This window comes from Lactuca serriola, chromosome 8 (genome assembly GCF_051521515.1).
Source record: "Lactuca serriola cultivar US96UC23 chromosome 8, Lser_US96UC23_V15, whole genome shotgun sequence".
Taxonomy (NCBI): Eukaryota; Viridiplantae; Streptophyta; class Magnoliopsida; order Asterales; family Asteraceae; genus Lactuca; species Lactuca serriola.
This window is the reverse complement of record NC_136415.1, coordinates 166,154,413-166,226,501: the sequence shown is the minus strand read 5'-3', so window position 1 is coordinate 166,226,501 and position 72,089 is coordinate 166,154,413. Positions and strand designations below refer to the sequence as shown.

Genomic DNA, 72,089 nt, shown 5'->3' with positions numbered 1-72,089 from the left:
TGAAGATCCCGTTTTAGTTCTCAAGTATAAAGTACTTATAGTAACACCAAATACTCCTATAGTATTTTAAATTTTAATGTTATGTTCTATTGTTCTCATTGTGGTAGGGTTGGTAAGATTTTAGCATTGTTGCAACCACACAATTAAACTTAGGCACATGCTAGTCAACCCTCGGATAATATAGGCGATCAGACTATATCTTCCCAGTTTTGACCATATGCCTCTAAGCCCACTTGTGTTGCCCAACAATTGTAATTCTTTTGTACTTCCTAGTGACACTGATTTTAATATGAATGCAGGCACATATACTTACTTAAATATTTTATTATTTAAAGTATAAACTCTTGGTCAGAGTATATTTAATCCCTTATGTATTTATAGTTAGTATATCTTTTATGGGTTGATATACTTAATTCACTATAAACAATGCTCTGATACCAATCTGTCACACCTCAAAACCAAGAACGACGGAAACGTTCTGGGGCGGAGGACGTCATGTACAGTATCACAACAATGAAAAGTAGTAAACAAGCAACAACATCATCCATTGCATTAATAATATAATTATTATACAATTGTGTTCTGTCAAATTTTGATAAACACTAAAGCATAAATCAAAATGAAAGATGAGTCTTGAACAAGCTCCATCTTCCCTTCTCCTTGCATCGGTACTTGTCTATGATGACCTGAGGATACAAGTAATTTTGAAAGCGAGTATAAGCTTTAAAGCTGGTGAGATCATAATTATTTAGTGTCTTAATTTGTATGTAAGAAATTGGTAAGTAAATGAATTGTAAGTATTGAAAATGTATATGAACTGTAAGTATGAAAATGTTTGTAAAACAACTGTAAACGTTTGAAAAACTCTAGAAATCCCTATGATTCCTACTATTATATAAGGGTGTCTTCTACCAAGACCTAACTGTTCTCAATGTAGTCTTCTACCAAGACTTAACTGTTCTATATGTTCGTCTCTTGTAAAAGTGTGTAATTTTCCCAAGTGTAACTATCATTATCAAAATATAGTTTTTACATTTATAGTTTAAGTGAAAAGATCACTAAATATGTGTACAGGGAAAATTAATGTAGTACTAAAACGTAGCGCTATAAGAACTACTACTGTACTAACTACCTTAAACCGGATTTATATTAAGGCATCATGTGATTAATTGTACCATACTATTGACTGGTAACAACGACATAAGAATGATTGTAATAAGGAATGACGTTTGGCACCCGCAGACCTGCAGGTCCCGCTGTAGCTAGCAGCAAGGTGTAGGATAGTCAATCCAGTATAGATCTATACGTAAACTCACGCTCTCCCTTCAAGAGACTCTGGCTACAACTCGAGCCATGACATTTAAGGCATGCTCCGACACAATGGATCACAATTTTATGAACGTATTAATGTAAGTGTAATGTACGGAAATGTTCGACGTGTGCTAGCTGTAATGTGTGTTCTCTCTCTATCTAGCAAGTATAGTAATGTACTCGTTCTAGTATCGTTGTATATGTTCTCTTCCTAGTATAGTTGTATATGTACTCATAGTAATGAAATGTTCTAGCTGTAATGTATGTGCTCTCTATCTAGCAAGTATAGACTCATGAATGAACTGACTCATTGTATGATATCGCGTTCTAGTAATAGTTCTAGTATCTTCCTAAACTACCCATATGGTAGTTTACTAGTAATCTAACTGGTACGTATGGTAATGGATGTATACCCTTGCTACCCAAGGGCATGGGATGAACTGTAAGGGCCTTTATGACTATATATGTACATATGTTATATAACTAATATTTAAACGACCTTCGGACGAGTACCCTATATCCCTCCAGACCACATCTCAAGCGCGAAAAGGAAATAGGGTGGATAGCCTTCCTAAGTCTTTTAAACATTTCTTATATAACTATAAATATAGAGGCATGCAATTTATAATATAAAAGCATAAATAAGTTTTGTAAAACATTTGAACATAATTATTATTTTCAGAAAAGATCGACTTGATGTCAATCTATAAAACAATTTGAAGGCATGGGTTTGATAAAACAGTTTAGTATAAAGAAACATTTGTTTGAAACACAATTGTAATAAGTTTGAAATGTAATATACAGAGTAAAATGTACAGTGTAATAAGGAGTTTAAAACATATAAAATGTTTATAAAAATCATTTGAAGGAAACTGTTTAGTAAAACGACTAATGTGTAGTAAATCATTTGAATGCTGCATATTAATCACATGTGATTGATATAATAACTAGCGTAATTCTACTTATTAATCACATGTGATTGATATAATAAGTAGCATAATTCTACTTGTATCCCCCCCCCATAAAACATTTAAAAATAGTTTAAAACATTATTTAAGGGGTATGAACTCACCTGCAGTAAGTGACTGGAATTGAACGGACTGTTATCGTAAGGAAGGATCGGACAAGTGCTTGGTGTCAACTGAAGACTTTAGACACACACAATGATCCTAATTACATATGAAAACATATGTATATAAATAATTAGTGATTAAAACACTAATTATACAAGTATAAATATGTAAACGCGAGGAAAACACTTTTGGTCAAGTGCTAGGAGGCTAATGGGTTGCAACAAAGGAGTGCAATGCCCCTAATGGGAGTTTATGGTCTAATGGCCATATGTTTTGGAGTTTACGGCCCAGGAAAGTAAACTCCTGGCCGTAAACTCTCAACCAAGTCTCTAAATGAAGCTTAGAATTATTACAACTCTAGTGGTTAATTGTTTCAAGGCTAAATCAAGTGTTTGGGCTTCCTATTAACTCCTTTGAGGAGTTTACGGCCCTGGGACCATATTCCCTTGGAGTTTACGGCCGTAAACTCCCTTGGGAGGGTGTTTATGGTGTTTTCAAGTCTCAAACATTTCAAGGTTATGATCTATGTTGGGTTCTAGGCATAAGGAAGGAGTTAGGGTGTCATTTGACCCCTTTATAGGTGTTTACGGCCCAAGAACTTGTCTTGGCCGTAAACTCCTTAATACATGTGATTCCTTATGTTTTCTAGGCTATAAACACTTTAGAGTACTTGTCCTAATTTAAGCCTAAGCCTTAGGAAGTGTTTCAAAGCATTTTGGCACCTAAACATGGAGTTCACGGCCCAAGAAGCTCCTTGGCCGTGAACTCACTTTCATCATTGATTCTAATAGCTTTTGGTGTCATAAGCATGCAATGGTGGGTTCTAGTTCGAGTTCTAAAGCTTTGAGGGTCATTGGAACCCTTTAGGACCTTAAAATGGAGTTTACTCCCCAAGTGTTCTTGGGCGGTAAACTCCCAAATCTTGGGGTCTTAATCCATTTTTGATGTTTTCTAGTCATATACTCACAAGCATACAAGTCTAAGGTAGTTACAATTCACGGGGAAAGGACTAAGTAGCATTTAAGCCACATATTGGAGTTTACTCCCCAAGAACGTTCTTGGGCGGTAAACTCCCGAGTCTCACAGATTTGATATGTAATTGGTGTTTCTAAACGCAATCTAAGCTATATAACATAACTAGATCGAAGTACTCACAATTTGGGATAAAAACCCGAAGATCCGTGAGAGAGAATTTTGGCTTTTCTCTAATTGGAATTCAACTAATGAACTATTTGGTTCAGTTTTCTATATATAGTCCTAGGATTTTTGGCAGAAAATATTTCTATTCTCGGAATGAACTCTAATATCCTAGAGTATTGGAATAACAGTGTTGCACAAAACCCTAGTGCATCCACTCTCCTTAAGTGTAAAATCCTGAAAACTGCCAAACTTATACTCGAAATCTAAGTTTTCACTGTAACTGTTCTACTTCTATTGGCTTCAAATGGTTTGTTCAGAATGGAAATTTCGGGTTGTCACAGTGTTCATGTGTTGAAGGAAGACTCGACGAGTCATTCATACAACTCGGCGAGTCGGATGCAGATTGACTGAGTGTTAGTATCGAAGAGGTGCTCGTCGAGTCTATGCCAAACTCGACGAGTAGTAGCGAGCAGAAGCAAGAAAGTGAGAGTAAGGACTCGATGAGTTGGTGACCCAACTCGATGAGTCAGCTCAACTTAATGTTGACTTTGACCAATAGGTTGGCTTTGTCTAGGGGTAAAATACTCATTTTACCCTCAATATGATTATCAGTATTTGATTGAGGGTACTTATGGAAATTGTAGCCGGGGTGAAACCGGAGCCGCAGCAGACAGATTCTGGAGCAGTTCTTTCAGCAGCTAGACTACGAGGTGAGTTTCCTTCCAGTAGGAACGGGTCTACGGCCACAATGCCGGGCCAATTAGCTAGCAATAGTTTCCGGACTTCGGTCCGACGCAGCAGATAGTGTGTTTGATGCATTTGTGGCTCAGGCAGGATTTATGTGTTATGTGTTCCGGGCTACAGCCTGATGCAGTATGCAGTATATGTGTTTATGACGATGTGTGTTATGCTAGTTGATATGTGTTTATGCTATGCTATGATCAGTTAGTTCCAAACTTCGGTCCGATGCAGTCAGTTCCGGACTTCGGTCCGATGCAGCTAGTTCCAAACACCGGTCCGATGTAGGGGACAAGGTCCCAGTCAGTTCCGGACTACGGTCCGATGCAGTTTCCGGACTTCGGTCCGATGCAGTGGGCAAGGCCCAGTACGTGTTTATATGTTATTTTATGGTATGTGGTAGTTTGGGGGAGCTCACTAAGCTTCGTGCTTACAGTTTCAGTTTTGGTTTCAGGTACTTCCGCAAGTAAAGGGAAGAGCTCGGGATGATGGCATCGCACACACCATAGCTTCAGTCTTTATCTTGGGAGTTTGTTTTGATTCATAGTTTGATTTGATACAGTTGTTTCACGACATTTTATTATGAGTTGAGATATTTGACGTATGTTTTTTATGATATGACGATCAGTATATGATTTTTATTATTATTAAAACAAAAAAAAAATTTGGGTCGTATTTTGGGATGTAACAAGTTGGTATTAGAGCCTTGGTTTGAGGGATTCGGATACACTCTTTGGTGCGTCTGAACTCAAACTAAGGAAATGGTAAAAGGTTTTAAAAGAAAAACATTTTTGTTTGAAAAGAACTTAGAAAGAAAAGAGTTTTGATAAAGAGAAAAGGGTGTGGTGCATGCGATCAGCCGAGCTCAAGTAAGTACTCCCAAATTACCCATACAAGTTTAAGATTTTCATTTTCATTTTCAGTTTCAGTAGAACAGCATGCTAGTATAGGACTAAGGATCTAGGAGGATGCCTTATGTGTCTGCTTTATGTGTTTCAGCTTTTTGAGAATTGCATGCTAGAAATTGAGTAGATGCAGTAGGATAGCCTGTTTAGGTTATGCCTGATAGCATGAGCTTAGCATCGTATGCTAGTACAGTTTCTCATTATGAGGATAGAACTGTTTGAGTAGTTTTACATGTCCGAATGCTGTTTGCTTCGTGCTCTGTAGGACTCTGAGTGATGGGAGTTAGCCATTAGGTGAATACGCCACATCACATGTGAACAGGGTTGAATAATATCAGAGTGTTGGATTTGTCCTTGCTGCAAAGCTCTTGTCTGAGTCTAACTGTTGTGGGGACGAGTCTTTTACTCGAAGGATTATCTGAGCCTCGCCACATGTGTTGATATTCAGGTAATGGTTAATTGGCATTACAAGGAGGCCTTCAGCAGCTGAGGACTGGTTGGGTTGAGTCTGAGATTTCCCTAGGGCAAGCCTAGCAGTGGCTAGGTGGAGTTGAGACAGTTCTTGAGGAAAGTACGGATAAATGTGGAAGGTAGTAGGGGCCCATACTACCGGAAGCAGAGGATCCGTACTTGAATCGAGGAAGGCTGAGATGAGACCGAAAAGCCGATAGTAGTAATGGTCCCTCGAGTCATATCAATGTTTTGACGTTTATTGTGATATGTTTTCAGAATGGTGGTCTTACGTCCTAGAACAGCAGGCGGCAGTTCAGGTGCCGGAGAGGGATCGGGAGCCGAGCAGTTAGATGAGCAGACTAGAGAGTTCTTCACTTCAGAGGTTACTCGTATCATCCTTGAGCACACTCCAGTGATCTTTGGTTCAATCAAGGAGGGTATATTAGAGTTGATGGAGGAGAAGCTAGGCACATTTCGTGTTGTGGTGCAGCCATGATGGGGTCGCGCACGCTTACTTTCAGGGAGTTCCGGGCATGTGGAGCTCCAGATTACCACGGGGAGTGGGACCCCATAGCGAGTACCAGATGGTTGGTGGACGTGGCCAATGCTTTCCGCATGAGCAGGTGTCCCGAGGGGGACAAGGTCAGGTTGGTGTCCTGTTTTCTAAAGGACAGGGCACGGGATTGGTGGGAGGAGGTTGGTCACACCATCGGGAGTGACGCGACTTTGGATGCCATGACCTGGGCAGACTTTACCACCAGGTTCAGAGCCAAGTTCGCACCCATCATTGAGGTGCAGCAGTTAGCACGAGAGTTCTAGGATTTGACCCAGACTACCGAGACAGTGGCGGAGATTACCGCCAAGTTTAGAGAGAGGGCGCTTCTCGTTCCTCAGTACGCAGCTGATGAGGAAATGAAGAAGGCCCGCTATCATGAGATGCTGTGGAGTGATATCCGCCAGTTTGTGAGCCGATCTAGTTGTAAAACGTTGGATGACATGATTGCCAAGGCGAGAGAGACAGAGAGAGAGAGAGAGAGAGAGAGAGAGAGAGAGAGAGAAAGAGAGAGAGAGAGAGAGAGAGAGAGAGAGAGAGAGAGAGAGATTGACCTAGAGATGGAGAGGAAGAGGAAGCCGGAGGCGGCTTCGGGTTCAGGGGGTTTGGGCAAAAAGCCCAAGGTTTCAGATCACAGATTCAGGAGTCAGCAGAGCCACAGTCGATGTGGCAAGTATGGGAGATTGCACGACGGAGTGTGCAAGGCAGGGAGTTCCGGCTGCTACAAGTGCGGCCGGATTAGGCATGTGAGCAAGGAATGTACAGCCACTACCACCGCCATTGCGGCGTTAGATCTGATTTGCTTTCAGTGCAATCAGAGGGGACATAAAAAGTCCCAGTGTCCGAGTTTAGCAGCTGCAGGGAAGGTGTCAGCACCTGCCCTTGCTACTTTGAGGATTACAGATGAACGTCAGGGTCGAGCTGAGACGCTGGTAGCGAAGAGTAGAGCTTTCCAGCTGACAGTAGAGGAGGTGCGAGCGACTCCTGACGTGGTGACATGTATATATTTCTCTCTTATCCCTGCATTTATTATTGATTGTTTCTGATGGTTATATGTTTTGTATAGGGTCGTTCTCAGTGAACGGCATTTCGGCTACAATATTGTTTGATTCGGGGGCTACCCTATCATTCGTCTCTCTTGCGATTAGCAAGAGGTTTAGCAGAGCTCCAGGGGAGCTAGATTGTCCACTTGAGGTTGAGATAGCAGTTGATAGGACTGTTAGGGTTGCAAGGGAACACAGAGGATGTTCTCTACAGTTATTCGATGAGCAGTTTCCGGTGGACTTAGTCCCTATTCCCCTGCGAGGGAATAAGGTTATAGTAGGCATGGATTGGCTGAGCCCCAATGGGTCGGTGATAGATTGTGAGCTGTAGTTAGTGAGGGTTCGCACTCCAAGTGGGGGAGAGTTAGTGATTCAGGGCGAGAGGTCACAGCGCGGACCAGTTCTGTGTTCAGTGGCGAGAGCGAGGCGCTATTTTCAGCAGGGTTGCGTCGGTTATGTTGCCTATGTTTTAGATGCCCGAGAGAAGGGCAAGATGACAGTTGATGATGTTCCGGTAGTGCAAGACAACCCGGATGTATTTCCAGTGGATTTTCCTGGAATACCCCCCGAGTGGCAGGTCGAGTTCGGGATTGACCTAATCCCTGGTGCGGCTCTGATAGCCAAAGCACCGTATCGGTTGGCTCCTCTAGAGATGCAGGAGTTATCTACGCAGCTGCAAGAGCTGCTAGACAAGGGTTTTATCAAGCCGAGCAGTTCGCCCTGGGGTGCATCGATTTTGTTTGTAAAGAAAAAGGACGGGTCGCACCGTATGTGTATAGATTAGCGGGAGCTGAATAAAGTAACAGTGAAGAACCGTTACCCACTTCCGAGGATAGATGATTTGTTTGATCATCTGCAAGGAGCGTCTTGGTTTTCCAAGATCAATTTACGCTCCGGGTATCATCAGATGCGAGTCAGAGGCGAGGATGTGCAGAAGACTGCTTTTAGGATCAGGTATGGTCATTACGAGTTTGTGGTGATGCCATTTGGGCTCACTAACGCCCCAACCGCGTTCATGGATCTCATGAACCGCATGTGCATGCCGATGCTGGATCGGTCTGTGATAGTATTTATCGATGACATCTTGGTTTATTCCAAGACTCAGGAGCAACACGAGGAGCACTTGAGGGAGGTGATGGAGATCTTGAGGAGGGAGAAACTTTTCGTGAAGTTCTCCAAGTGTGAGTTCTGGTTGCGCGAGGTGCAGTTCCTCGGACACCTCGTCAATCAAAAGGGTATTTTGGTGGATCCGGCCAAGATAGTGGCCGTGATGCAGTGGGAGGTCCCGAAGTCTCCATCCGAGATTTGGAGCTTCCTAGGTTTGGCAGGGTATTACAGGAGATTCATCCAGGACTTCTCCAAGATAGCAATACCGCTCACTCAACTAACCAAGAAGTCGGTGGCGTTTCGATGGGGGCCTGAGCAGCAGGCAACATTTGAGACCCTCAGACAGAGACTTTGTGAAGCGCCGATTCTTACCCTACCGGAGGGAATAGAAGATTTTGTAGTCTACTGTGATGCCTCGATCACAGGTATGTGAGCAGTGCTGATGCAGCGAGGCCGTGTAATAGCTTATGCCTCGAGACAGTTGAAGCCTCACGAAGCTAACTATCCTACGCATGACTTAGAGCTGGGGGCAGTGGTGTTTGCCCTCAAGATTTGGAGACATTACCTCTGTGAGGTCTGTTGTACCATTTACACGGATCACAAGAGCTTGAGGTACCTCATGGATCAGCCGAATCTGAACATGAGGCAGATGCGATGGTTAGATGTGTTGAAGGATTACGAATGTGAGATCCTTTATCACCTAGGGAAGGCCAACGTAGTGGCCGACGCCCTGAGCTGCAAGGCAGCAGCAGCCCCGATCCAAGATATTTGTTTGAGGATGACAGTGATTACTCCACTGTTGGAGCAAATCAAAGAGGCGTAGGCCGAGGGCCTCAAGGAGGAGAGGCAGAAGTGTGAGAGGATTGTGGGCCGAGTAGCTTCTTTTGACTATGACAGCTGAGGATTGTTGACCCTTCATGGGAGAGTATGGGTACCGTACTGGGGCGGAGTACAACAGGTGTTGATGCACGAGGCCCATAAGTCTCGATTTTCCATCCATCTAGGGGCAATGAAGATGTATAGGGATCTTCGACCTGACTATTGGTGGCCCTGCATGAAGCGGGATGTTGCCTGGTATGTGGAAAGATGCCTGACCTGCAGGAAGGTTAAGGCAGAGCACCAGAGGCCTCACGGCAAAATGCAGCCGTTGGACATTCCAGTGTGGAAATGGGAGGATATCACTATGGATTTTATCACTAAGCTTCCCAGAACCACACGTGGAGTGGATTCGATTTGGGTTATAGTGGATCGGTTAACGAAGAGTGCTCATTTTATACCGATCTGGGAGAGCATATCGGCTGAGAAGCTAGCCGATATATATATATATATATATATATATATATATATATATGTGTGTGTGTGTGTGTGTGTATGTGTGTGTGTGTGAGGTTGTGGCACGGCATGGAGTGCCGGTATCTGTGGTGTCTCCATTTCAGCACCGCTTTCCACCCTCAGACGGATGGGCAGAGCGAGAGGACGATTCAGACTCTTGAGGACATGCTCCGGGCATGTGTCCTAGATTTCGGTGGCAGTTGGGATACGAATCTTCAATTAGCAGAATTTTCGTATAACAACAGTTATCATACGAGTATTGACCGCCCTCCTTTCGAGATGCTTTATGGGAGGAAGTGCAGGACCCCGATTTGTTGGGGCGAGGTCAGTCAGTGCATCATTGGGAGCACCGAGGTGGTGCTCAAGACGACAGAGTTGATCCAGCAGGTTCGTAGTAGACTGCAGACTGCGCAGAGTCGGCAGAAGAGTTACGCCGATAGGAGGCGTTCAGACTTGGAGTTTCAGGTGGGTGACATGGTCCTCCTAAAGGTATCACCCTGGAAGGGTGTTATCTGGTTTCGGAAGAGGGGCAAGCTGGGCCCCAGGTTCATTGGTCCTTTTAGGGTTTTGGCCCGGGTGGGTCGGGTCGCTTACCAGTTGGATCTTCCGGCAGAGCTTAGCCAGATCCACAACACTTTCCATGTTTCCCAGTTGCGGAAGTGTTTAGTGGCTGAGTCAGCAGTCGTACCCTTAGTGTAAGTCCCTAATCTGTTTGTGCATCAATCAGATCCATTTGATGGTGCGGAATCCCAATCAAACGGATGATGTCAGATCAAATAGAAGAGAAGGAGAAGAAGAAGACGATGATGAATCTATGTATGATATGATTAGAATGAAGATTCGGATACAAAGATTCACACACACAAAACTTCTCTTTTCTCTCTCTAGAACACCTTCAAATGCACACACTTAAGCTCCTTTTGTGTTCATCACTCTTTTCCTCACACTCCTCACCCCTATATATACTGGACTGGGCCGCAAACTGAGTTTACGACCGTAAACTCACTTCCTGACTGTAAACACATATACAATATTACATAACAAATTAATTTCCTAGAAAAGCAAAGTATAAACCAAAATATTGACCCAACAATCTCCCCCTTGGTTTATAGCTTTCTTTTCTTTTCTTAAATGACCCAACAAGCTCCCCCTAAAAAAGTAGTTGGCTTTCTTGATAATCTTCATTAGGAACTTGGCTTCAGCATTAATCTTCAAATTCTTCACGACTTCAAGATGAACTTGATGAATCTTCAATGAATGACTTCATCTTGAGCGGTTGGGCTTTTCTTCAGAATTTGGCATTGAACGCACGTTCGGTGAGGAGGCTTGACGTACTGATTCTTGAAAGATAGTGCTTTCAGCTTGAGAATCTTCAGAGAGAACATCAGAGAGAACCAGTCTTCTGCATCACTTCAGCAGGTACAAAGATAGCAACATACTGATTGAGGAGGCTTCAATGCAATCTGTCACATAATCTTCAATTGCAGCTTCACCTTGCTTCTGGGGTTTAAGGATTGAATGTTGAAAGAATAATCTTCATTTCTTGCTCCTTCGAATGCGAATTCTTCGATGCTCACGTACGAGGCTTTGGCTCAGAAATCTTCAACACAAACTCCATGAGTCTTATCTATACCTGAAATCACTTTTCAAGACAAAACAAAACTAAAAGAAAACTTAGCACACAAATTAAAACAGAAACAAAAATATTTTTGGATTTTTGATTTTTCTGATTTTTCTTTGATTTTTGAATTTTTCTGATTTTTTTTTATTTTCATTATTTTTAATTTTTAATTCTCCCCTAATATTTAAATTAGAAGAAACTATGACAAATTTAACAAAAAACAAAAATAAAAATGATATCTAACTTTAAGAGTGATTTGGGATCAAAGTTTTTAGACAGCCTTTATCCACTTATCGGTACCTTCTATCTTTACGTCTTTATCTGGTCGATCGCCGGTATTGTGGTCCACTTAAACACGAAAAATTGTGACTTATTTAGGACATACTATTTGATACAAGACAAGGTGAACTTAAGTTCCTAGATATTATATCTGATCCTAAGTTCCACGATACTATATCTTAAGGACCATTCCGCTGACAACAACCAGGGATATTGTTGTCCACCTAAATTGAGCAGCGAGATCTACAGACGATTTTCATGTGTTCAATTTTAAGTGTACTAGAACATGTTTCCTGCTTCCTGATATGCCCCAGCCATCAAGAGCTTCCAGAGTACTCCTTACACCGGGTGACCAGACAACCATTCAGAGAGAGGATAGATTCAGAATTCTATTACTTATTACTTCAGAGGGGTTGAGAAGTAGAAGGTTGCATATGCTGTGTACCAGGTCGGATTAGAAGTCACGCAAAGGAGACAACATATGGCTAATAGATAAGAGGAATTTCATATATATAACATGCAGAGAAATAGAGTTGCATATGTTGTGTGCCAGGTCGGATTGGAAGTCATGCAAAGGAGACAACATATGACTAACAGACGGAAAGAAAGAAAATGATATTCTACAGACCTAATTTATCGGAATTTACCAGTCGCCCCATCCAACTGGAATTAAGGACAAAATCCGCACATCGAGGAAAAGTGAATCCACAGTTCTAGATACGGGTTATTTAATGTGACCGGTAGATTCCCATGTATATCTCCCTACTCAACCTATCCGAGCGTCGTATTGTCAGGCTGAACGGATCTAACTAGGTCAGGATTTGTTAAGTCTATAAATTTCCTAAGTTGAACTCTTCCTAGTCATGTCCATTTAAAATTTTTCGTGCCTACCGACACATCAAACCAGAGCATAGACCCTTCAACTTCAGGTACGTTACGCAGACTCAAGTTGCCTGTTATCACTTGATAATATCACTTCCCAAAACATCTCCCATTCCATAACCAACATATTTTTTTTATTTTCTGATTTTTTAATGTTTTTGGATTTTTGAAACTTTTCTAATTTTTGTTTTGTTTTTATTTCTCCCCCTAAATTTGTGTATAGGAGAGAAACTAAAGTAAATGCGCAAATTTAAACTATCCTAAAAAAATTAGTCTTTAAAGCGAATCAACATAAGAAAAACTCAGGAGTATAGAGAAGAAAACTCAAACCGTAAGTCACCGATTGAATTTGCATCTAGAAGGTCTGAGAGCAGCACGCGTAAACTCAGAACAGATCCGAAAATTCTTCATGTCATTAAGCACTAATCCCGTGAGTGATCCCTTCCTTTCTTCTCTTCCCGCAAAGGACACATTCTCCCAAACAATGTTCTGAGTGTTGTACAATTGAGAGATGTCTCCTATCAAGTGCCAGGAACAGCCACTACCAACAAACCGAAGTCTGATGATATGCCTCCATAGCTGCTCCGACACAGAGCGGGATCAGTTGGTCTTTGGGACCCAGTCCATTTTGAAATTGGGTCGACCTTTGTCATCCTTGCACGGTACTCTCTCCCATGACATATCCTGTTTATCACAAACAGAAGATGAAGAAATATTAGAGTCATTAGTTGATTTGGGAGAGTGAGCCTTTGGGACCCATTTGTAGTTGGGTTTAACCCATTTCTTTTTCGATCCTATAGGTGGCTCAGTACTTGCTTTTGATCTTGATGTCGGCCGTTGAGATGACTTTGATTTTGGCTTCACGGGAGCATCTCTTGGATTTGGCTTCTTGGCCGACATTCCCTTCTTGCCCTTGGGATTTTGATTCTTGTCCTTTGAGGTTTGATTCTTGGCCTTGGGAGTTGAATTCTCGGCCTTCTTGGCATTCCAGTCGTCAATGTCTGATCGTGATCTCAAGGGGTTTCTTTTAAAGTATCTCCCTCTTGGCGCGTTCTGCCAGCCTTGTGCATAGTAGGGAACATATGCGCGATGTGGATAATTCCTGGCAATGTGTCCAGGTGTTCCACAGTGAAAACATGTCTTTTTCTTCACTGTGAAGTTGTTTCTTCCTGCCCCTGGTGGCATATCCTTGCCTTGTCTCTTGTTATTCCCACATGCACAATTGCAGGAGGCACTCTGTTTCGCTGGAATTGGTGGCCTGTATTTCTTAACAGCGGGTTGATCAGAAACAACTAAGTTCGAAGCAACAGATTCATAGTTCAAAGAGATGCTGGTTTGTTCAATGGTTTTCTCTTTGTTCTCATCTTCTGCTACTTTACCTGCACATGAAGCAGAAACATTAGTATTTTCAACCTAAATACCTCCTGACACAAATCCAGCTGGTTTGCCATATCGAAGATGTGCCTCCCTGTCAATTTCTTTCTGTGTCATTGGGATGGATGTGTAGTTATGATTGAAAGGTGGAGGAACACTATCATACCCTAGACCCTTGTTTTGATTATCTTTGAATTTTAATTGGGTTTCAAATAAGGACTCGATTGTCTTACTTGACGCAGTATAATTTTTCAAACTAACATCTGTTTTTCCACACTTAATTTTCAAAGCGTCAAGTTCTTCGATTACAGCATCAAGTTGTCTCTTAATATAGTCATAAAGTTCACATTTTTCACTGTATTCTGTCTGAATTCTCTTAAAATCCTTTATTTTTGTTTTTAACTGGGCCTTCAGGGGTTTCTGTCCTTTCCTGAGTTGATATCCTTCATATCTCAGGTCCTCAACTTCTCTTTTTAATAAATCATTATGTCCACGAAGAAGTTTAATCGTAGCTTCACATGATTGAGAACATGAAACTTCACATGAATGAGAACATGACACTTCATTGACTGGAAGGTTTGCGGAACTCATTGTTTTTCGACAATTCAAAGCGTCAAGTTCTTCAATTATATTAGCAAGACTAAGACGATTGGTATCTTTTGTTTTCTTGATGTCAGCCATGTCCATATCCCACGATTTCGGAAGTGAATTGAATAGCTTTTTGTTTATATCAGATTTGGACAAGAAGATCCTAGCTATATTCATCTCGGTAGTGAGTGTAGTAAATCGTTGCAACTGAGTTTTGAGGGTTTCTCCAGGGATATAATAAAAAATGTTGAAATTTTGTCTTAACATGTCCTGACGACTCTCTTTCATGTTTTCAACTCCCTCGTAGACTTCAAAAACTATTAAAAGCACAACTAAAACTTAAAAGTCAAACTTAAATTTAAAAATGCCCTTTGACTATAAACCTTAAAAGTCAAAATTTAAAAAGTCAAACTCAAAAGTTAAACTTGAAAAGTCAAACCGAAAAGCTAAATTTGAAAATTTAAAAGTTAAATGAGAAAGTCAAAGCTTAAGGTCAAAGGTCAAATTTTTAAAAGTCGAAGTCAAAAATTTAAGTAAAAAGTCAAAAATAAAAGTCAAATTTTAAAAATTAAATTTTTTTGGGTTGAAAAAGGACTTTAAAAATAAATTTTTTGAATATTTGGGTTAAAAATGACAAATTGCAAAATTTTGAAGCTGCAGGGAGTGATTTTGAATTAAACTTTGGAGGGAAGGAACAATGGCGTCAGTAGCTGAGTTGGTAAAGTGCTTGCTTCCTCAACCCGAGGTCGTAGGATCGATCCCCGGCACCCCCGAAAGCTTTTCCTACTTTCTGAAGTCCGAAGGCGAGGCTGCTGCGATGCGAGATGCGAGAACGTGCGAGGCTGCTAATCGAGAAGGCGTGCAAAGCTGCTGATGCAATGCGAGGCTTGCTACTGCTGAGAAGTGTATAAAGTTTAAACGATCAAACCATTTAACAAGATCCCTTGTAGCTCAACTGGTTAAGGCGCGTGGTTTGAAGTGTTGGAGGTCTTGAGTTCGAACCTCGGCACCTCTAAATCCCCTTTCTTTTTATAATGAAGAGTTGTTGATGCAAGGATGAGGCCGCAAACTCTGAACCGTGAACACGTTTCCGGACGTAAACTCCGGATCGTAAACCCTTCAAATACCGTAAACTCTTCAGAAATCGTTGTTCTTGACGAAAAACAGCGTTTTTTTCACACTTTTTGCTACAAAACTCGATCAAAAACTCGTTTTTAGGAAAAACGCGAAGAACAAACCCCCCTTATTTTTGCGAAATCTATCCAAAAACGCAAAAATCTCTTCAAAATAAGATCAAATAAGCTCCAGATCTGAAAAAGATGATTGATACAACCAAGCTCTGATACCAATTGTAAGTCCCTAATCTGCTTGTGTATCAATCAGATCCATTTGATGGTGCGGAATCCCAATCAAACGGATGATGTCAGATCAAATAGAAGAGAAGGAGAAGAAGAAGATGATGATGAATCTATGTATGATTTGATTAGAATGAAGATCCGGATACAAAGATTCACACACACAAAACTTCTCTCTTTTCTCTCTCTAGAACACCTTCAAATGCACACACTTAAGCTCCTTTTGTGTTCATCACTCTTTTCCTCACACCCTTCACCCCTATATATATACTAGACTGGGCCGCAAACTGAGTTTACGGCCGTAAACGCTGTTTACGGTCGTAAACTCACTTCCTGATCGTAAACACATATACAATATTACATAACAAATTAATTTCCTAGAAAAGCAAAGTATAAACCAAAATATTGACCCAACACTTAGAGGACATTCAGGTTGATGGCAGCTTGAATTATATTGAGAGACTAGTTGCGATCTTGGATCGAAAGACGAAGACCTTGAGGAACAAGGTGGTTCAGTTGGTAAAGGTGCAGTGGCAGCACCAGAAGGGATCTGAATGTACATGGGAGGCAGAGGAAGAGATGAGGGAGCACTACCCAGAGTTGTTCCCAGGCACCGTAGTGTCACACCCCAAAACCGAAGGCGGAAACGTTCCGGGGCGGAGGACGTCATGAAGTATCGTTGTGACAACCCGATATTTCATCTCTATGTAATGACCTTAAAAGTCAAGTATTGTAACCACTTTTGTAATAATGAAATTAACTTCGAAAATAAAATGTTCAAAAAGTTTCTATTTAATTTCCTACTATGTTAGATGTCATTAAACCGTGTTCGTACGTAAAAAAGAACGCCCAAATCCGACTTCGTAAATTGAAGTTATGGTTTTTCCAAGTTCGGCTTAGCGACAGACAGCTAAAAACTCGAATCGGAGATCGAACGACTTTTGCACAGAATGACCTAAACGAGAATCGATGGTCTCGACAATGGTATTTCAGCGGTAAAAATTCTGGCAAAAACAGACGTCAAATAAAGAAGTTATGAATTTCTAACGAAATTTCCTTAACGCGACCTTTTAAAAATAAATAATAAAAATCATTTCAAAATTTGCCGGCGGAATCTAAACGAAAGTTCTAGAGCATAGTCTCACCTACGCGTGGATATAAAGAACATCGAAAACGGAGTTCGTATGAAGAAGATATGAATTTTAGAAGTTTATTAAATAAATAAAATAAAAATTTTATTATTAAACCTTGGTATTATCCGAAGGAAGAGTCAGCAAGTCTATCCGAGTTAAGCCCAGCGTACTCAAGGGCTAGGCTTCGGAACGTCCATGTCTCGCCCTATGCGAAGCTAGCAACCCGTCCCATCCGAACTCCGAGGCAGTCGAGGATCCGGTCATGCGTGACGCACGCGTACGCCCAGCGTACCGAGGCGGTTCCCACCCCCTATAAAAGGGATGCGAGGGTTCCGAAGAAAAGGGCCATTCTCTCACATTTCTCTTGCGTTGTTGACTCGTTTTCCGTGCCCGTGCTAACCCGAAGCCCCGGTCACTTTGCTCAAGTCCCGAAGGTCGTTTGTGCTCTCGAGATTCCCGAGAATCCCGAGAAAATCCGTTTTCCCGAGAAGAAATTCTGCCCGGTTTTCATCTCGGCTTTCTTCGATCTTTCAAGTGAGTTCATACCCCTTAATTAACCCTTTTTAAATATTCTAAATGCTTTTATATGTTTTCAAGGGGGGGAATACAAGTAAAACACACGATTATTATCATGTGTTATATAAAGATTTATTATACACTTTTATTCAACCGAATCATATGTGATTTATAAACTTTATAGGGAACTTTCGTATATAAAATATATTACGATAACATTATATAAATTATATCTTTTGAAATGTAAAATGTTGTCATATATGTATAAATTAAACATTTTGCTTAAATTACATGTATACGTGTCTATCTTAGACACTATAAAAATCTATACTTTCATAATAAGTGATTCATTTTCTAGGTATTTCTAAACAAACGAGCCACACTTTTAGAAAGCTATAATAGGTATAGTTTTATGAGAATATTGCTAACTTTTACATACTAGAAACACAATTTTCAAGAAGTCACTTTCATATACAAGAAGAAACGAACATTTTAACACGTAAATCTGTTTTTATACTAAGATTTGTGAGACATTAACTTCACGTACGTTCGAGTACACATTTCAAGTCCTGTATTATATACCAGAATCCCTTGGAGGGGGAGCATCGTGTTTATGTATAGATCTATACGGGCTTGACAACCCGCGCCCTCACTGTTAGCTACAGTCTACCATTTGGGGTGACAAACGTCATAACATTCCAACGCCTGAAGAACGTTGTGTATAGGCAATCCGAGTCAATAGTATGGTTATAAAACTCACATGGGGTATTAAAAATACATTGATTTACGAGGTTTTTCAAACATATTTGATATTTTACACGTACATACATTTTCTAGAAACAAACATTTGTCTTGATAGAAGGCCACATTTATGCTATTAGAAAATATGGGGTTTTCTAGAAATAAACAAACAAAAACAAAACATTTCATTTCATACAAACATTGTCATTTAATACTTATGAAACTCACCAGCTTAAATGCTGATCTACTCTTTCAAAACTACTTGTATGTCCCAGGGATTTAGTAATTACAGGTATCAAAACAGCTTTTGAAGAAGGGACGCTGCGTCGTCAGTTTAAATTCATATTTTGGCATCATATTGTAATTGGTTTTGAACATGTACTTTTTAACAATGTAAACTTTCAATTATATATATGATGGTTGTATTGCTTTCTTTACTATGTATTCATTTGTTATGCTACCACATGAAGTCATCTGCCCCCGAACGTTTCCGCCGTTCCGGTTTGGGGGTGTGACAGATTGGTATCAGAGCAATGTTTATAGTGAACTAAGTATATCGAACCACATAAGATATACAAACTATAAATGCTTAAGGGACTAATACTCTCTGATAAATCATTTTTGTTTTACGCCTAAGTCGCGCTTCGTTTAACTTTTAATGTTAATCCATTCAAGTACAAATACATGCATACAACAAACATGTTTTCATGATTATAACTATACAAGAAGTATTTAGACAAGTTGGACACTACGATTAAGACTCGATATATGTAATTAGATTATGGACAAATATAGCATGATCAACTATATTTGTCCGAGATCGGAACAATATCTATTGAGGATTACTCGTAGTAGGCAACAAGTCAAAACTTACCAAAACATCACGGGAATCAACCACACGAATTTAAATACTATAGGAGTATTTATTACTTAGGATAGCTTAACATACCTGTTTAGACTTACATATTCCAAACATTATTCGATTCTTATAATCCTATTCTCGTACAGTCAAATGGCTGGATTTCACCACCCCGACGACCCCTACTATCCCAACCAAGGCAACGGTGGATGGATCAAAGAGGATCCTAAAGAGGACGAAGAACCCATAGAATTGGATGATGACTCCGGTACCGACTCAGAGCCGAAAGTGATCAATCCACCACCTGCACAACCTCCCGTCTTCGTAAGAAACTTTCAAGGACCGACTCCCGTCTAGGGAAGTCACCTCCACCATTGGAGCCAACAGCAAAACATACGCCATCCCTACGTCATGTGCCGAGACTTCTATGATGTCCGCGGCGGAGGTTCAGCTGATCGGGCACTACCAGTAATGGTGGGCAAGCTAGCCAATCAGTCCTACCAATCCGGAGTTCAAGCTAGCCGGATTCGGGATGTCAACGTAGAAGTACAGGTTCACACTTCTGACATCCGTAGGCTGAACAGAATTCAGGACAATGCCCAACTCCAAACCGATGCATTCCAAGCACAAATGATTGCAGCCCTAGCCGAATTGAGGGAACAACAAGCCGCTTTTGATAGGCATCTAATGGAATCGAAGCAATCAGATGCGGAGTCAAGCTCCAAGCGCAACCTACGTCGCAAGTAGTGTTTGCCAAAATCTCAAATTTTGTTATAAGTTAGGACCTCGGCTAAAAGTTTTTAAATTTCTTAAACTTTGTAACCGGTGACCCTTATAGGGGTCAAATTTTCGTGATCATTGTATCAACTATCATATTAATATAAGTGGCACTATTATTACTACGTGGAGTATTTCATTCAATCCTTAAAAAGTTATGGAAAAAAAAAACCAAATGCTTGTTTCATATTTTCAGTCTTACAAATAACTTTCATTCTTCTATTTTGGGACTCGTACTATCATCTGTTGTTGGGCTATAGCAATTTAGTTCATGAGACACATACAGTTTCTATACTAAGGAATTCTTATCTTTATCTTTTCAACCTATAGTTGAAGGATGCCTCCGCGTAGGAACCCAAGGCGAAACAACGGTGGGGAAGCACCTATACCACCACCACCTCCACCTCCTCAATTTGATGTTGTCATGTTCCAAGCGGCAATCACCGCCGCTGTAGCAGCTGCCATGTCACAGATCAATAACTCGAGTACTACTGACTCGGGAACTGGCACACACCCATCCAACCATGGCGAGAGTCATGGGCAATCCTGAGAATGCACCTATAAGGACTTTACTAATGCCAAACCCCAGATGTTTTATGGAATTGGTGGTGTGATGGCTCTGAGGCAGTGGATCTAGAGGACAGAATCAGTCTTTGAAATCTGCTCCTGTCCCGAGCACAGCAAAGTCAAGTTTGCAACTTTCACCCTTATTGATAGAGCTTTAACTTGGTGGAATGGCCACGTTAAGGTACTTACCCTGATAGTGGCAAACTCCATAAGCTGGGAGAGCTTAAAAATCATGTTGATGAGAGAATACTGTCCACGAGGAGAGATTCAAAAACTCGAGCATGAACTCTGGACTCTTAGAATGATTGGTACCAACATAGCAACTTATACCAACAGATTCTACGATCTGGCAATCCTTTGCCCAGATATGATTACTCCTGAGAGCAAGAAAATAGAGAGAGACATTTGGGGACTGTCGCCCCAAATTCGATCAAGCGTGTTAGCTTCAAAACCTGACACTTTTGAAAGTGCCAAGGTACTGGCACAATCTCTTGTTGATTTCGGAGGTCATCAGAACTCAACGGTTGCTACACCAGAACCACAAAAGGGAAACAACAACAACAAGAACAGGAAGAGAGTATGGAATAAAGGGAATGGTGGTTCTTCCCAAGAATCCGCGAAGAAACAACAACTGGTTTCAGTGAATGCTGCTACTGTACCTACTACCATTCCTACAAATCCCTAACCAACAAAGCCTTATAGGGGTAACCTTCCAAAGTGCACCAAATGCACTTATCACCATCATGGACCTTGTCGGGAAATGCAGTGTTCCAACTGCAACAGAAAGGGAGCACACTGTCCGTTTCTTCAAGGATCCCGCAAAGCCGATCACTCAAGTTCCCAGCGCGGGTGTAGGCCAAACTTGCTACGGTTGTGGCGAGGTGGGCCACTACAAGAGAAACTGCCCAAAGGCAGCAAATACCGGCGAGGTGGGACAAGTTTTGGCTATAGGCCACGATGAAGCGGTAGCTGATCCGACTATAGTTGTTGGTACGTTCCTTCTCGATAATTCATATGCATGCATATTATTCGATAGTGGAGCGGAGAGAAGCTTCGTGAGTCAAAACTTTATTCACTTACTTAAACATAAACCTAGCAAGTTAGAAAAATCATTCACTGTAGAGATGGCAAATGGAAAAACGGAAAACACTAACTGCATATACATGGACTGTACGTTAACTTTAGATGGTCATTCTTTCCCAATCAACCTCATGCCGGTCCAAATTAAAAGTTTCGACGTCATAGTCGGCATGGATTGGTTATGTCTTTTTCGCGCCAACATCCTGTGCTTTGAAAAAGCAGTTCGTCTTAGTCTTACTAACGACGAAACATTAGTGATTTACGGCGAAAAATCAAGTACAAACCTTCGCATCATTTCGTGCATCCAAGCTCGGAAGTGTTTGCGAAAGAATTATCATGCATTTCTTGCGCACATCGTTGATACGAGTCAGGAATTAAGAGACATCAAGAGCATTCCTGAAGTACGCGACTTTCCCGATATCTTTCCAGAAGAACTATCGGGATTACCACCACAACGCCAAGTCGAGTTTAGAATCGACTTAGTTCCAGGGGCTACCCCAGTAGGGAAATCGCCTTATCGCCTAGCAGCAGCAGAGATGCAAGAACTTTCCAGTCAGCTTAACGAACTCCTTCAAAAAGGATTCATTAGACCAAGTTTCTCACCTTGGGGAGCACCGGTCCTGTTTGTAAAGAAGAAAGACGGATCGTTCCGCATGTGCATCGACTACAGAGAACTGAACAAGCTTACTGTCAAAAATCGTTATCCTCTACCCCACATTGACGACCTATTTGATCAACTTCAAGGAGAAAACTACTTCTCAAAGATAGATCTACGATCCGGATATCACCAATTACGAGTACTAGAGGGGGATATTCCCAAGACAGCCATCCGAACTCGTTATGGACACTATGAATTTGTAGTGATGCCGTTCGGATTAACCAACGCACCAGCAGTATTTATGGACCTAATGAATAGGGTGTGCCGTCCTTACTTAGATCAGTTCGTCATCGTCTTCATCGATGATATACTTATTCACTCTCGAAGTAAGGAAGAGCATAGTCAGCACCTACGAAAAGTCTTAGAAACATTGCGATCGGAGAAGCTCCATGCGAAGTTCTCTAAATGCGAATTTTGGATTTGAAGAGTCGAATTTTTGGGCCACGTTGTTAGCGAGAAGGGGATACACGTGGACCCCTCCAAAATTAAGGCCATTGAGAACTGGTCGGCACCAAAGACACCTACAGAGATTCATCAATTTCAAGGTCTCGCTGGCTACTATCGCAGATTCATAAAGAACTTCTCTAGCATTGCGAAACCTCTTACTACATTAACCCAAAAAGGCGTGGCCTTTGACTGGGAGGCGAAACAAGAGAAGGCGTTCCAAACACTGAAACAGGCCTTGTGCACCGCACCGATACTATCCCTTCCCGAAGGGATAGAAGATTTTTTAGTGTATTGCGATGCATCAAACCAAGGACTTGGTTGTGTTCTTATGCAAAGAGGGAAGGTTATTGCTTATGCCTCCCGACAGCTTAAGACACACGAAGTGAACTATACGACACACGATCTTGAGTTAGGAGCAGTGGTATTTGCTCTGAAGATCTGGAGACACTACTTGTACGGAACAAAGAGTACTATTTTCACCGATCACAAGAGCCTTCAACACATTTTTGACCAGAAGGAGCTCAACATGCGACAAAGACGATGGGTCAAGTTACTCAATGTCTACGAATGTGGAATTCGTTATCATCCTGGCAAGGCCAACGTGGTAGCTGACGCCCTCAGCCGAAAAGAATACACTGGGCGGAGAGTCAAATCTCTGTCTATGACTATCCATTCCCACTTATCCACACAAATTAAGGAGGCTCAACTGGAAGCGTTACAACCTGAAAATGTGGCGGGTGAATCCCTGATAGGAATGGAAAAGAATCTAGAAATCAAGGGTGGCGGAGCGTATTATCTCATGGATCGAATCTGGACACCGAAACATGGTGGTTTCAGGGACGTAGTCATGACCGAAGCACACAGCACGAGATATTCCATTCACCCAGGTTCAGATAAAATGTATCTGGATCTTAAGAAACTGTACTGGTGGCCTAATATGAAAGCAGAAATTGCTACCTTCGTAAGTAAATGCCTTACTTGCGCTAAGGTTAAGGTCGAGTATCAGAAACCGTCATGATTACTGCAACAGCCGGAGATACCGGAATGGAAATGGGAACGGATTACTATGGACTTCGTAACCAAGTTGACCAAGACGACGGGTGGACTCGATACCATATGGGTCATTGTCGACAGATTGACCAAATCCGCGCATTTCCTACCAATCAAGGAGACTGACAAGATGGAAAAGCTTACAAGAACTTACTTAAGGGAAATAGTGTGACTGCATGGTGTTCCGATATCCATTATCTCCGATAGAGATAGTAGATTCAATTCAAGATTCTGGCAGTCACTACAAAGTTCCCTGGGGACTAGGCTAGACATGAGTACAGCCTACCACCCACAAACAGACGGGCAAAGTGAGAGAACAATACAAACTTTGGAAGATATGATGAGAGCCTGTGTGATTGACTTTGGAAAAGCATCGGATGTCCATTTACCCCTTGTCGAATTTTCATACAACAATAGTTATCATACAAGCATAAAGGCTACTCCGTTTGAAGCCCTCTATGGTCGAAAGTGCAGATCCCCTCTGTGCTGGACTGAAGTTGGCGACACCCAGTTAGCTAGAGGACGAGTTCCTGAAAGTACTCTCACCGGTCCGGAAATCATATGAGAAACGACAGAGAAGATCGTTCAAATTCGTGAATGATTGAAAGCCTCTAGAGACCGACAGAAAAGTTACGCTGACCAAAGGAGGAAACCTTTGGAATTCCAGGTAGGAGACCACGTTTTATTGAAGGTCTCACTGTGGAAGGGCTTAATACGCTTTGGAAAGCGTGGGAAACTAAATCCAAGATACGTAGGGCCTTTCGAGATTCTTGCTAGAATCGGCCCTGTGCCTTACAAGCTTAATCTACCGCGTGAACTTAGTAACATACATCCAACCTTCCATGTCTCGAACTTGAAGAAGTGTCAGTCCGATGAGACTCTTGTTATTCCTCTCGACGAGATCGAGATCAACGAGAGCCTCAACTTTGTGGAAGAACCGGTAGAAATTATGGACCGAGAGGTCAAACAAACGAAACAAAGTCGCATACCCATCGTGAAGGTTCGCTGGAACGCCAAGCGGGGACCTGAATTCACATGGGAACGCGAAGATCAGATGAAACAAAATTACCCTCATCTTTTTCGTATTCACTAGTATCTTTACTACTTTAAATTCCGGGACGAAATTCCCTCTAACGGGGGGATGATGTGACAACCCGATATTTCAACTCTATGTAATGACCTTAAAAGTCAAGTATTGTAACCACTTTTGTAATAATGAAATTAACTTCGAAAATAAAATGTCCAAAAAGTTTCTATTTAATTTCCTACTATGTTAGATGTCATTAAACTGTGTTCGTACGTAAAAAGAACGCCCAAATCCGACTTCGTAAATTGAAGTTATGGTTTTTCCAAGTTCGGCTTAGCGACAGATAGCTAAAAACTCGAATCGGAGATCGAACGACTTTTGACCAGAATGACCTAAACGAGAATCGAAGGTCTCGACAATGGTATTTCAGCGGTAAATATTCTGGCAAAAACAGACGTCAGATAAAGAAGTTATGAATTTCTAAGGAAATTTCCTTAACGCGACCTTTTAAAAATAAATAATAAAAATAATTTCAAAATTTGCCGACGGAATCTAAACGAAAGTTGTAGAGCATAGTCTCACCTACGCGTGGATATAAAGAACGTTGAAAATGGAGTTCGTATGAAGAAGATATGAATTTTAGAAGTTTATTAAATAAAATAAAAATTTTATTATTAAACCTTGGTATTATCCGAAGGAAGAGTCAGCAAGTCTATCCGAGTTACGCCCAGCGTACTCAAGGGCTAGGCTTCGGATCGTCCATGTCTCGCCCTATGCGAAGCTAGCAGCCCGTCCCATCTGAACTCCGAGGCAGTCGAGGATCCGGTCATGCGTGACGCCCGCATACGCCCAGCGTACCGAGGTGGTTCCCACCCCCTATAAAAGGGATGCGAGGGTTCCGAAGAAAAGGGCCATTCTCTCTCATTTCTCTTGCGTTGTTGCCTCGTTTTCTGTGCTCATGCTAACCCGAAGCCCCGGTCACTTTGCTCAAGTCCCGAAGGTCGTTTGTGCTCCCGAGATTCCCGAGAATCCCGAGAAAATCCATTTTCCCGAGAAGAAATTTTGCCCGGTTTTCATCTCGGCTTTCTTCGATCTTTCAAGTGAGTTCATACCCCTTAATTAACCCTTTTTAAATATTCTAAATGCTTTTATATGTTTTCAAGGGGGGGAATACAAGTAAAACACACGATTATTATCATGTGTTATATAAAGATTTATTATACACTTTTATTCAACCGAATCATATGTGATTTATAAACTTTATAGGGAACTTTCGTATATAAAATATATTACGATAACATTATATAAATTATATCTTTTGAAATGTAAAATGTTGTCATATATGTATAAATTAAACATTTTGCTTAAATTACATGTATACGTGTCTATCTTAGACACTATAAAAATCTATACTTTCATAACAAGTGATTCATTTTCTAGGTATTTCTAAACAAACGAGCCACACTTTTAGAAAGCTATAATAGGTATAGTTTTATGAGAATATTGCTAACTTTTACATACTAGAAACACAATTTTCAAGAAGTCACTTTCATATACAAGAAGAAACGAACATTTTAACACGTAAATCTGTTTTTATACTAAGATTTGTGAGACATTAACTTCACGTACGTTCGAGTACACATTTCAAGTCCTGTATTATATACCAGAATCCCTTGGAGGGGGAGCATCGTGTTTGTGTATAGATCTATACGGGCTTGACAACCCGCGCCCTCACTGTTAGCTACAGTCTACCATTTGGGGTGACAAACGTCATAACATTCCAACGCCTGAAGAACGTTGTGTATAGGCAATCCGAGTCAATAGTATGGTTATAAAACTCACATGGGGTATTAAAAATACATTGATTTACGAGGTTTTTCAAACATATTTGATATTTTACACGTACATACATTTTCTAGAAACAAACATTTGTCTTGATAGAAGGCTACATTTATGCTATTAGAAAATATGGGGTTTTCTAGAAATAAACAAACAAAAACAAAACATTTCATTTCATACAAACATTGTCATTTAATACTTATGAAACTCACCAGCTTAAATGCTGATCTACTCTTTCAAAACTACTTGTATGTCCCAGGGATTTAGTAATTACAGGTATCAAAACAGCTTTTGAAGAAGGGACGCTGCGTCGTCAGTTTAAATTCATATTTTGGCATCATATTGTAATTGGTTTTGAACATGTACTTTTTAACAATGTAAACTTTCAATTATATATATGATGGTTGTATTGCTTTCTTTACTATGTATTCATTTGTTATGCTACCACATGAAGTCATCCGCCCCCGAACGTTTCCGCCGTTCCGGTTTGGGGGTGTGACAATCATAACCAATGTACATAGTAAGCATAGTAAACACAAAACATTACATTACATAGATTCATTACATTTGTTTGAAAGTAAAGTAATACAAGTTTTATAGATACATTTGTCTAAACAAAAGTAAGACGTGACTTCCATTTGCTCCGTCTTCTGCAAAAGAACGCGGGATACCTATCTAAGGAGAACCTGAGAATACAAGCAGTTTAAAAATCAGCATAAAGCTGGTGAGTTCATAAGCTGTTTGTTTTTGTAAAAAGATTATGTTTTCCTTTGGTTTTTCTGAGAAGTTGTTATCCAAGAAAATCCCATATTTTTTTATAAAGACAGATTAGTTAAAGTTCTGAATTTCCGTTAAATACAACAATGTATAGTTTAATACATAAAACTATATATTGAAAACCACTGGGAATACCATCCAGTACATCAGTAGATATTTTTAATACATAAAAATATAGATTGAAAACCATGGGAATACCATCCCGTACTACAGTAGGTAGTTTTAATACACAAAACTATAGATTGAAAGCCATGGGAATACCATCCCGTACTAGATATAAGGTAGTTTTAATACACAAAACTATAGATTGAAAGCCATGGGAATACCATCCCGTACTAGATATAAGGTAGTTTTAATACACAAAACTATAGATTGAAAGCCATGGGAATACCATCCCGTACTAGATATAAAAACCATGGGAATACCATCCCATACTAGATTGAAAACCATGGGAATACCATCCCGTACTAGATATAAAATCTATAGATCAAAGATAGACATAAAAATAAAATCCGTGAATCAACATATATTAATGTGTATTGTGAGTCGGATAACCTTGCTAATATGACAACGAGACCTCCTTGACTTCTTCAGGCGTCGGACGATATCCATAATTTGTCACCCCAGGCGTGCCCACCTAACTGTAGCTAGCAGTTTATGTGTGGGATTGTCAGTCCCGAATATATCTATTCACAAATTCCACGCTCTCCCTCCAGTAGACTCCGGTTACACTTCCGGGGAGGATTTACTGATAACCCGAAGGGTTTAATGAAGATAGTCTCACAAGGTAGTATTAAATTATTCATGGTATACTTGTTCATTATTAAACATAATAATCATTTCGAAACATAATACAGTAAAAATAGTTTAATACAATGAAATTATCTGGCATAATACTCTAAATTAAACATAGATAAACTGAATCAGACATAGTTTATCTAATAACTTTGCATAAAATTTGTGTCTGTAAAACAAGAACTAATGATCCCAAATTATTCTCATAATAATTTGATTGGTTTGATTGTTTCCCTTACTGTAATTGAAATCTACTTAGTTATATTCAGTAAAACATCCCTTATGCTCCGCATGATACAAAAGGGGTAATGATATCTAAATGTTTGCCAGATATATATAGAATTACATTAGTTTTAGGTTTTGAAAACATTTATTATTTGCTTGTATTCCCCCCCCCCTGAAAACATTGAAAAACACGGAAAAAGGCGTAGGGGTATGAACTCACCAGTCGAGAAGTGTGTCGGTTGGATGCTAATTGTCAGTTCGGGGATTGAGAACACGCGAGGTTCCTATGTAATATGAATAGATACATAAATTTTATCTAATTAGACCTTGATCTATTAATTAAATAAGAATAAACACTTCTAGACGCGAAAACACTTCAATTCAAGTGTTTAGAGTGACTCGGGTTGCATCTAAGGGTGTGTAGGGCCTATATAAGGAGTTTAATCTTCAAGAGTAAGCCCTTAGGGAAGTTTACGGTCCAATGACCATATCCCCATGAGTTTACAGCCATAAACTCATAGGTGGTGTGTTCTTGGGTGCTAAATGGTCTTACAATCCACAAAGGAAGGTTCTAGGGTTGATTCCATGGCTTAGGAAGTGATCGGAACTTGAATTGACCATGGAAAAGGAGTTTACATTCTATGAAGATGTTCTTGGTGAGTTTACTACCTTAAACACATGATTTTACGTCCGTAAACTCATGTTTGTCAATGAATCATGTGTTTTGGTGGTTGTAGGTTAGGCATGCTAAGATCTAGACCCAATTCTAAGCCATACAAGGTGTTAAGGGCACTTTAACACCCTTTTGAGGTGTTTATGGTCTAAGAAAGGGTGTTTATGGTCCCTGACTGTTCTTGGGCCGTAAACTCAAGTGTGAATCATTTGTGTGTGTTTTGGTGCATCTCATGAAGGAATATAAGGTTCTATGCACTCATGGAAGCTCATAGAAGCTTTTGGAGGTGTTTAAGGGGCAATTTAACACCTTAAAAGGTGTTTATGGCCTATGAATGAGGGTTTATAGTCCAAGCATGTTCTTGGACCGTAAACTCAAGTTTACCCCCTAAATGGTAAGATTTTGGTGTTCTAAGTCCATTCCTGCAAGTCCAAAGGTCATAACTAAGCACTAGAGGTGGTTTGGAAGGGTTTTGGGGCTTCAAAACCCCATTTAAAGGAGTTCACGGTTTTGGGAGGGTTCCTAGACCGTAAACACAAGTTGTTGGGTGTTTTGGGTGATTTAAACATAGATTTGTAAGTTAGACAAACTTAGAAACATGCTAGGATAGATTTCTTACCAAATTGGAGCTTGAAATGGATGATTTTGGATCAAAGTCGGATTTTAGAGAGAGAGTATTGAGAGAAAGTGTTTTAAAAGAGAGAAAAAGCTTCAAAATGATGTCACTCAATCCCTTATATAGGGGTTGAGTTTATGGCCCGATGGAATTCTACCCGATACTGACGTTAAACGAGGCTTTTGGTCGTACCCGATTTAATTCTTGTAACCTGACGTAGTCGTAACTAAAAATTTTCTAAATAATAATTTAGGATGTTTTCATGTGTTTCTAATGGGTTTGGATACTCATGAGGTCATAATAAAAGTCCCACTTTAATTAATTTAAATCGAAAGTTAACGGAAAAATTAAAATACAAACGGTTTTACTAATAAAAATGGAATATCGTGACGGAATAAATTTCGGGTTGTCACACGTAGCAGCAGACTTCGAGGACGAAGTCTGAGAAAAGTGGGGGAGATTTGTAACACCCTGTTTCTGGTATGTTATTTAATATTATTATTTATTCAAGTTTCAAGAGGAACTCGACGAGTCAGTAGCCCGACTCGTTGAGTAGAGACGGGATTACGAGCACGTTTAAGTTGGCGACTCGGCGAGTCCATCAGTCTGAATGAAACCCTAAATCCCCAGGTTTGTGTCCTATTTAAACGACCTTTTGGGCATTCAGTAGCCTCCCTCACCCACAGAAGAGCCTCACACGAAAACCCTAGCCACCCTTATCATTTTGGTGTGTTTTTCTCACTTGGTGAAGTTGTGGTCCATTTGTGGAATAGAGGAAGAGGAGAGAAGAGGAGGAATCAAGGGAGAAGCAGTTAGATCCGAGTTTGTGGTGGTATCACAGTCTTCTTTGAGGTATCAATCTCAAACCTTTGTCATTCCTCGATTAGATCTCTCGTTTGGCTTGTTTTTATCATTTTTGGCTTGTTAGTAACATTGAAAGCATGTGTTGCCTAGTAGCCTTCAGATCTATCTATGTTTGAGCTTCAGAAGCTCAGATCTTCTGCCTTTATGGAACCCTTTTCGCATGAACACCCTAGATCTAACCTTATAGTGCATTTTGAGCCTTTAAACCCGTATTGATGCATATCTACACGTAAAGTTGGAAACTTTACGTGCTAATCAAGCTTTAGGAATCCAGATCTGTAAGTTGCATGCACTAGTTTTGAGCAGAATCAGCGGAGTAGTGTTGTATGCAACCGATTCGGCGAGTTGTTCTTCAGACTCGGCGAGTCAAGTCGCGAGTCCCTGATTTCTTCCCTTTTATATGTCATGCCGAGTGGAACCAGTGATCTTTAGGTGGACTTGTCGGATGCAGATTGACTGAGTGTTAGCATCGAAGAGGAGCTCGTCGAGTCTATGCCAAACTCGACGAGTAGTAGCGAGCAGAAGCAAGAAAGTGAGAGTAAGGACTCGACGAGTTGGTGACCCAACTCGACGAGTCAGGTCAACTGAATGTTGACTTTGACCAATAGGTTGGCTTTGTCCAGGGGTAAAATAGTCATTTTACCCTCAGTATGATTATTAGTATTTGATTGAGGGTACTTATGGAAATTGTAGCCGGGGTGAAACCGGAGCCGCAGCAGACAGATTCCGGAGCAGTTCTTTCAGCAGCTAGACTACGAGGTGAGTTTCCTTCCAGTAGGAACGGGTCTACGGACACAATGCCGGCCCGATTAGCTAGCAGTAGTTTCCGAACTTCTGTCCGACGTAGCAGATGGTGTGTTTGATGCCTTCGTGGCTCAGGCAAGATTTATGTGTTATGTGTTCCGGGCTACGGTCTGATGCAGTATGCAGTATATGTGTTTATGATGATGTGTGTTATGCTAGTTGATATGTGTTTATGCTATGATCCATTAGTTCCGGACTTCAGTCCGATACAGTCAGTTCCGGACACCGGTCCGATGCAGGGGACAAGGTCCCAGTCAGTTCTGGACTACGGTCAGATGCAGTTTCTGGACTTCGGTCCGATGCAGTGGGCAAGGCCCGGTACGTGTTTATATGTTATTGTATGGTATGTGGTAGTTTGTGGGAGCTCACTAAGCTTCGTGCTTACAGTTTCAGTTTTGGTTTCAGGTACTTCCGCAAGTAAAGGGAAGAGCTCGAGATGATGACATCGCACACACCACAACTTCAATCTTTATCCTGGGAGTTTGTTTTGATTCATAGTTTGATTTAATACAGTTGTTTCACGACATTTTATTATGAGTTGAGATATTTGACGTATGGTTTTTATGATACAACGATCAGTATATGATTTTTATTACTATTAAAACAAAAAAAATTTGGGTCGTATTTTGGGATGTAACAAACATGGGCAGGGGCAGGGGCAAGTTTTTTTTTTTTTGAAACGTTGCAAATGCATTAAAACTAGCAAGATGCTAGAAAAGTACAAAATACAAAGTATAGAAGGTGTAATACACCAATCAAACCAACATAACGTTGAAATTTTAAGTTTATACTTAATCCAATTGAAAGATGAAAGTTGAATATCATCCGTCGTTCTCATCGGGTTGCAACTTCGCCTTTTTGAAGACGACATCATTTGTATCTTTCCACAAAGACTACAACACCACATAAGCTAAAGAAAGAAACAATTTACATCTCCTTTTCAGCCTTCATATCAGAAACAACCGAAATCATTGAAGAAAAGCTCACAGTGACAACATAAATAAGCTTCGACCAAGCATAAAACCACTTCCAGACCTCTACAATTAAATCACAATTAAAAAAAGATTGGTTGACATCTTTATCATTTTTCTAGCACTGAGGGCATAATAAAGAATTTACCTGCATACCCCTAACAAAAAGTGTACTAGCCAAAGGAATATTGTTAAGCAACAGTCTCCAAACAAAACAATTCACTTTCATCGGGATCCAGTTTTGTCCAATTGAAAGAGAAATCGATGCCTCCAGAGTAAAAATCAGCCATGTACCTTCTCAATGTGCTAACCGAGAAATATCTATTTGCACTATCTTGAAAACTCCAAGAATCCAAAGTCAAAGTCAGCCTAACATGCTTAATTTTTCTACATAACCCCACAAGTTGAACAAACTCTTTACCTCTTCTCAACGACCTTCTCCAGCACCACATCGTCCTATTCTTAGCTCCAGAACTAGAGTTGGACAACCTATCACTAATTTTGCAGTCTTTGAAGGACTGAATTCTATAAATATCAGGGAAAGAGTCATATAAGACCAAACCAACCATCCATCTCTCTTTCCAAAAAAAAGTGTCATTTCCAGCCTCTAATCTCCTTTAATGTCACACCCCCAAACCAGACGGCGGAAACGTCCCAGGGCTCGTGTGACTAACAATTGAATAATCATCACAGTGAATACACATCAAACATAACACATTCATCACCAAAATTTCATATAACAACCGAAATTGTTCACATCAAGTACAATGTTATAAATACATAAGTTCAAATTATTAAAAGTACGATAAGTGATGTTACATAAAACAAAACCATACAACTTGCAAATCTTCCAGCTTAACGATTACCTGAGAATACAAGTTATTTTGAAAATGGTTAACATATATAATGTTGGTGATTTCGTAAGTAAGGTGAGTAAAAGTCTTTGTATCTTTCATAAAAACCAAGAAAGTCGATATTTTCTGTAAAAGTGTCTGAAAATGATGTGAAAATCAAGTATAAATGCATGTGTGAATTTCATAGTTCTAACATAGATGAATGTAGTTTAGATTTCTTTGTATTGTAAGTAAGTGATAAATTGTATATGAATATTTCCCCAGAAAATCCAATATTTTCTTATTTATATTAATGTCGAGGTTCTTTTATCCTTAAATAAGATATTTTGTATTGACACAATCGAAGGGTTAATCTCTGAAATGTTAAATTTGGTATTGAATCTCTATATGAGCCGTTATAATCATACATGATAATGACTAGGTTGCTTGTCTTAACATTTTTCCAAATGCCAATATTTGCTCAAGATTCTGTCGCCCTAGACTGGCCTAGTCTAGTTGTAGCGAACAACTAAGGCGTGGGGGGTCACCCCGTATGGATCTATATATACAAACTCTCGCTCTCCCTCCAGGAGACTCTGATTATAACTACAAGCTACGACTGTACACTCAAGGTGCCAACCGACACGTCTCACTAGATTCTCAACCTTTCAAACAATGCTTAACGTTTACGTGTATGTTATGCGTTATCCAAACCAAAGGTACATTTATAAGTATACAAAGTTCACTAGTTATGAGAAGGTATAGATATGATTTACTAGCATGTGAATCTCAGTCCAAGACCAATTAGCATGTAAATGGGTTACAAAGGCCCAAAAACATGTAAGTGGGTAATTTGGGCCCAATAGGCATGTAAACAGACCACAAAGGCCAAAGTACATGTGACCCATAACTCAGGCCCAAATTCACATGTAAATGGGTCGCGAGGCCCAATAAACATGTCATGGAAGATATTGGGTTCAATATACACTTGAATGGGCCCTTAAGGCCCATTGGCCACGTAAGATGAATATTAGGCCCAATAAAAAAAATTGTTAACGATGTATTCCATCCATTCACATTATTTCATTGTTTATTTTAGATCGTGATCTACCAAATTTATTTTAAAAAAGTCACCTTTTTCGTAAGACAACATGTTTGGTCAAAAGTCTCAAATTTTCATTGAAGGCCTAAGTTTTGTAAAAATAACACTTTAGTCTATAATTTGTAAAAATTTGCAATTTTGTCCCAAATGTCTAAAAATTCACAGTTTTAGTCCAAAAATATATATTTTGACATTTAAGACCTAGTTTTACAGAAAAGTGCATTTTCAGCCCTTCGTTTGTAAAAATTTACACTTTCAGCCCAATTTTGGTAAAAGTTACATTTTTGGTCCAAATTGGAAATAAATGTTATTTTCACCCCTAAATTTGATTTATTTATATTTATGACTCAATTTTTGCTCAAATTACATTTTTAATTCCAAAAACTTCATTTTTTCGCAAATTTGGGCCCAAAAACGTGAGGCCCAAAAGTTTGGCCCATTAAGCTCAAATTTACATTTTTGACCCTTTTTAAAGTATGTTTAACATAAAAAATCCCTTTTTGTACTTGTAGGACCTGTTTGGTCCCCATAAAAACGTAAATGTTACTTTTTTTCGCTTATCTTTTGTTTTCTTGACAATTATGACCCTTAACAAAGTTTTTGCCTTAAATTTTTGTATCGTAAACATATAACACTTTTAACTTGATAGTTTGATGTATAAGGTGTCTTAGTTCATGGATCTTAACTCAATGTTTCTTAAGAAGCCGTGATTTGCCAAGATCTAACATATTTTTACAACATAAACTAACAAATCACACAAGACATGCATATAACACATATATCTACACATTTTACTTGTATTCTCCCTCAAAAATCATGTAAAAACCAAAAACAAAGGGGGGGGGGTATGAACTCACCTTTGCTTGATGTTTCAGTTTTTGAATAAAGAATGGAAAGAGATGAAGTGATTTTCGGCCCTAGCAAACTCCCTTGAGTGGATCTCGAACTTAAGAAGATTTCTAGGAGTATGATCACCAAAAACTTGCTTAAAGGAGTGATCTAACATGAGAATGGAGTTATATAACTTGGATGTGTAAAGACTTACCAAGCAATGATGATTATCTTGTGAAAACCCTCTTGAAACACAAGAAAATTTCGAGATTCTTGATGGAAAGAGGAGAATGATTCTTGAGAGTGTTTGAGAGAATTTGATGTAGTGTGTGTGTATGTGGTTACCTTAGGCCATGAGTAGAAGAAGAGAGGGGAGAGAAGGATGAGGTGACTTGCATGGAAATATGAGATAGCTTGCCTTGTTACATGGTGAGTAATATGGAGGTGACACCTCCAAAGTCAACTCCCCCCCCCCCTTCCATTTCATTTTTCATTTTTTTAATGGTGTTGGGCCGAGGCTTTTTGGGCTAGGAGAAAGGGTGGAGTAGTTTGGGCCTTGACTTGCCTTTACTCAAAATCATGAGGCCCAATGATTACTTTTTGGCCCAATGGGCTCATTAGATAGCTCACGGCCCATTTTGAAGGAAAAAGAAAAAAAAAAGAGTTTATGGTCCATTAGGGCAGATTAATTCGTTAATGGCTCAATAAGGCCCATTAGGGTAAACTAATCTATTTTGGACCCAAAATGGCCCAAAATGCTAAGTTTTATGGAAGTGGGTCCAATTAGAATCCAAATAGGGTTTCCAAGCCCAAAATAGTTGAATTGAATGCTTATTGGTCCATTAGGCCCAATAAGGAAATCCTAGTCCAATATGGACTTAACCCGAGATTCTTAGAGTTTTCAGACTCTTTGTTGAACATGAAAGGGGAATTTGAATGAGCATTGAGTGAGATTTACTTAGAGTATATGTTTTACAATAGTTTAATGGTTACACAGCAATAGAATTTTCTAGCTAAAATGCTAGTTGTGACCTTTCAAACATATTATTCAAGTTATTGCCCCAATCATCTAAATTTTTTTTGCAATTAGTCATTGCCCCTATGAACCCAAGAGATAGGCCCTAGCAATCGACTTACCCTCAATGCAATTGGTGTTGTACCAAGCTCTAATACACATGGACCAAAGACTATATTTTTCTGTCTTAAGTCTCCAAACTCACTTAGCCAAAAGAGCAACATTTAACTTCCTTAGACATCTAACTCCTAAACCACCTTTTTGCTTGGGTAAAACAATCGTATTCCAAGCAATCCAATGTATCTTCCTACTATTATCTAACCCATTCCAAAGAAAATTCCTTTAAATCCTCTCCAAGAAATCAATAATCTTTTTAGGAGCCATAAAAAGCGAGAAATAGTAAACGGGTAGGCTGCCAAACACAAATTTAACAAACGTGAGATGCCCACCAAATGATAAGTTATTCGCTTTACAAGAAGATAATTTCGCCTTATATTTGTCAACAATGGGAATCCAATGCTTGGCCATTATCATATTAGCACCAATAGGAAGACCGAGATAAGTGAAAGCAAATTTACCGGGTTCATAACAAAGAGTATTTGCAAGGCTTTCAACCTCTTCAAAATTGACTCCAACACCAAAACCTTACTTTCGCAAAGATTCAGTTTTAAACCGGAAGCTAAGAAAAAACACATCAAGATTCTATTTAGATTAATGAGATTCATCTGAGACTATTCCCCAGTAAAAGTAACATCGTCCACCTAAATATGGTGAGATAATAGACGACCATTATTAGGAAGATGAATACGATTGAATAGATGTTGATCACAAGCCAAACACATGGTAACACTAAAACCCTCCATAGTGAGTATAAAGAGAAAATGCGCTAAAGGATTACCTTGACGAACTCCATTACGGATATCAAACTCCTTTGTCGCCGAGCCATTAACAATAATTGAAGCTCTCCCGGAAGAAAGACAACCTATAATCCAATTCATCCATTTATTGTTAAACTCTATTTGTTCCATAATCGAATCTAAAAATCCCCAACTTAACGAATTGGACGTTTTTATCAAAGTCAACTTTAAAGATCAAGACTTTCTTTTGACCTTCTTAGCCCAAGTGAACAATTTATTGATGATCAAAAGATCATCAATAATAATTCTACCTTCTATATACGTTGATTGCTCTAAACCCACAAGTTTGTTCATCACCTTCTCAGTTCGTAAAGCAAGAAGCTTGGACACAATTTTGTACATACAACAAATTAAATTAACTGGCCTATTTCAAATATAAAGAATCTTTTACTTTTGGAATAAGAGAAATAAATGGAGCATTGCAACCTTTACTTCTCCAAATTCTTAATAAACCTGAAGACATCGCCTTGAATTGTGTCTCAAATTTTTTTAATAAATTTGAAAGTAAAACCATCAGATCCAGAGCTTTATCGATTGCCACAACTCCAAATCGCCTCTACCTCCAAAAGCATGAAGGGTCTATCAAGAAAATCTCTGTGTCCAACATCAAGTTTCTTAAATTTATTACTTCTTTGAAGGACCATTCACCATCAATTATTAAACAGTTTATTATGTTATTCATCCGGTGACCATTGATGATTCCATGAATGAATTTGCTAGTTTCCTCTCCATCTATGTCCCATTTTAATTTCGCTTCCTGCTTCAGATCCATTTTCTCTATATTTCGCCTTTGGTCTCGAGCATAAGGATAGCTTTCTAGCAATGTTTTAGTATGTCCCCAAACTTTTAGCGGTCAAAAGTTATGTCTATTTTAAGTTGTGATTCTTTTGGTCCCGTTTATCTTTTTTTCCACTTCTTCATACACGCTCGAGCCAAATCTTCTATGTGCTTTTCATCATGCTGTTAGTTCTTTGTTTGATTTTTACTTGCAATTATTTTTTCGGTTACACTTTGTGTTAATTAATTAAGTACAGCAGTACAGTATTTTTTTAAGAACGGTGTAGAATCAAACGTACAGGTAAATGAAGTGTTTTTATCATCATGTTATGACAAAGTGACTTCAAAAGCCTTTCCTACTGTAAACGTATCCATTGGAAACCAGAAAGACACCTTCTCTTAGATAGCAAATTTCAAAAAATGCTATATGTTCCCAACGATCACAATGCATGCTATATAACCAGTAAAGCCTGAAAGCTCACTCATAAACTCATAGTGTTGTTGCAGATTGTATTTATTTGAACTTGAAGAGTAATCGTGAGTGGGGGAGGCCATGCTCCAGCAATTGGCATCGACTTGGGCACAACATACTCATGTGTTGCTGTATGGAAGCACGATCGAATACAGATCATAACAAATGATCAAGGCAATCGAACGACACAATCTTGTGTTGCATTCAATGAATCCGAACGTCTAGTTGGTGATGGTGCCAAGAATCAAATTGCAAGGAACCCTGCAAACACCGTATTCAGTTAGTTTACGCTTTCCAATGTTTAATCTTCAATGTTTTTAACTTAATTTTTAATTTATAACTTGGCTAATTGGTTGTGGATATTTAGATGCAAAGAGGTTGATCGGAAGGAGGTTCAGTGAAGTCATGGTGCAGGAAGACATTAAGTTATGGCCATTTAGGGTCAGAGAAGGGAATATCGACATGCCAAAAATTGTGGTCACTCATAAGGGTCATGAGCAACAATTTTATACGGAAGAAATTTCATCAATGGTTCTTAGCAAGATGAAAGAAGTTGCAGAGGCGTATATAGGTGACACCGTAAAAATGCTGTCATAACAGTCCCAGCTTATTTCAATGATTCTCAGCGTCAAGCAACCAAGGATGCTGCTGCTATTGCTGGACTAAATGTGTTGCGTATAATAAATGAGCCAACAGCAGCTGCAATTGCTTATGCAGTAGACAATAATTTGTCTTTTACTGGAAAGAAGAATGTTCTTATATTTGATCTCGGAGGTGGCACTTTTGATGTCTCTCTTCTCACCATTGATGGAGTTGGTAAATTTGAGGTGAAGGCTGTTGCTGGTGACACTCATTTGGGAGGTGAGGATTTTGACAACCGAATGGTAAATTATTGTGTTGATGATTTTAACAAGAAATGGAATAAGGATTTGAGAGGAAATCAAAGAGCACTAGGAAGGTTGAAAGTTGCTTGTGAGAAAGCAAAGAGAATTCTTTCATATGCTACAGAAGCACCGATAGAACTCGAGTATTTGGTTGAGGGTATTGATTTCTCGATGAAAATCACTCGTGCCAAATTTGAGGAGCTTAATATGGACTTATTTACAGAGTGTATTGAGCAAAGTGGAGGCATGTTTAGAAGATGCAGATATGAACAAAGCAGATGTAGATGAGGTGATTCTTGTTGGTGGTTCAACTAGGTTACTAAAAGTCCAACGTATGTTGCAGGAGTTTTTTATGGGAAGGAGCCATGCAAGAACATCAATCCTGATGAAGCTGTGGCTTATGGAGCGGCAGTTATGGCAGCAAAGTTAAGTGGTGAAACTTCGAAGATTGTAAAACAGTTGATGCTAATGGATGTCACTCCATTGTCACTTGGTTTGCAGGTAAAAGGGGAACTAATGAGCGTCGTGATCCCAAGGAACACACCTATACCTACAAAGAAGACCGAAACTTTTGTAACAACCATTGACAACCAATCTGCTATGAAGATGATGGTGTACCAAGGTGAACGGACTAGATCTGCTGATAACTATTTGTTGGGATCGTTTAGAATATCTGGAATACCACCTGCTCCTAAGGGTGTCGGAAAAGTTGAGGATTGCTTTGAAATAGATGATAATGGTATCCTCACAGTTACATCCAAGATAGTGGCCACTGGTAAGACCAAAAGCCTTACTGTTACCAATCTAAGTGGAAGATTGTCAAAGCAAGAGATTGAGAAAATGGTGAAAGATGCTGAGAAGTTTAAGCTTGAGGATCAAGAGTACAAGAGAAAAGCTGAAGCATACAATGCGTTGGAGGATTGTATATATGCGCTAAAGAATAAGATCAAAAGAAATGATATCACACCAAAGGTCTTGAAGAACATCCAGTATGCAATTGATGATACGATGAAGTGGCTCTCTAATGTCAAAGGTGCTGCTGTTGATGAGATTGAGTCCAAGAAGGAGTACCTGGAGTTCATATCCGGGCTTGCGTTTTTTCATTAACATCATGTGGTTTTTGGCATTCAATACTTTGATTTACTGTATTTTTGGATAAGAAATCTCTGATGTATTTCAAAGCCAAAGGACTTAAACTCCATCCTAAAATTAATTTCAAGCAAAGGTTAAAAAACGGTCAAACAAGACTTTTAATTAAACTGATTGCAGACCTTTTTGAGAATTGATAAGAAATCTCCGATGTTATTCTTCCTACTTTTATCTTGTGAGAAGAACTTCGAAAAGTCATACATGGCCTGCAACTTAACTACGTGAACTTGATGGTCAAGCCCTTGCACGGCATAGGGACCCAAACCGTCACAAGTACAAACGTACTAGCTACAGTTACGTATTTAATGCTATCTGCCCATAAAAAAAGTCCTAAAAGTAGTTGATGGTATCCAAGTAATAACGATGGTGGGTTTGTACAATATTTATTACACTTAAAGTTTGCATCTTATTATCCTATTTATATTTTTATAATAACCAAGTTGAAAATGGATAACACCAAATAACATATAATAATACTTATCAGTTTTTATTTAATTTTTTTTCATTTTATAATTTCCATTTTTCTATTTTGTTTTATTTTTTTTATTTTATCTCATAATAAATTTTAAAAAACATATAAATTAAATAACACATAATTAAAATAAATACTAATTAAAAACTATGTTACAACAAAAAAAACGACATTACAACGAAAAATAACATTTATAGAAAAAAAAACATTACAACGAATTGTCAATTCTTCGCCTTCATTTATCGAAGTAGCTCAAACCGTCTCGGTGGCAAATTCTTATCGCTAGTTTGAAGAATTGTCAATTCTTTCGCAATGACATCTTCCTCGGCTTCACGATGAAAGAACTTCAAATGATCACGTTGCAACTCATATCTTTTACGCGTGATTTCATTGTGATCGTCAAATTTTTGTTTCATTTCGGCTTACTCTCGATGTCTACTTTCGCCTTCCTCCGCGTGTCGTTGAGCACGCCTTGCTTTGTCACCGCCTATCGGTCGTCGAGGCGGGGAGATCTCTTCAAGGTCGTTCAAGTTGTCCGGTATCTCATCCGTGTCCGCATCGAAGTCGATGTTTGTGCGTACGTCCGAAACATCGACCGCACCCGAATCGTGCGACCTCTTCGATTGTTGTTCCGTAAATGTGTCCGTTATATTCCATTTTGGGTCTTTCTTGACAATCTCCTAAAAAAATTCATGCTAAAAACTGTGACCGGTGTCGACATGATATTGGTCCCTTATCGACAAACATCAAAATCGGTCGCACCACTTTGCTTGTGCAAAGAAAGTTCGTTGTGGATGGAATTGAACTTTGTGCACTTCTTGCTTATTTGAGTCCATTTGCTACTCAACATGTTGTGATTGTGGTACTTTTCATCCTTCTTCAAAATGGTACGAAATTTCCCGATCACGGCTTCCCAAAAAACAACTTTTCTTATATCGTTTCCTTGCATTGGATTTTTTGATGTCCCGCACCAAGCCACCGCCAACCAATGCCGGAATTAGGAATTTTAATACGGGGGTATAAACATAATCAAAATTTAAAATAACATTTGAACAATCAAAATATGCGTGAAAACATGAAGCCTCTTGAAATTGTATTTTTTAACAAAAGTTTTTGAATGGATGGCGGAATATCGATCTTGCTATTGTCTCTAAACTCTCGGTAGCAATCACTTCAATTCATGAGAAGAAAAAAAAAGCAGGCATCAAGATTTAATGTTTCGAGCTAGGCGTGCAAGGTGGTTAATCTTACTTACGTCACATATAGAAAATTAAATGTAAAGTTTAATATATAAAATTTATTTTGGGGGTACAGCTGTTCCCCCAACGTCCCGTCTATCTCCACCACTGCCGCCAACGCGTATTCCTCCCCTGCGGTCCACCATGTTGGAGGTTAGTCATCTGATTGCTCTACTGCAACCGCTTTCCCTTTCCTTCGTGCTCTTCCTTTTTGGGCCGTTTTTTCCGCCCCCCCCCCCTCGCTTGCGGCTCGGGTACCATTTGTTGGGTGGGTGGTGGTTGTGTGGTATTTTATTGCATTGTAGCAAATGGGTTGAAAAGGTTTTGTAGAAGGGTTGTATGGAATTGTGGTGGGGGTGATGCGGGATTGAAAAAGTTGTCTTGAGTGTTGAGGATGTTCGCGTACGTTTCGTATTGTGCAAAACCGAAAGACGGAGGTGTATTTGTGTTTGGAGGAAGAGTGTTGAGGTTTTGATCAATAGTATTAAAAAGATACATTTTTTGAAATTTTGAAATATGGTTTGATATGAGATAAAAAAATAAGGTATATATATATATATATATATATATATATATATATATATATATATATATATATATATATATATAAAAGAGGTAAAAAGATTGTAAAATTAAATTTTTTTTTAACCATTTTACAACGGTTCAAAATCGAAATGTATACATCGGAATTAAATTTGGATTGAAAAAATGTAGTTTTCATACGTTACCACAGTAACGCGTTATAACGTCTAGTAATGCATGTGGGGCGCGGTGTTTCAGGCGTTATAACATTGTTTTTACATTTCCATGTCGAAATAACGACAACTCCTGTTGCCCACGTCTAAATGCAGCCTTGTGATACAGTTTCCCGATCAAATGCTTATTCAGTGGAAATATCCCCGCTAAAAGTGCATGCACTCGCTCCTAAAGGTAATAACAGTGACAAATCACCGTTATTGCTTACAAAACGCCGTTAATAGTATTGTCTCCGGTAATAGAGTAAATTACACGATTCGTTCCTAGTGTAAGTGTCAAATTGCACATTTAATCCTTATTTTTAAAATTAACTATGACCGTTCTTTATATTGTTAACAGTTGCGACAGACATAAAATGACTATAATGTCCTTTTGGTTTCTTTTTCATTTATTTTTCAGATTTTTAATTATTTACAATTATTATAAAAAATGTTTTCTTTAAACTTGTCGTCCACCCCACCTCCTTTTACCATTTCCATCTTCTGTCCTCTAAAACCCTAAGCACAACCCTGTCAACATTGACCCGCATCTCCATCGGAAGCAATCTCCATCTCTGTGGGAAACCGTCCGTCTCTCATTACCAATAACAAATGACCTGGACCAGCCACACCATCAAACATCTCTCATATAACCATTACCCCCACGACTCACTCCTCCCTCTTCGTCGCAACTGTCAGAGTAAATCACTCAAAGCTTAAAGCTTAAAATCAAAAGTGAAATCACTCCTGAGTGATTCAGATTCAAGTAAATCATTATCGTTCAAGAACCTAAAGCTCAAAATGATCTCACTCATTACTGAAACCGAAAGCAGACATGAAGCTCAAAATTAAAACTGAAAATTAAACCTAAAAACTAAAATCAAACTTGATACTCAAAATGAAACCTAAATTCCAACTTGGAACTCAAAATGTAAGCTGAAATCAAACAGAATATTGAACCCGAAATCAAACCCACAATCGAACCGGAAAATCAAGCCCACAATCGAGACAGAGAGAATGGGATGGGAAGGAGATAGGCGGAGAAAGAGGAAGGGAAGCAGTTCTGGCGAAGCTGCCTCTCTTGACAGCGACAGTGATCGAAGGTGATGGTGGTGGTGGTTTTATTCACCTGATACAACCTTAACATCTCCAGTTTCTTCAAAGGGACATAAACTTTCGGGAAGAAGACGAGGTCTTAAAGGTTGGACATTTTCGACAGTGGAAGTTTGCTACATTTCTGTAATATTTTATGCTTAGATAATTCTGATGACAACACAAGGTTGTCGAAGGATCCTGTGAGAACTAAGAAGAGAGGAAAGGGGAGAAGAAGCTCCTGTTCTTTTGATTTTGATAGGGAAAGGTCGAAGAGCGTAAAGGTATAAAAAGGTGTGGGCCCACTTTTATTTATTTTTCACTAAAAACCCCAAAATCAATAATATTTAAAAAAAAATAAATCGAAAAGAAATAGCAAAGAGACGAATAAAAAAAACTGTCTGAGTTAATATTTAAAAATAAAGAATAAATGTGCAACTTGACACGTACACTAGAAATGAATCGTGTAATTACTCTCGGTAATACCATAAACCGTTGCTAATGGCTACGTGGCCGCTAATACCCGGTTTCTTTTAAATGATGTTAACTTTACAAATATATGTTTATATTTTATTAAAGGAGAAAGTGAAAATGATAACATAGAAAAAGAGGTAGTATCTTATTAATGATTGATATAAGGTTAAAACATGTGCGTCGTATTATTTTATTTATATTAAAAGTTGTTTTGTTGTATCACATTAATTATTAGTTATTGATATTTTGTGCGTTCGGATAATGATTGATTGCATTGCTCCTAAACTATTATTTAATCCATTTGTCTTAGACCCAATTTGAATCCTTGACCTTAAAGACAGAGGGTAAGACTTAATACTGTTACGCTAGAAGCCCTTTGGTATGTGAAGTTGTATGTATCTCATAATAGTTATGTTGCTTCATTGACTATATATTAATTATTAGTTATTAATATGATAAGTATGACTCATAGTTATCATATTATTATTTTTATATGTAACGTCCTGATTTTCATAACAAAATTTTTCATTTTTATTTGGAGCCATTTATTTAAATCAGAATATAATTAAATAATGTGGAAGACAAAATGTGCATGTACAACCAAGCATTGTCCTTCTCAATATCTGAAGAAGTATTTGAAATCATTTATAATCAATTGGGTAAGCACGAAACTTAGTCTGTTTCCTAAAATACCATATATCACAATACATATACATGCATACAAACAATGGTTCACCACCTTTAGTCAACCCACTGATTGGCTCATGAACTTTCGTCGATCCACCAATAATATGTGTATCTACACTTACGGCCTACCTACCATTTCTTCGTTAACACACATATCTATAGTCTCCCGACCTGTCGTCGTTCTGTCGTCAACCGCTCACTTAACCGTAATGAATAATTCAAGTATAATAAAATATAAGCACATAGAAACTATACCATTGGCTCTATTTTAAACACATATAGACTGTACCCTTGGCTCTACTGGTACAACAATATTTAAGCTCATAGAGACTATACTTTCGACTCTACTGTACTAGCTTTTATATCCTAACATACATGGATATATATTGTAATACATAGTATAATGAGATAACTCACACGGACAATCACTATCAACTATCCAACTGGAGGGTAACACTCCTAACAAGTATTAATATGAGTTTCTAGCAAAAAGTGGGAATGTCGCAGACAGAATCTCGACCCGAAAGCTCTTTTTTGTCGGTCTACTAGATACCTCAGAGTCTTGCTAGAGTGGTCAGGAGCTCAGAAAAAGTCGGACTCAAAGAGAGGAAAATGTTAGAGGGAGAGAGAGAGGGATTGAAAGTTGTGAGAAATAATGGTATTTCGGCATCTATTTATAGAAGATTACAAAGGGGGCGTTGTGCCATATCCTTAGGCGCATTGTATCTTTTGTTGACGCGTCCGGATCGGGTTGGTGCCATGTGTCGTAAAACCCTTGGGCCACGTCACCTTGTCTCACCGCCTCCGACCTTGACACGTGTCGTTATTTCATGGCGCCACATGCCCTAACCTCATGTTGCCACGTCATCATGTCGGTGGAAGGGCCCAACCTTCTCTTATCCACGCGGTGCACTCCAATGCCGCCACATTACCATAACAGGTAATTTTCATGAATCTTCAATCAATCATAACTTTCACATATGAGCTCTGTTTTTGATGCTTTTTATATCCACGCATGGGTATTTTCGAGTATTACAACTTTCCTTTAGACCTCAACAACTAATTCTCACTTTATTTTAAATTCTTATTTTAGACTTGTTTAGACTGTTAGAATTCTTGCAAAATTCATGACCATTTTGGACGTTCTTTATATCAACACATAGGTATTTTCGACGAGTTCATTTTTACGAGATCCCCAACTCTCGCTTACATTGCTTTGACTAAAAAGCAACCAATCTCAAACTTAAATTTTATGACATATATAATTGTTTCGGGCTGAATGCGAAACTTAGAAAACTCATAATTTCCTCATACAAAGTCAGATTCGGACGTTCTTTATATCTATGGAATTGTGTTGACGACTACTAAATGTTTATGGTAATTATTTTAGCTGAAAAGTAATATATTTATATTTCACATGTTTAAACAAACGTTTATATTAAATTCTACTGTCATGTGAAAACGGGGTGTTACAACTCTCCCCCACTTACAGAGATTTCGTCCCCAGAATCCTACTCCTAATGCACCTTGAGATAATTTCTTACATGTCATCTTATTGGAGTTATCGAGGTCAATTCGTGATCTATACGACGTTGCCACACCGATATTTCCCATAGAATTTCATTTTCCACCTTGGACGTATTCCCGAACTCCTTGCGAAGTTTTCCTAAGCCAGGAACTCGTCGGTCTGGATTTTCAGAATTTATGCTCTACGACTGACGATCGCCTTTAGTCTTAAAATGTCGATTTTTTCCCTGACTAGGAATATTGTGAGTCATTATTAAGCGAGTAACTAAGGAAATTTGACTATGATAACCTAACGTAATCCACCTTCTAAAACATGTCCCTATAAAAGGCTTATGGTATATCTTTAAAACACACACGAACCTAGATTGCAAGCGGTCTTTCTACCTAGTTCAAGTGTTCCAACATCATGAAATTTTACCAAAACTATTACAATGGGTTTACTAGTTTGAAGACTCTAGAACCAATACTCTAATATTGGTGGCAGACGCATCATAAGTCTTGCCCATCTTTCAACCTATTAGATTATAATGAACACTAGGTTACCAATAACCTTTTTGCAAGGCTCTAACTACCTTACATGTATCAAGGCACACCTATTGCTTGAGAAATTCATTCCTAAACCTGCTCATGATACATCATGAAACTATCCAACTAATGGGATTACGATGCCATATCGCTCGTCACACCTTATGATTTGATAAGTCAAACATTATCCACACGATGTCCACCAGCGCCAGCACCAATGTAAGTACCAGCGCGAGCGCCAACATAAGCATCAACGCCAACGTCTACACAGCATCAACGACAACATGAAGTTTTGTATATGGTCGGATTCTTTTGTATATTAGTCAGTTAGATACTTTTTAATAACATATAGCTTTGTATTATAGAATAGACATCTAGATCCATAATCTTAGTAATTAGGATCAGACTATACATAGATTAGATTACATCCCAAAAAATAATAGGATTTCTGTTTATTGTAATCGTATATAGTCATGCATTACGGCTAAACCTTAATGTATCTTGGTGATCGTCTTTGTGACCGCTTTGTGCACCGTTCTCTTTTTCAGAACATTTTTCTTATTGAAAACCCATCTTTGTGATAATCTTTGTTCTTCTGTTCTTTTGTTTTTCCTTGTGTTTATACTTGTTTGTATATCAGAGCAGGTTTTCTGATACATTCAAGATATAATGTCCTCTTCTTTATATCCAAAAACCTCTATTGAAATAAAAATATATCCTTTTGTTGAAATAAGATATGCTATAAGAAACCTTCTTCATCACAATTTTCGCTTGATTCGGTGTTGCGAATCAGCGCAAGAAATGATTCAAAAGCCAAATGGTGTGTTAGATAGAGAAATGTATTTTGCTGGTAAAGGGATAAAAAGAAAAGGTGTATTAATTTGTATCAATGAATCCTACACTAAGGAATGTGGTTGTGACTCTAACATACTTGACGCTGATATCTTCATCAAGCCTATATTTGATCGGAAAGTTACCTCTCTCACTGATGAATTGGGCATCCATTTTATGTCCCAAGGGTTTTTGTTTATTTTTATATAAATATAAAAATTGTCTTAAAAAGTCTTTACTTCTATATTGAATCTGAAACTTATAAAATTTTCAAAATCACAATAATATGTTCTTTTCCTTTATTATTTACTTACATCACTCAAAAACTACAAATATAAACTTTTGGCTTGTGTTTCCAAAGGAGTATACATTGTATGCTCGCATCTAATTATCATAATATGTTATTTTCTCTTCTATTTCTCTTATATCAGGATCTTCCATCTTCCATCTTCATTCTGACGCTGACTAGCTGTAACGTCTGGTTCCAGGTATGCGTTTAATTTATAATTTATTCACATTTATAGAGCAACACGACGAGTTGGAAGCCCTAAACTCATCGAGTAGAGAGTATCAGGACCATGTGATTTAAGTAATCTACTCGACGAGTTGAGAGGCCTCAACTCGACAAGTAGACTGGTTGGGATGAAACCCTAATTTTCAGGGTTTTACACACTATTTAAAGGACTTAATCTCTTCCCACCAGCCCTCATCAGCCTCCCCAAAACCCCAAGATCGTATTGTGAGCTCTTTGGTGAGAAACTTGAGGTTTTGAGTGGATTTTTGTGTGTTTTTGTGCTTGGTGAAGGACTTGGAAGGATTGGAAGGTCATTGAGCTTGATGGGAAGCACTAGATCTGGGATCTCGTCCATCTTTGGAAACATTCTAAGGTAAAAAGTCTAAAACTTGATGGTTAATGACTTAGATATCCCTTAGTCTTGTTTTATGGGTCTTTTTGACCCCATTGTTGGAAGCATTATAACCTTCATAGTCCTGATGCTAAAAACTTCTATTCTCAATGTTATTTGGTCCTTAGATTCATAAAAAAGGTCCTAAACCTGTTCTTGTCCAAGAAAACACCATGTCCATAAAAGTAGGTTGCTATATCTCAAGATTGGGTCCATTTAAGGCATGCAAAGTCATCAAGTTGTCGACTTTATAGAAATATACCATGGAAACATTGTAGATCTATATTCTAGAACCTTAGATCTGAGGAAAGGGATGAATAGACTAGAAATGCGAGGAACTTGACGGGTTCATAGAGGAACTCAACAAGTTGGGTTGAACATTCCCGATTCTGTTGAAGGAACTTGACGAGTCCACAAGGGAACTCGACGAGTTGTACTAGGAAAGTCCTGTTTCTGTTGAGAAGCAGAAACTCTGCGAGTTTGAGGAAAACTCGACAAGTTAGATCGCGATTTAACAATTATGTGATTCATGGGCAATCGACGAGTTGAAGGGTAAACTCAACGAGTTGAGTCAACTCAGAGTGGTTGACTTGACCTTGACTTTGACCTTGACTTGACCAGAGTTGACCCTTAAGGGTTATGAGTATGGAATGGTATCTAAGGGGTTGTTTTGGTTCAGGGAGCGAGTAGAGCTGATTTTGGGCAGAGACGTTTCAGTTATCATCTAACAGTGAGGTGAGTTCCCTCTTGTATGAACGGGTCGAAGGTACCAATGTTGACCCGTATATGTATGTTAGTATGTTTTGGGCTAAGTTCGAGGTCAGGTAATGCCCGATGTAGTTTTATATGTTTTCGGGTTTCGATCCGATGTCAGGCAGTGCCCGAGGAATGTTTGTATGCTTGATGTCTTCGTGATTCTTGCATGTGTCTTGTTTGTATGTTTCCGTCTTACGGTTTGATGTCGGGCAATGCCCAAGGAATGTTTGTATGCTTCCGGATTTCGGTTCGATGTCGGGCGGGGCCCAAGGAATGTTTATGTGTTTATGTTATGTATTTATTTATGTGTATTTGTTGATATGTTTATATGTATATCGAGCTATTCTCGATTCTAGACGGGGCCCGATGCCGGATTTCGGTCTGATGTCAAGCGGGGCCCGATGAGGCGAGAAAGACCCATGATATGTTATTATGTGATTATGTATATGGCATGTGATAGTTTGGGGAGACTCACTAAGCTTCATGCTTACAATTTTCAGTTTTGGTTTCAGGTACTTTCGGTAGCAAAAGGAAGAGCTCGAGATGACTGTAACACACACACCATTATGTTTAGCCTAGGATGTTTTACTATGATATATTGACATGTGTTTTGATATGATACTCTAATTAGATACTATGACTCATGTTTTTGTATGGAATGATTTTGATAACTATGGTTTATTTAACAATTAAATATGAAATTTTTGGTCATGGTTTTTGGAATGTTACAAGTTGGTATCAGAGCCTTGGTTTGAGGGATTCGGGCACACTTTAGGGTGTATCTGAACTCAAACTGAGGACTTGGTATGAAAATTTTCAAAAAGAAAATCATTTTTATAAAAGGATTTTTTTAAAAGAGAAAAGGGTGTGGTGCATGCAATCAACCGAGCTCAAGTAAATTCTCCCAAATTACCCATACATGTTTGCTATTATATGATATGATTATGAGAACTACATGCTAGATTAGGGCAAAGGATCTAGGAAGGATGCCTTGTATACTTGTTATATGTGTATGAGAATTGCATGATAGATTAGGGCTAAGATCTAGGAAGGATGCCTTGTCTGCCTATTGTATGAGCTTATTGAACTACATGCTAGTACTGATTAGTCAGTGATATGATGGCCTGATTAGGATATGCTTGCTTTGTTTACACAATGCTCGAATGCTTCTTGATTTGTGCTTTTAGGAGTCCTAGTTATCTTTAACTAACTAGTAAACGAATACATTAAGTGTTGGATTAATGTCTAAGTCCATAACTATAATTGGTAAGACTTGACCCGACCCGGCATGGTCCATTTGGGTTGCATGGCATCATGCATTTGGATAGACTAAAAAAATGAGAGAAATAACACTTAAGGTTTGTTAATATATTATAAATTCTAATATATTAATAAGGTTATTTAATTAGTATTGATCAAGAATTAATTTGGAATTAATTATGTGATCAAAAGGAGACCAATTAAATATATGGGTTGATTGTGTAAATCATTCATTCTTATATATGTGGGCTTGTGATCCAAGATTCCTTATGTTGGACTAAGTCCATGGGGTGAACCATGGATACTCCATGGAGGTTAAAATCCATGGAGCATAAGGAATGGGTAAAGTCATGAGTTACATGGTGTAACCCTAATAGCCACCATATAAAAGAATCCCATGGCTCAAGAAATCGGGCACTAGCGTGTGTGTGAGGGCTAAACGATTTCATGGAGTGTTCAAGTTTCTATCAAGTTATTCCAAGTGTATTTGGTGTTGTGTGAACCATTTGAGGTGTCACACTTGAGGCACTTGGCACTCAAGCTTCATGAAGACTTTCTACATCAAAGAGATATGTATTCTATCTTGTTATATTCATTGTTTTGTATGCTAGATTATGATAATACCTTGGATGTTCATAATTGCATGTATAATAGAGAAAAATAGATCCAAGGTATTTAGGGTTGCATGTACACTTAGGAGTGTTAGAATGCTCATAACCCAACAGTGGTATCAGAGACACGGGTTGTTTTCTGTTATATTGATGCAAATATTTTATTTTCAAAGTTGAAAAAAAAGGAAAAAAAAACATGAAGTTTGTCAAATTTTAAGATAATTACTTGTTCTTGTGAAAAACTAATTATTTGTAAAATTTGAATAATTTGCTTTATGAGTTGAATTAGGTCAAATTTAATAAAAGATAAAATGATATGATTATTTTATTAGTTTTAAAAGTTTGATCTAAAGAGTTTTATTTTTTGAAACCTCCATAAGTTATGGATATGAAAAGGTTTTAAAAAAAATTGATTCAAAGTTTTTATGGAGTTACAAAATTTGGTGTTAATGTTTTAAAGGATTCCATAACTTAAGAATAAGTTATGGATCACCAAAAGTTTTTTTGTGTTACCTTGTTTTATGAGTGAATTTAGATTAATGAATAAAATTATGTGATAGTTGGTTTCATAAAATGTGTTTATGTAACTTATAAGTCACATTTATGAATCTTAAAACTCATAAAAGTTGCCATAGGTTACAAAATGAAGAGTCTTTTTCCTCATTAAATTGTTTTATGACTCCATAACTTGTCCTCAAGTTATGGATGTTCAAGAGTCACTTCATTAAAGTTTTTAAAACTTTAATTAAACTCATAAGTTATGAAAATCCAAGAGTTCTGAATAGTTTCAAAACTTGCCCTCAAGTTTTGGAATTTGTAAAGTTTTCCCCATGAATACTTTAATTCCAAGTTAGCCCTTAGAATTTTAAAAAGTTAAAATTCAACCCTTATACTTTATAATATTATAAGTTCATAATATTTATATATATGTATAAGAGTAAAGTCAGTCTTACCGTTAGTAGTCCTCATTCACGAAGCCGGTCTATAAGGGGGTATAAGGTTACTGCCTATAAAGTGGCAGTTTAATGGGTGTCCAGTCTCACCCACCGCTTCCTTGACCGGTGGAGGGTTGTTAGCCGAACGGGTAGGACAAGGACTAGAATTCTCCCTTCATTAAAAGTATTAGTGATAAATACTAAGTAACTAAAATCTTATAAATACCCAATCTTAGTTACTTAGGAAAATGTGAATAAGGTGCTAATCCATGAAATTACACTTTGCACTTTGTTTAAGTCGGTTAGTGGAGCGTGTGTGGTTAACCGGCACACTAACTCGTATTTAACAAGGCAGCCAAAGGGTAACTTAATGTTTATCATAGTATCGATGGAGCGTGTGTTTTTAACCGGCACATCGATTGAGAGGTAAACACATAAGGGTACCAAGTAATTTGCATGGTTATTTCACACCTTGTTTTGTGATCCTCGGCATCCCAGTCACAAAACCTGAAGGGCACACTCGAGATTGAAACATGCCATTGAACAGTTCAATGAATCTCAAAGATCTAGGAGTTTCAAAACCAATTAAAACCTAATAATACATTTCATTTATCTTGGTGGAAATTGGTGAATCGTCATTCACCTACCTTCAAATATTTTATAGCTTGGATTACGGCATCCCTCTTCTAAGTTATAAAATAGTTTGTTGGATCCTAGCCTTAATATTTCATATTGGGTGTTATATTAAGGACTTTAGATCGACTATCTTGAATATCTCCCAAAAGATGTCTGGTTTAGACATTTATGATCTTCCCAAATCTCTTGAAACAAGCTTTCCTAAATGAAGATGATGTCCCATGAAAATCATACTTCTGTCACCTCCTCCAATTATTCTCCCTAACCCACAAGTTTAAGGTCACTCAAGCCCTATTGGCAAGCAAAGGTCTATGTGTGATCACATCTTGGAGATGTAGTCACATATTGACAAGTCAGGAGAGTTGGGTGTCAAAGTATTGTGAAAGTTGGTGGCTCAATAACTTTCTAAGTCACATAGTGAGTTCCTTTGGGACACCTATGAAATAGACTATGACAAGACCCTTAATGATCTTATCTATTTGTTAAGATCAACTTCCTAAAAGTTTATGGACATTGACAATGATGACATTGGATATCCAGTAAAGCCTTCTCTTCCCAATGGAAAGGGATCGGCCATAGTCAACTCGGTTGACCAGATGGTAAAGAGAGAGGCTAACTCTAAGATAGTCCCATTATCAAGGGTCCATAGGTAACTATTGCCAATGGAAGGGGCATTGGTTGCGAAGCTGCCAAATTTACCTAAGGATGCTAAAGTCAATAAGTTTGGCTCTACTTCAGGTAAAGTCCATTGTCTAAACTAAGTGCATGCTGATTTTAATCGCGAAGATGGATTTCAATCGCATGGTTCGGTGATCGGAATTTTGGGCTATTACTTAAGAGTTATGATATTTATATTGCTTAGGAATAGATAACAACAAGGTTTTCATATGGATTGTAAGGATAAGTTTTCCGCAAAGTGTTAAAATAAAAAGAAAAAGGTTTTGATTTTATTTATTTTAAGTATCCTTACTATGGCATTTGTGAAAAGTTGTTGCTTATAAGATTCCACTGATAGCAATATTGGAAATTGAATTTGATTCTTTCATTTGTGGTAGTGTCTAAATTTACCAAATAAGAAAAGATTCTCATCACCCAAGTTTCAGTTGGATAGAAACTTGGAATCATGGAAGTTGTATAGCATGATAAATGAGAACTTTCAAGCATTGAAAAAAAAATTAAGACTAACTACTTGTTCACATGGATGTGTGAGTCAAGTGAAGGACTAAGGGATCGAGTACACATTCTTGTGCACTGGTCAAGTCCACCACAAAAGACCGATAAGACTATTCGTCATGGTTTACTAAAGCTCAATAAATATGATTATACTTACAAGCTTAAGTGTATCTCTGAGACATTGGAAAAGCTTCCAATGTATGGCAGAGCGAATAAGAAGAATCAAATTAGGCAGAAGGATAAAAGTTTCTCAAATCTGAAAAGATGGGAGAGTACTTTAGTATCAGTTTTGTGATCATCTTAATGATTAAGAAACCATAGCACAATTAGTTCTCTAAGGAAATCTTAGTGCATTCTTATGACTAAGACGAGGAATCTTGAATTTTTGAAATGGTTAAATCAAGAAGATGAGTCATACTTCGTTCCAATACAAGTCTTAGAGTCATACTACAAGATTGTAATTTGAGTGACATGTCTTAAAGAAGGTTTAAAACACTTGTCAAATGTAAGAGTAAAAGTTTTTCTACTCTTGTACATTTGAAATTGGTAAGTTGTGATGTTTTGGATAAAAAAAGACCAACTAAGACCAATTGTGTGAAGTGTTTGTCTTGATTAGAATCCGCACTATCTCTTGGATATTCGAAAAGGGAGTCTTATAGGTCAAGAGGACAGTGGGAGTCTTAAAAGTCTTGAAAGTCTCAAGAACTAATCAAGAATAAAACCTAAAGTTCTTCACTAGCACACGACTTGAGGTTCATAACCTATCGTGTTAACATATTCTGTGACCATTCCAATTAAAGTTGGCTTTGCATATGAGTTCTTAGAGTTCTCAATTGGTTGCACAACAACTTGGAAGCAATGGTAGGCCCTTGGGCTGCCAGGTGGCAAGGAATTAAGATTGAGTTCAGTCCATATGAGTTTGGATTTGTCATTATCCTTGTCTTGTGATTATGGTTTTGACAAATTCATATGGGTAGGAACTCATACACCATAAAAATCTAAGTGTCATAAGGTTTCTCTCCGATTAATGAAAAATGATGGTGAGGAAACACTTTCACTAAGTAGATTTTAGCTAGATAGCAATTGCGATATTTGCATTCTCAAAGTCGTTAGTGGAGCGTGTGTGGTTAACCGGCACACTAACCTGGACTTGTGAGAAGTGGCAAAAAGGTATAACCATTATGATTACGGCATCCCTCTTCATAATTGTTTAGACACACAAGTGTGCTATCTAAGGGAAGGTGTATGATTTTGATAAAGTTTTATCAAAACAATCTAGTATCAGAAATCTGAACTTTGGTAAGAAAGCCAGCTAATTTCTGAGTACATGTCAAAGCTAGTGGGAGCATAAGTGTTATGCTAATAACCATCATGTTAGTGGGAGCATGATAATTATGATAAGTATTGCAAGTTAGCAATGTTAATTATAGAAAACAAAAGTTTCAAATGGGAAAGAGTTGTTTTGCTATAATTAAGGGAGAGGAAATTATACTTCATCTCAAATCTAAAAGCTTAGATTGAGGTTTTAATCGTATTTAGTCAAGGATATATATATATATATATATATATATATATATATATGAATTTCATGTTGGAATGGCTCAACATAAGAAAATTCTGTATATGGGTCCATTATTTGCGTTCTAAAATTCAATTATAATTACGACATCTCTTTTCACAATCTGAATTATGAGAACTTGGCAAATAGAAATGGAAATGTTATAGCAAAAGACTGGTTTAGTCTTTATGTGAGACATCGTGAATCGTGTCCCATATGCTTCGGATATAGGATCGATTACATGTGCTATATTCATCATTTCTAAAAATTTACAAATGCCTGGGGCATTAAGAAGGGAAAAGGTCTAGAATTGGATATGACTAAAATGATTAATCAATTGTCGAGGACAATCTAAGGTTTACCAAAGATTAGGTGCTCAAGGACAGTTGGAAGTATAGTGATAATTCTGGAAGGACCATATTGACATAATTTGTAAGGAGGCAACTCTTGTTCAGAAGTGATAGTCAAAATGAATCTGGAAATGTTTCAAAGTTAAAATTATTCAATATGTGTAAGATTAGGAAACTTAATGCAAGAAGGATGTTTCCAAGGAGCTGATCTCTTTTGGAATGCTCTGTAATGATTGTTGTCAAGTCTTTCCAACTTTGTGCATAATCATTACAAGATGACCAATGCATATAAGTTTAGAATCTAACAGATTTCAGTAAATGGCATGAATTTGGAATTCTTGCATTTGTAGTAAGGATTTGGGACTGTGAAAGAGGATCATTGGAGTTATGTTCAATTGATCTAATTCACAAAGTGAAGATCATAGACAAACATAGTATGCATACTTGGTGTATGGCATGACTAGTGTTTAGAAAACATAGTGTACATGCTTGGAGCATGGGACAACTATTGTTTTAAATTCAAGAATAAAGTTGATTGCCGAAACAGTATACAATGAATAATTTGTAATCATATGGTGATAAATAAAAGGTGTTTTATTTATGTTCATAGGTTTTGATACCATATTGGATACAATTATTCTCGTGTTTCATTTTGCATGTTTTGACTTCCCAAATAAACTAGGTTATTCTTCCGGAATGACTAAGTTATTCAAACCATCCACATTTGGTCATATGTTGGAAGTAGATATGAATTAAGACTGTCATGGGTTGGCTTGTAGAGGTCTAAGGTGTTGGACAAAGGGCTACAACACTCATGAGTGCTCATAATTTCTGAGTATTGGATTCAACCCGCGCTCATTGGAATCACTTCATGGATTTTATCACGAGTGATCATGAGACGATAATATCTTATATTCTTCAAACCTAGAGATATGAGTTGTTACTATGAGTTGATAGTACATTGATTGCATGAAAACGCATTGGTAACTCGATGTTATAAAACGTGCCTTTGTGTATGATTCAACAAGTAGTAGAACAATCCATATGAGTCGAAGTTTATCCATTCCTTTTACCTTCGGGATAAAAGCAATATCTGTGGGCCTCTCAATGATTTGATGATGACAAATGGAAGTGCTCGGCCGGGCCAGGACTGATTTGATTTGTTCAATTAGTCAGTCGTCATTAATCGGAAATCGGGAAACAACAAATGGACAGAGAGAATGATTTATAATCCATGTGTCAGTCCATATGATATCTAGAATGGAGGAATATATGATCCCTTATCTAATGGACAAGTCATTGACAAAGGTCAGAGTTCATCTACAAGGTCAGAGTTCGACAAAAGCTTTTGAGAGTTACGATTGCCAGTCGATTCTTGAAGTCATACGCAATAATAGTTTTAGACTTATCCAATTGGGAGACTGTTGGATTAATGTCTAAGTCCATAACTATAATTGGTAAGACTTGACCTGACCCGGCATGGTCTATTTGGGTTGCATGACATCGTGCATTTGGATAGACTAAAAAAATGAGAGAAATAACACTTAAGGTTTGTTAATATATTATAAATTCTAATATATTAATAAGGTTATTTAATTAGTATTGATCAAGAATTAATTTGGAATTAATTATGTGATCAAAAAGAGACCAATTCAATATATGGGTTGATTGTGTAAATCCTTCATTCTTATATATGTGGGCTTGTGATCCAAGATTCTTTATGTTGGACTAAGTCCACGGGGTGACCCATGGATACTCCATGGAGGTTAAAATCCATGGAGCATAAGGAATGGGTAAAGTCATGAGTTACATGGTGTAACCCTAATAGCCACCATATAAAAGAATCCCATGGCTCAAGAAATCGGGCACTAGCGTGTGTGTGAGGGCAAAATGATTTCATGGAGTGTTCAAGTTTCTATCAAGTTATTCCAAGTGTATTTGGTGTTGTGTGAACCATTTGAGGTGTCACACTTGAGGCACCTGGCACTCAAGCTTCATGAAGACTTTCTACATCAAAGAGGTATGTATTCTATCTTGTTATATTCATTGTTTTGTATGCTAGATTAGGATAATACCTTGGATGTTCATAATTGCATGTATAATAGAGAAAACATAGATCCAAGGTATTTAGGGTTGCATGTACACTTAGGAGTGTTAGAATGCTCAAAACCCAACATTAAGTTACATATTACGAGGACTAAATAATTTTAGAAGGTTAGGTTTAGCTCTATTTTGCAGCTCTCGTTTGAGTCTAACTGTTGTAGGGTAGGACCTCTTATTCGGAGAATTATCTGGTCTTAGTGATATGGAGTGGTATTCACGAGCTAATTAGGGGGGATAGCAGGGACTTATTATGCAGCTGATGGCGGAGAGTAGGTTGAATGTTACCCTAGGGCAAGCCTAGGATGAGATTAGCGCAGAAAGTAGTAGTAGTGAAAGCTACTTGGTGGAGTCAAGGCAATTCTTGAGGGAAGTACGAATAGATGTGGAAGGTAGTATGGGCCCGTACTACTGAAAGCAGAAGATTCGTACTCGAATCAAGGAAGGTTGAGAAGAACCCAGGGAACTTGTAGTATGTGAGATCCCTCGAGTTATGATGAGTATTCTGATGTTTGTTATGGTGTATTTTCAGTATGGTGACGCTACGCACTAGACTAATTGGCAGCTCTGGCACCAGTGACGGATCAGGATCGAGCTCTAGAGCCAGGCAACTCGATGATCAGATGAGGGAGTTCATCTCATCTGAGATTACGCACAGTATCATTGACCAGACTATTGTGATCTTCGGCACGGTCAAGGAGGGCATTCTGGAGATTCTTGACGAGAGGTTGGGTGCATTCCATACCGAGATGGTTGCCTTGATAGGGGCACGCACGATGACATTAATGGAGTTCTGAGCTTGTGGAGCTCCAGACTATTATGGGGCTCGGTCCCCCATTGCTAACAGTAGGTGATTGGCTGATGTCGACAATGCCTTTCGCACCAGCCATTGTCCCGAGGGGGACAAGGTCCAACATGCTTCCTGCCTTCTGAAGGACAGGGCACTTGATTGGTGGGAGGAGGTTAGACATGCTATTGGAGATGATTCCACTCTTGATGCGATGAACTGGAGTGATTTCTCGGCCAGGTTCAGGGCCGAGTTTGCACCTGTGATCAAGGTGCAACAATTTGCGAGGGAGTTCTTGAATCTCTAGTGGACTACTGAGACGGTGACTGAGATCACCTCCATGATCAGGGAGAGGGCCCTTCTTGTTCCGCAGTACGTGGCATACGAGAAGATGAAAAAGGCTCGATATCATGAGATGTTACGGAGTGATATCCGCCAGTTTGTGAGTCGATCCAACTGCAAGACGCTGGAGGATATGATTGCAAGGGATCAGGAAAGGGAGTTGGATTTGGAGATGGAGAAGAAGAGGAAACCAGATGGGGTTCAGACACGGAGTGTATGCACGAAGCCCAAGGTATCAGATCACTGATCAAGGAGCTAGTAGGACCGCAGCCATTGTGGCAAGTGCGGCAATATGCATGAGGGGACGTGTACGGTGGGTAGTTCGAGCTGTTTTAATTGCGGTTGAACTGGTCATGTCAGCAGGGATTGTACTGCTACCGCCACCACCACCATAGTATCATATTTGATTTGCTTCTAGTGCAATCAGAGGGGACACAAGCGGTCCTAGTGCCTGAGTTTAGCAGCAGCAGGATAGGTAGCGGTACCCGCTCTTGCGACATTGAGGATTACGGATGGCCGACAAGACCGGACGGAGGCGCCTGTGGCGAAGTGCAGGGCCTTTTAGCTGACAGCAGAGGAGGCACGTGTAACTCCCAATGTGGTGATGAGTATGTATTTTCTCCTTATCTCTTTACTTACATTAATTATTGCTCATCTTTATGTGTTTTATTATAGGATCGTTCCTTGTGAACGGTATATCTACTCTGGTATTATTTGATTCAGAGGTTACCCGATTGATTGTATCGCTCGCGCTCAACAAGCGATTTGTTGGAGCTCCAGGAGAGCTGGCTGTCTACTTGGTGTAAAGATAGCAGATGATAGGATAGTACAAGTTGTGAGGGTTCACCAGGGATGTACACTGCAGTTGTTTGATGAGCAGTTTTCCCTGGATCTAGTCCCCATTCCCCTGCGAGGGAATAAGTTTATCGTGGGTATGGACTGGTTGAGCCCCAACGGGGCGTTGATCGACTACGAGTAGTAGCTAGTACGGGTTTGGACCCCAAGTGGGGGAGGTTTGGTGATTCAGGGCGAGAGATCGCAACATGGGTGGATTTTGTGTTTAGCAGCGAGAGCTAGGCGCTACCTTCAATAGGGTTGCGTAGGTTACGTTGCCTATGTGATGGATACCCGGGATAAGGGTAAGGCGACCGTGCATGGTGTATCGATCGTATGGGAGTACCCGGACGTGTTCCTAGAGGAGTTGCCTAGGGTACCTCCGAAGAGGCAGGTAGAGTTCAGGATTGACCTAGTCCCTGGTGCGGCTCCGATAGCCAAGGCACCATATTGGTTGGCTCCTCCCGAGATGCAGGAGTTATCTACATAGCTGCAGGAGCAGTTAGACAAGGGATTTATCAGGCCAAGCAGTTCGCCATGGGGAGCCCCGAGCCTGTTTGTGAAGAAAAAGGACGAGTCATATCAGACGTGTATAGATTACGGGAGCTGAATAAGGTAACGGTGGAGAACCGTTATCCCCTCCCAAGGATTGATAACTTATTTGACCAACTTCAGGGTGCATCTTGGTTCTCAAAGATTGATCTGCGATCGGGTTATAACCAGATGCGAGTTAGGGATGACGATGTGTAGAAGACAACCTTTCGGACTCGCTATGGTCATTATGAGTTTGTGGCGATGCCATTTAGGCTCACCAATGCTCCTGTCATGTTCATGGACCTCATAAACCGTGTGTGTAGACCGATGTTTGGATCGGTCTGTGATAGTTTTTATCGATGACATCTTAGTCTATTCCAAGACTCGGTAGCGACATGAGGAGCACCTTAGGAAGGTGATGGAGACATTAAGGAGGGAGAGACTTTTCGCAAAGCTCTCCAAGTGCGAGTTCTGGTTGCGCAAGGTGCAGTGAGAGGTTCCGAGGTCTCTGTCTGAGATTCAGATTTTTTTCTTGGTCTGGCAGGTTAATATTGAAGATTCATCTAGTATTTTCCGAGATTGTTGTTCCATTGACCCGACTGACCAAGAAATTGGTGACATTCTACTGGGGGCTTGAGCAGCAGACAGCCTTTAAGACTCTCAAACAGCGGTTGTGTGAGGCACCGATTCTGACTTTGTGGGAGGGCGTCGACGATTTCATGGTTTACTGTGACACTTCGATCATAGGTATGGGTGCAGTGCTGATACAACAATGTCATTTGATTGTGTATGCTTTGAGGCAGCTGAAGCCTCATGAGGCGAATTACCCGATGCACGATTTAGAGCTGGTGGATGTGGTTTTTGCCCTCAAGATTTAGCGGCACTACCTTTTATGGGGTTCGTTGTACCATTTACACGTACCACAAGAGCCTGAGGTATCTGATGGACCAGTCGATTTTGAAAATGAGACAACGTCTGTGGTTAGATGTAGTAAAGGACTATAATTGTGAGATCCTCTACCACCCGGGGAAGGACAATGTGGTGGCCGATGCGCTCAGTCGTAAGGCGGTTGCAGCACTTATACGAGACATACGTCTGAGGATGATAGTGATTACTCCGTTGTTGGAGCAGATCTGGGAGGCACAGGTCGAGGGTATGAAGGAAGAGCATCGGAAGTGTGAGCGGATCGTAGGCCAGGTGGCCTCATTTAATTACGACAGTCGCGGTTTGTTGACCCTGCATCAGAGGGTCTGGGTTCCTTACTAGGGCAATGTACGCTAGGTTTTGATGGATGAGGCTCACAAGTCGAGATTCTCCATCCATCCTGGAGCAACGAAGATGTATCGGGATCTTCGTCCTGATTATTGGTGGCCCTACATGAAGCGGGACATGGCTTGGTATGTGGAGCCGTTATTGACTTGCGGGAAAGTCAAGGTTGAGCACCAGCGACCTCACGGCAAGATGCAGCCGTTGGATGTTCCTGTGTGGAAATGGGAAAATATCACTATGGATTTATTTCATCACGCAGCTTCCTAGGACCACACATGGAGTAGATTCGATTTGGGTCATCGTGGATCGGTTGAACAAGAGTGCTCATTTCATCCTGATCCAGGAGAGTATATCGGCTACGAAGCTAGTCGAGATCTATGTATGTGAGGTGGTGGCACATGATGGAGTGCCAGTGTCGGTTGTGTCATACTGAGATGTTCGCTTCACTTCCTGGTTTTGGAAGCAGTTTCACGACGAGATGGGTACTCATATTCATTTCAGCACATCCTTTCACCCTTAGACTAATGCATAGAGTGAGAGGACGATCCAGACTCTCGAGGATATGTTGCGCGCATGTGTATTGGATTTCGGCGGTAGTTGGGATACGTATCTTCCATTAGCGGAATTTTTGTATAACAGTTATCAAGCCATAATAGATCGACCTCCATTTGAGATGCTCTACAGGAGGAAGCGTGTGACCCCAATCTGTTGAGGCGAGCTTGGTCAGAGAGTCATGGGGAGTACTGAGGTGGTACTCAAGACCACATAGAAGATCCAACAGGTACGGAGCAGGCTCCAGACTGCTTAGCGTCGGCACAAAAGCTATGCTGACAAGCGTCATTTAGACCTAGAGTTTCAGGTATGGGATATGGTTCTCCTGAAGGTGTCACCTTGGAAAGGTGTCATCCGGTTTAAGAAGAGGCGCAAGCTAGGCCCCAAGTACATCGGTCCTTTTAGAGTTTTGGATTGGGAGGGTCATGTGGCCTATCATTTGGATCTTCCAGTAGAGCTCAGTCATATCGACAACATTTTTCATGTCTCCCAGTTGCGGAAGTGCTTGGTTGATGACTCTGCAGTTGTGCCTTTAGAGGATATCAGGTGGATGATAGCCTGAACTACATTGAGAGGACAGTGGTGATTCTGGATCACAAGGCGAAAACCTTGAGGAACAAGGTTATATAGTTAGTAAAGGTGCAACGGATGCACCGCAAGGGGTCAGAGTGGACTTGGGAGCCCGAGGAGGAAATGAGAGAGCATTACCCAGAGTTATTCGGGACATCAGACTTCAAGAACAAATTCTAAGACAAGTGGGTGGGAATTGTAATGCCTGGTTCCTCGTATGCATTTAATTTATAATTTATTCATGTTTATAGAGCAACTCGACGAGTTGGAAGACCCAAACTTGTCGGGTAGAAATTATCAAAAACGCGTGATTTAAGTAACCTACTCGACGAGTTTAGAGGCCTCAAATCGACGAGTAGACCGACTAGGATGAAACCCTAATTTCCAGGGTTTTGCACCCTATTTAAAGGGCTTAATCTCTTCCCACCAGCCCTTATAAACCTCCCTAAAACCCCAAGATCATATTGTGAGATGCTTGGTGAGAAACTTGAGGTTTTGAGTGCATTTTTGTGTATTCTTGTGCTTGGTGAAGGACTTGGAAAAATTGGAAGGTCGTTGAGCTTGAGGGGAAGCACTAGATCTAGGATCTCGTCCATCTTTGGCAACTTTCTGAGGTAAAAAGTCTCAAACTTGATGCTTAATGGCTTATATCTCTCTTAGTCTTGTTTTATGGGTCTTTTTGACCCCATTGTTGGAAGCATAATAACCTTCATAGTCCTGATGCTACAAACTCCCATTCTCAGTGTTATTTGGGCCTAACATTCATAAAAGGGGTCCTAAATGTGTTCCATGTCCATAGAAGTAGGTTGCTATATCTCAAGATTGGGTCCATTTAAGGCATGCGATACCATCAAGTTGTCGACTTTATAGAAATATGCCATGGAAACAATGTAGATCTATATTTTGGAACCTTAGATCTGAGGAAAGGGTTGAATAGACTAAAATGCAAGGAAATCGGTCAGTTCATAGTGGAACTAGACAAGTTGGTTCGAACATTCCCGATTTTGTTGGAGGAAAACTCGGCGAGTTAGATCATGATTTCATGATTCTGTGATTCATAGGAACTCGATGAGTTGAAGGGTAAACTCGACAAGTTGACTCAACTCGGAGCGGTTGGCTTAACGTTGACTTTGACTTGACTTTGACATTGACTTGACCAGAGTTAACCCTTAAGGGTTATGAGTGTGGAATGGTATCTAAGGGGTTGTTTTGGTTTAGGGAGCGAGTAGAGCTGATTTTGGGCAAAGACATTTCAGCTATCATCCAACAGTGAGGTGAGTTCCCTCCTGTATGAACGGGTCAAAGGCACTAATGTCGGCCTGTATATGTATGTTAGTATGTTTCGGGCTAAGGTCCGATGTCGCACAATGCCCGATGTAGGTTTCTATGTTTCCGATTTTCGATCCGATGTCGGGCGATGCCCAAGGAATGTTTGTATGCTTGATGTCTTCGTGATTCTTGCACGTTTCAATGTTTGTATGTTTCTGGATTACGGTCCGATGTCGGGCAATGCCCAAGGAATGTTTGTATGCTTCCGGATTTCGATACGATGTCGGGTGGGGCCCGAGGAATGTTTATGTGTTTATGTTATGTGATTATTTATGTGTATTTGTTGATATGTTTATATATATGTAACGACCCATTTTTCACATCCAAAAATTTCATTTTTCAATTAATATTTAGTAAAATCATTTGCAAAAAAAACATTGTCCCATCAAACCATTTCATAAACATATACTATGTATGAAAACCAAAACATGTGAACTATCAAAATGTCAGAGTATGAATCCTAGAACAATCCCATGAATGCGGAAAAACAGTGTGTGTATGATGTGTCGCTACCGCGCCAGCTCTTTCCCCTTCGACGAAGAGGTACCTGAAACCAAAACTATAAACTGTAAGCACGAAGCTTAGTGAGTTCCCCCATCGTACCACATACCATACGATCACATAACATACATACTTCCATGCTATTCTGGGGTGCCTGACTACCCAGTGCGGCCATTCTGGGGTGCCGACTACCCGTGCAGCCATTCTGGGGTGCTGACTACCCATCGGTCCTAACAACCGATCCTCGGGGAGTATTTCACCCCCTACTGCTACTATCACATATATCATAACATAAACATACTATCGGACATATCCGGGGTGTCCGAACTACCCTTCGGTCCTAACAACCGAACTTGGGGTTTATTCCCCTCCTACTACCACTATCACATATAACATATCATGCCAGCATATAAACATATCATCACATACTGTCAGACATATCTGGGGGGTCTGACCTACCCTTTGGTCCTAACAATCGAACACTACTACTCTCACATATAACATATATGTTGGGTTTTGGTATAATACAACATCCTATGGTGAACATACAACCCTAAATACCTTGGATCTATGTTTTCATTAATTATACATTCAAATGGTTTCCAAGGCATTAAACCTATAACTAGCATGCATTTGACATAAACCATATAATATACTAGTTAGGGAAACATACCATTTATGTGGCTTGAAGTCTTGATGTATTTGACCTTAAGAGCTTAGCACCAATAGTATGAAATGCCTCAAATGGAATCACAACACACCTAGGACAAAGGTGGCTCTCGAGAGAGAATTCCATGCACCAAAACACCTCCATATTTCTCTAAGAAAAGAAGTGGCTATTTTGGCTATGGAGTAACCTATTTATATGTAGGATTCCAAGGGTCATGGGTATAACCCATAATGCATACCCATGGGTTTTATGATCCATGGTTCATGTGGCCCAACTCTTTATGTATCCATACATAAACTTGGTCCAACATGGATCATAAGCCCAACACATATAAATATAACTAATTATCATAATTAGTACCCATAGATTTAATTAGTCTCTTTTGATCACTAAATTAATTCCAAATTAATTCTTGATCGATACTAATTAAAACATATGATTTCATATTAATATATTATAACTTATAATATATTAATAAACCATAAATAACCTTCTCTCAAAAGTCCATTCTAACAAATTGTCCTGATGATATGCAACCCAAATGGACCATGCTACTCTCGGGTCAAGTACATACCAATAATAGTTATGGGCTTAGACATCTAATCTAACAGTCTCCCACTTGGATAAGTCTAAAACTATTATTGCAAGTACGACTTCATAACCCGACGAGCAATCGTAGCTCCAAAAGCCGTTGTCGAACTCTGAACAAATCAATGACGTGTCCATTAGATAAGGGATCATATATTCCTCCATTCTAGATATCATATGGACCAAGACATGGATTATAATCATTCTCTCTGTCCATTTTTTGTTTCCCGATTTCCGATTTATGAAGACTGACTGATTGAACAAATCAAATCAGTCCTGGTCTGGCCGAGCACTTCCATTTGTCATCATCAAATCATCTAGGGGCCCACAGATATCGCTTTTATCCCGAAGGTAAAATGAATGGATAAACTTAGACTCATATGGCTTGTTCTACTACTTGTTGAATCATACACAAAGGCACGTTTTATAACATCGAGTTACTAATGCGTTTTCGTGCAATCAATGTATAACCAACTCATAGTAACAACTCATATCTCTAGGTTTGAAGAATATAAGATATTATCGTCTCATGACCACTCGTGATAAAATCCATGAAGTGATTCCAATGAGCGCGGGTTGAATCCAATACTCATAACTTATGAGCACTATTGATTGTTGTAACACCACCTTGTCCAACATCTTAGACCTCTATAAACCCAACCCATGACAGCCTTGATTCATATCTACTTCCAACATATGACCGACTGTGGATGGTTTGAATAACTTAGTCAATCAGAACAATGACCTAGTTATTCTGGAAGTCAAAACATGCAAAGTGAAACACAATAATAATCGAATCCAATATGGTCTCAGAACTTATGAATATAAATAAAACACCTTTTATTTATCACCATATGATTACACATTATTCATTGTATACTGTTTTAGCTATCAACTTTATTCTTGAACTAAAACAATAGTTGTCCCATGCTCCAAGCATGTACACTATGTTTTTCTAAACACTAGTCATGCCACACACCAAGTATGCATACTATGTTTGTCTATGATCTTTACTTTGTGAAATAGATCAATTGAACATAACTCCAATGATTCTCATTTCACAGTCCAAATCTTACTGCAAATTCAAGAATTCCAAATTCATGCCATTTACTGAAATCTGTTAGATTCTAAACTTATATGCATTGATCCTCTTGTAATGATTATGCACAAATTCACAAAGACTTGGCAACAATCATTACAGAGTATTCCAAAGGAGATCAACTCCTTAGAAACATCCTTCTTGCATTAAGTTTCCTAATCATACAGATTGAATACTTTCTAACTTTGAAGCATTTCCATATTCCATTTTGACTATCACTTCTGAACAAGAGTTGCCTCCTTACAGATTATGTCAATACGGTCCTTCCAGAATTAATACTATACTTCCAACTGTCCTTGAGCAACCAATCTTTGGTAAACCTTAGATTGTCCTCAACAATTGCTTAATCATTTTAGTCATATCAATTTCTAGACCTTTTTCCCTTCTTCATGCCCCGGGCATTTGGAAAAACTTAGAAAGTGTGAATATAGCACATGTAATCGATCCTATATCCGAAGCATATGGGACACAATTTATGATGTCTCACATAAAGACTAAACCAGTCTTTTGCTATAATATTTCCATTTCTATTTGCCAAGTTCTCATAATTCAGATTATGAAAAGGGATGACGTAATCATAATCGAATTTTAAAACGCAAATAATGAACCCATATATAGAATTTCCTTATGCTGAGTCGTCCCAACATGAAATTCATATATATTCTTGACTAAATACGATTAAGACCTCAATCTAAGCTTTTAGATTTGAGATGAAGTATAATTTCCTCTCCCTTAATTATAGCAAAACAACTTTTTCAACCCCTGCAACCTCACTAATTGAAACTTTTGTTTTCTATAATTAACATTGCTAACTTGCAATACTTATCATAATTATCATGCTCCCACAAACATGATGATTATTAGCATAACACTTATGCTCCCACTAGCTTTGACATGTACCCATAAATCAACAGAACTTCTAGAAATCAATACTTTATTGACTTTCTTACCAAAGTTCATATTCCTGATACTAGATTGCCTTGATAAGACTTTATCAATATCATACACCTCTCTTATATAGCTCACATGTGTGTCTAAACAATTATGAAGAGGGATGTCGTAATCATAATGTTTAGACCTTTTGTCATTCCCACAATTGCTATCTACTCAAAATCTACTTAGTGAAAGAGTTTCCTTACCATCATTTTCATGAATCGAAGAGAAACCTATGACACTTAGATTTAATGGTATATGTGTTCTTATCCATGTGAATTTTCAAAACCATAGTCACAAGACAAGGATAATGACAAATCCAAACTCATATGGATTGAACTTGTGCAATCTTAACTTCTCGCCACCTGGTAGCTCAAGTGCCTGTCATTGCTTCCAAGTAGTTATGCAAACAATTGAGAACATGTAGAACTCAAATGTAAAGCCAACTTAACTGGAATGGGCACAGAAATGTCAGCACAATAGGTTATAAACCTCTACTTGTGTGCTAGCGATGAAATACAGGTTTTATTCTTGATTACTTCTTGAAACCTTTTTCAGGATCTTTTAGACTCCCACTGTCTCCTTGACCTATACGACTTTCTTGCCAAATATTCAAGAGATAGTGTGGATTCTAATTAAGATAGACACTTAACACAATTAGCCTTAGTTGGTCTTTGTTTTATCCAAAACATCACAAATTACCAATTTCAAATGTACAAGAGTAGAAAACTTTTACTCTTACATTTGAAAAGTGTTTTAAACCTTCTTTAAGACATGTCACTCAAGTTACAATCTTAGAATATAACTCTATGAATTGTTTTGGAATGAAGTATGAATCATCTTCTTAATTTAACCACTTCAACAATTCATAACTCCTCTTCTTAACTATCAGAATTACTTAGAGGATGAATTATGATAAGGTCTCAAAATCATTAAGATGACCTTAAAACATGATACTAAAGTACTCTCCCATCTTTTCAGATTTGAGAAACTTTTATCCTTCTGCCTAATTTGATTCTTCTTATTCGTTCTGTCATATATTGAAAATTTCCCAATGTTTCAGAACTATACTTAAGCTTGTAAGTATAATCATATTTACTAAACCTTAGTAAATCATGACAAATAGTCTTATCCATCTTTTGTGGTGGACTTTGACAAGTGCACAAGAAAGTGTACTTGATCCCTTAGTCCTTCTCTTGACTCACACATCCATGTGAACAAGTACTACTAGAAAAACAGCCTTTTACGACGCGCAATTAATGACACACACTGATAGAGGACGCGCATGTGTGTGTACCTTAATAATTAATGTCAGTTTTCCAAAATTTGAAGGATAGAAGACACGCATTTTTACGCGCCCTAAAATTAGTGTCCAAAAAGAAAAACACGGAGGGCACCTATCATATGAAGTGTGTCGTGTAAGGGTGTCGTTTTATATTTTTTAGGAAGCGCGTTCTCCATTTTTTTAATAGACTACGGGGGGAATGAAATCCCAAAAAAATTAAACACCCCGTCTCTTTTTCTCCTTCTAAAATCCTCTACCAAATTAAGAACCCTAAAATAGACTAAACACATTTTCGATCATTCCTCTTCGATCAACCCAAGCGATCGAACATACCAACAACTTATCCCCTACTAATACTCTCCTCTTCCTATTCATTCTCCAAATTTGATTTCTCTCTTCCTCCCTCAAATCCCCCAAATCAGTGATGTCTTGTAATCTTATTCCTCCCTAAAATCGACGTACGTTATATAATTGGAGCAATTTTTCTTAATGCATCAAATTATCGTATAGTTAGAGCTAGTTGTCTTCTGTTGCATCGTAGTTCTAACCAAGAACAGTCAATCTCGTCTTCTTCTTCTCGTCAAACAGGTATTATTCATCTCATATTTCTGGCATTAGGGCTCTTTGGTTGGCGTCATTCTTTTGTTACTGATTCCATATCTATGTTCCCAAGTAGAAAAGCTTGGCATATGCAAACTAGCCCAACATAAGGCCCGCTTGCAACCGGATCTAACCCGACTGGACCCGGCGTCTGCATCTCAACGACCAAACCCGCAATTATCATAATCGCCGCACCAACAAAGAGGCAGCAGGATCCGATTCCGATTCTGCACCCCCCTCCACCAACAGCTTCTCGTCCGCCGCTAAGGACGACATGACGGTGGAGGAGTGCGAGACTATGATCCAAAGAAGCCTTAGAAGTAATTCCGCATAACTTTTTCAGATTCTTACACCCTGTTCCTGAGTGGAATTTAAGTAGCGAAAGGTTATGTGGATCGTGTTCCCGAGTTATTTTTTGGAATGATTCGGAAAGAATGGATAGGATTTCGGAGGATTAACTTCTCTCCTAATCTTCCTCCCAAATTAGAGTGATTTGGAGAGAAGAGAATCACTGATGAAGATAAATTGAACGTATTCCCAATATACCCTTACACCCTTTATAGCGATTTCTTCAAACATACAACACGCATCAGGCGAAGTCTCTTCCACCTCTGTATACACAAGTAACGATTGCCTGCAAGTCTCTGCTGCTATCAAGTTTCACCTTCTTCTCCTTATCACCCCAATTTTCTCCATTTTTTTTCTGCTTCATTGCTTCCATTAGTCGAGTATATTATGTTCACGTTTTTTCTTTTTTTGCTTCAAACAATTTTTCTGCTTCAACAAGTTTATCTGTGAACCGGTTTATCTGTTTGCTTCTTCCTCAATTTTTTACTGTTATGTTTACATACTCCTGTGAATGTTTTTATCCTCATGGGCTGACTGCAGAGTGGGGTTCAATTGGTCATCATTTTTATTTGATAAAATTAAAAAGAATTATGGGTCCATGGGATTTTTACATCGTCAAGTAACTTTCAGTTTGCAATGTTTGGTAAACAATTTTCAATCTAGCATCTTTTCGTTGAAACTTCAAGCAATTTGCAACTTTAGGGGCCACAAATTTATGGTGGGCATTAATTTAATCCACATCTTTACTGTAAACAATAATTGAAATTCCAATTCATCAAAAAATATTGTCTTAACAGGGGCATTTTAGGCATAATATTTACTTTTGTTAAATTGATTCTCCTTTGGTATTTAACAGGGGCATTTTAGGCATAATATTTACTTTTATTGAATTGATTTTCCTTTGGTATTTAACAGGGGCATTTTAAGCATAATATTTACTTTTATTGAATTGATTTTCCTTTGGTATTTAACAGGGGCATTTTAGGCATAATATTTACTTTTTGAATATATTATTTTTATAAAAAGCATTACTATATATTATGTTATGTGTATATTAATTAAGAGCAATGTGTTTGCACTTGGAGATAATCTAACTTCTCGATGTAACTACCCTTCACCACCATCAAAGAAACTTCATTTTCTTGATTGCATCGTTGCTACTAATAGAATACAAATCAATAGGAAACAGTGGTTTTCTACTCTTTATTTATAGACACTCATAGAACTTATGTTTGTTGAGTTGTATTTTTGGATATATATATATATATATATATATATATATATATATATATATGTTCGATACTGACTAATTCTTTTCTTTATTTGTTTGATTGTGTGACTTGCAGATAAGATTCATGGGAAAATGGGAGAAGGTGAGTATAATTTATGAACAAATTACATCTAATTGTTTGTAATATATGATTATATTGACTAATCTCATTGATTAATATATCATTCAGGTACATTTGGGCAAGTACTGGAATGTTGGGACAAGGAAAGAAAGGAAATGTTGGCAATGATCTCGAGGGAAGACCCCAAGAGGTTATTATTATTATTATTATTATTATTATTATTATTATTATTTAATAAAAATGCTTTTTGTGGGTTTTGATGAATTAATATTATATATATTTATAGGTGAGGGAGGTTATTGGTACTGAAGATGATAGTGAGGTGAGGAGATATAAGGCAAAAATGGAAGAACGTGCAAGGAGGGAAGAAGACCTCTTCGCCCGTGCTCCTCTTACAAGTAAGGAAAAGAAGAAGCTAAAACAGATGCACAACTTAAGAAATGGGTGAGTTGATGGAGGTGCGCTTTGGTAATTATTGC

General features: G+C 38.9%; 1 pseudogene; it reads left to right on the top strand.

Moving 5' to 3' along the window:
* The first annotated feature begins 37,828 nt into the window (after positions 1–37,828).
* Positions 37,829–40,111, top strand: LOC145067587 (heat shock cognate 70 kDa protein-like; annotated as a pseudogene).
* The last annotated feature ends 31,978 nt before the right edge of the window (positions 40,112–72,089 follow it).